Source organism: Aythya marila (assembly GCF_965140915.1).
Source record: "Aythya marila genome assembly, chromosome: 2".
Classification (NCBI taxonomy): Eukaryota; Metazoa; Chordata; class Aves; order Anseriformes; family Anatidae; genus Aythya; species Aythya marila.
Genome location: NC_139043.1, coordinates 108,571,436 through 108,643,524, shown reverse-complemented (window position 1 = coordinate 108,643,524; position 72,089 = coordinate 108,571,436). Strand labels below are relative to the sequence as shown.

At 46.8% G+C, this 72,089-nt stretch overlaps 1 protein-coding gene across 2 annotated transcripts; it reads right to left on the bottom strand.

Annotated features, from left to right (window-relative positions):
• Positions 1-37,810: 37,810 nt before the first annotated feature.
• TTC39C (tetratricopeptide repeat domain 39C) lies at positions 37,811-70,238 on the bottom strand. Of its 2 annotated transcripts, none has more exons than XM_082754662.1 (14): positions 70,022-70,238; positions 59,579-59,627; positions 57,916-58,044; positions 57,584-57,698; positions 54,038-54,392; positions 52,548-52,716; positions 47,158-47,251; positions 46,163-46,270; positions 45,568-45,677; positions 44,718-44,841; positions 42,150-42,247; positions 41,142-41,246; positions 38,594-38,632; positions 37,811-37,963 (listed from the first exon to the last, which is right to left on the bottom strand). In XM_082754662.1, exons 1-14 carry the CDS (start codon positions 70,168-70,170, stop codon positions 37,874-37,876), a joined length of 1,734 nt encoding a protein of 577 aa, XP_082610788.1. In that variant the 5' UTR covers positions 70,171-70,238; the 3' UTR covers positions 37,811-37,873. The 2 variants fall into 2 exon arrangements, with proteins under 2 accessions (XP_082610788.1, XP_082610789.1); XM_082754663.1 differs by lacking the exon at positions 70,022-70,238 and adding an exon at positions 69,531-70,001.
• Between the last annotated feature and the right edge of the window lie 1,851 nt (positions 70,239-72,089).

The window sequence follows — 72,089 nt, the reverse complement described above, 5'->3', positions numbered from 1 at the left end:
TCACTAATGTTCTGTGAGGCAGCCGGTGCTAATTTCAACACCCATCCCAGCTGCAGTGGAAATGGAAGTACTACTTTGCGGGACAGTGATGTCCAATTCTGCTTCACCAAAGTCAGTAGGTAGCATGTGACTGACTTCCATCAGTCACAGAAGCTGTCCTTTGTAAGAGCAAGTCCAAAAAGCATTGAGGACTCATTTCTACACACATACAAAAGCATGCTGCAGGAACTCATGTCCTTCACTTCGTCTTGCTTCCTGAAAGAAAAATTAATTAGCTTTTCCCACCAGCTGCCTGTTGTTGCAGCTAGGCTTTTATGTTGTACTGATGTTTCTCTTTGGTCAGTCACTTGCTGTGCAGAAAGGTTTCACATTCCTGTCTGATGTGCTTTCTGGCATTTTACTCTGCACAGGCCAAGTAGTAAGATAGGTCCTCATTTAGGCTACTAGTCCATACACACATCACCTCTCCTATATCTTTAAGTCATCATATGTGCAACATTACTTCTATAAACTCTGCATACAGTTCTGAAACTAAACAGCATTAAAGGACAAGAGATTTTTCAAGTTTACTGTGTTTTCATTGGTGGCTGATCCTTCCCTGGATATCAAGAATGAAAGTAAAACACTTTTCTTTAAAAAAAAAAAAAAAAAACAAAACAAAAAAACAACCAAACAAACAAAAAAACAAAACAAACAAAAAAAAAAAAACCACAAAAACAACAACAAAAAACCAATCACCTAGAATAGTAGCACAGATTTGAGCATTGCTCCTGATATCAGTCACATGAAAATTTCTCTCATGCTGCTACACAGGTAGATTTGTCTTATCACCTACCAGGTCTTGTCTTTATCTTAGAAATATTACTGACATTTAAGTAGTTCTTTAGAGTACTTCTGCAGAACCTGATCTCTAGGTATATACCAAAAGTATCTCTGAGATGCTCAATTGATGATAACCATAGGTTAAAAGGGCAATCTGATTTGTATTTCATTTTTATCTAGTTTTGAATCTCAAAACATTAACTGTTCCTGAACAATACAATCTATTTCAAGATTTAAAAACAAAATAAAACAAACTTTTACACTATACCAATGTTTCTTTAAAGAAATATAAATGTTGTTGTTGTTGTTTGTTTTTTTTTTTTTAAACAGCATGCCTTTCCTCATACTTAGTATATTATCTCTTTGTCTTCAATTCCTGTTGCCCCTGGGGGAAATATGGCAAGTGCCATATATTAACAAATTTATTTCACATTGTCTTGTACTACTTGTCTTTTTGCATCTGAAACACAAAAATGCAAACAACACCTATGTTAAACACAATCCTTCCATATCTTCCTTCTCATTCTGAAGTCCCACCTTACCTGTTCTTCATAGCAGGATGACTATATGAAGAAGACTTCAGTGTTTGCTCAAATGCCCAGAGTTTTCCCACAACATCTAATTGCAGAGATGGCTGAGACTCAACAACAGCTCAGCTGTGATGAGGGTGCTCAGCTCAAGTTCCTGTGGGGCAGGACCTCCCCACACTTGGCTGGGCTGTCTTCAGTGTACATGACATGTTCACAAGGTGGGACTGGACCCTGTCCTTATCCTGCTTCAGGTACTGCACTTTGACAGCTACTAATAAGAAAAAGGTGAGACTGAACAGCCTGGAAAATGCTGAAAGGTAAGTAAGGCCTCCTCTGATTGGGGAAACTTCAGCATTAAAACAAACAATACATATTTTTCTTCTCATTCCATCTTTTAGTATAGGAAACAGAACATTCTTGGTCCAAACATGACCAAATCTAGCAAGAGAGGGAGAGGTTAGATCTTCAGCTTTACTGGTCAGCAAGGGCAACTTGGTGCTCTTTAAAAGCTAAACTTTGACTCCCTCAGCAGCAGTAGAGTATAATATCTCAGCAACACTTGCACCCCCATAAACGTCTATACTTCTTTTCCAGAGGAGGGATTTATCCTCCTGTTCAGCCTATGTTTAACAAGCTCTAAGGACATTCAGTGGTGTCACATCTTGACACACTGTAGTTGCTGTAAATACCTATTGATGAAAATGAGTAAGCTAAAAAATAAATCAATTTATCACAATCACAGCACAAGTTTCCTATGTGACCTGCAGTGGATACTGCAGGTAATAGATACAGACTTTCAGGAAAAAAAGAAAAGAAAGAGTACAGCCAATATAAAATAATAAAATACAATTAAGAATTTTAAAAAGGCAGACTTCTTTCACTGAAGGGGGAATGAGAGAATTTGCAGCCAGGTCATCACTATCCTGTCTATCATCACGATATCCTGATATAAAATGCTTTGGATTAGCAAACGCAAGATACCTAATCCTACTTGGTTAGTGGCTTTCTCTCAAGTGGACCTGCATTTTCAGATGGAAATGAATCCAGGATGAACTGCAGATCCAGATGGCTAGTAGCACCCTCAACGTAGGCATGAGCTTCTCAAAAAGAAAATACAGATTTTACTTCTGCAGAGGAACGCTGTGAGACAGGTACCAAGGCAGACAACAGATGACATGTTACATCCTACATTTACCTAACAAGCAACTACTTGTAGACCAGACAGGCCAGCAAAAAAAGACTGAACCCTCTGTGAATTGTGTCCTGACCACAGGTAACTTACCACAAATGGCAGGTAACCATACATACATAGAGCTGATCCCACAAAGGCATTCTTCAGCTAGTTGTGTTTCACCCTCTGTTTTTAATCACCCTTGACTGGGTTGGTGTTAAACCCAGCATTTTGAATTATTGGCCCCTACCTACAAGTAGGTAGCAATTTATTTGTATGCATGTGTGTGTGATTTTTTTTTTTCTCCAGGAAAACAAGATGGAGAAAGGAGATGGTGCTCTAGTTTCAAAACTGTGATTAGAGTACCAGGAAGATACACCTGTATAATGCAAGGTGGCTTTGCTCTGCTTGGATCAGGGACCCAGAAGGGGCTGAACCTCTAATGCAGCAGAAGCACAAAGGATGGCAAGCCTGCAATACTGGGTCTGGCACAGAGGGCTCTGCCAACAGCCCCGTCACCAAGCCCACATGCACCATTCATGGGTAGGGACCTGATTTGCAGACTCAGCCAGCTCCTTCTGACTGTACGTGTCTTGTAAGCACCTTTTGTTTAATGATTAAACCAATAGTATTTTTGAGGTACTGACTGTTGTCCACAAGTAATCACAAAGGTGCAAAAAGGCTTTAACAAATTTCTGAGCTGACTACCCCAAACATGTAGCAGTTGGTGGTAGCCAGCATTTCCTGTGCTCTTTTGGGCTCCCCCAGCACACCGCCCTGACACCAGAGGATTTTGGCAAGTTTCTCACTCAGGTCAGGCAAGTTTGTTTTTTTTCTCCCTGTGGACATTTGCAGCATCTTTTCCCCTGAAAGCTGGCATAAGGGAAGGGATACACCACACCATGCTATTTTTCGTGTTACAGGTGCACTGCATCACTGGATGGCCAAAACAGCTCTCAAAACACACACCTGTTCTGCCATCTCTACATTTCCCATCCAATAAATTCTGTGCCTATGTATCATTTGCATTTTAGTGACTGATTCTCTCTAATTATTTGTCCCAGAGCATAAAGCTGCCCTGAAGCCAGGAGAAGCATTAGCACTCGGTAGAAAAAGGGAGCATACAGCATCAAAGGAGAATCACATGATGTCAAACTACAATACTCTTGTGTTTGGATCCAGGGAAGGAAGACCCTGGACTCTGTCTCTATTACCAGGAAGCGCAGAAAGAACAGCTCATGGCAGACCAGCCCATTCCAGTCAGAACAGTCCTCATCCTCTCAACTTTTCTGCTCTCTTTCAAATAGTTTTATAGTACTTAATAGAGAAAACTGTACAGATTTGCTATTTCTAATCATAAAGCATGATTAGAACTAAAGAAAATTTGGCATTAGTCTCTTGAGTGACAGAAAATCTATTTTCTCTTTCGATATGTAATGAAAAAAGAAAAAAAAAAACACGAAAAAAGAAAAAAAGACCCTGTGCAAGTGTTATGGATTTGCCTTTTTTCCTATCTCCCTCTATATCCATTACGTTACGAATATGTTAAATCTGAGGCTCCACTACTTACAGAACCTGCGTACAAAACCCTACACCACCAGAGGGGGCTCAAAGACAAGTTATTCAGAAACCCGCTGCTTGGGAACTCGAGTTTCTGTCGCTCCTGACACAGATCAAGCACTTTCTATGGAAGCTCTTTTCCTTACATTTTACTCGCATGCATAGTAGAAGCAGGATATTAGAACGGCTTTAAGAAGAGGCTTAAAAATATAGGTAAAGAACATAGTTTTTAGGTCATAATTTTCTAAAGGTGAGAGCCCAAAACTGCTCAGTGGTTTTGCGTTTCTTTATAAGCATGCTCATTAAATGTATAGCACTTTTAAATGCCAAGAGGCGTGTTTGTACGTCGCTGAGGGGCCATTTCCTCCTGTACATTCCCACTTCCAATAAATCTGCCCCGCGGGTAGACTGTTTTTCAGGAGTCTGGCTTACACAAAGCTGATTTCACAAAACAAAGGCAGTGTTGGCTGACAGAGGCCACCTTTCCTCCCTCTCACTACTCAAACCAGGGCCTGAGCTTGTATCTGGGCAAGGATTTGTTTATCACCATGCTGTGCTTCCCACTATTTTCATCTGCTAGATTTTCCCGTTATTTCCATTTTTCCTGTCCCTGTTTCCTACCATCTATCCCCAGGCTGTTTAGTGGTTTTTGCACTGATTCTCCTTCCAGCTCTCAGCCTCTAGATGGCACTGATTCTTCACTGAGAAGACATTGCTATTTTTCTAAACCAGATTTAAAAGCAAAAATGTCTCCAAGACCTATGGGATATGCCCACACTAATACAAATTAGCCAGTCTTCAGGGAAACAGCAAAATCCTGGGATTTATATTTTTATTTTTTATAAATTATATATAAGGCAACATGAATACACAGCAGGCTGAAGGAGAACAGCATTACTCCCTTCATCAGTACATGTACTTCAGATTCAGCTTGCTGTATTCGGGGAATTGCCTGGGCTGTTCTACACGGCTGCAGGAGAGTGATCAAACTTCCAATAAGCCTGGGGTTATTTTAAACAATATGGACAGATCTGGCTGGTAAATGCAGTTTTACCCTTGAACACATCTTAGTTCAGACAAATCAGGGAATAAGTGCTGTAAAAGCTGCTTATTGAACCAGGGTGGACCATCTGCAAAGAAGATCTTACTACACTCAAATACAATGTTGTGATGTGATGTCCCCATCCACATGATGGATATCCAAACACATTTGAAAAATTCTGGATGTTAGTACTTTACAATAGCGAGTGTTTGAATGGCTAAACAAAGTCTGCTGAAATAGAATTAGTTAAGGTTAAAGCTAGATTATAACTCCTTACTGCTTCCAAATTCAATTTCTCAATGCAGACTCCTGGCAGATCAGTAAGGTAACAGCATTTCAAACAGAACTCACAAATTCTTAAAGAAAAAAAAATAAAGGTGATTTTCTTTAAAGAAAACATGCCTCAATTTTTTTTTTTTTTTTTTTTTTTTTTTTTTAAAAATGTGCATATTGAGGAAAAAAATATTTTCTGTTAAGGAGCAAAGAATGTTTACCTAGCACCTAGCAAAATTTTGGAGAGCTGTAAGTAACACAATGGATGCAGTTTTTATACTTTTAATACATGAATAACCATCAAGGCAATCTGTTTTTCCTAACTTATTGCTGCCTAAGATTTTCCTACAGTTCTCAAAGATAATGTAATGAATATCGAGGGTTCTGCTTCCCTCAAAGAAGTATGCCTTTTCCAAAGTCTATATTTCACTTCTGCATTCAATTCACCTTTAAACTGAATCTGAAAAATTACATGTGGGCTTTTATGCCCCAGTCCACCAAGTCTTTGTTGTAAAAGGGATCTTCAACTAAAGAAATGATAAGACTAATTTCTCGTTGGCATAGTGACACAGCAGCAATAGGCTATATAAAACTTTCAAATGGTTTATATTAGGTGCCTATAGAAGATATTGTCTTCATATTTGATGAACCCTAGTTTGGCATTTGTTCTGCGATGAGATACAGCTACCCAGGTACTATTAAGAGCTAAAGCAATAGATCATTGTTTCATTTCTGGTGATGCAACGTGCTGTGGGAACTCTGGACAAATGAAGCTGAAAGTCTCATATAAAATGAGAAGGCACCTAGCTGTCATCTTTAGGGAATACCTTGATCAGTTTGAGAAAAACAGAATATAAAACCTATCCTCTAAGGGTTATTGCAGGATTAAAAACAAAACATTCAGAAGAGTAAAATAATCTTTCTTCTAAGGGTTCCATACTTATCTACCTGCTCATTCAAACATACCTTGAAAGTTGTGGTTTAATCCAGCTGGCAAATAAGCACCACACAGCTGTTCGCTCACCCTTCCCCCTCCCTCTCTTTTCAGTTTCACTGAAAACAGACAAGGTGAAGGAAATACTCCATCTCCTCAACATTAAACAACTATAGAACCCAGCAACACTTACCTGCCAGCTTCTGAACTTGAGTAACTTCCAAATTACTTCCCAGTGAAGTCGGACCACCAGGGTTATCCTGTACTGAGAAGGCACCTTCAGCACTGCTAGCTCATAGAGTCTCTAAACCTATTTCACAGAGATGGTAGAAAACATGAAGAAAAAGCAGCCTGCTAGGGAATATTAAGTCCTTGAGTCCATTTCACCAGGACAGCAGAAAAGCACCCTAGGTAACCTAAACTTCAAACTCCCCTAGGGAGGCAATTCTTCCCATAAGTCCTCATGCTTCCTATATAGCAAAGGTCAGATGATCCCCACCTGGCAGATTTCACCTAACAAGGGTGGAGCCAAAAGACCTTGTGGAATAGGCTCGTCTACCTGGATTCAATGTTTTAAGGTCAATTGCTCCTTATTGCTAATAGAAATAACCTGACAAGGGGCTTAGTGCTTAGAGGTGACCTAAGGAATTAACTACAAAAGGTGCACAAGGGTCATATTTCTGCTAGTCATTCTGTGAGGAAAATTAGTACAGAGCCTGTTAAAATAAGATCAATAAACATAAATAAAAGAAATACATTAAAAAAAAAAAAAAAAAGACCTAGAAGACAAAATTGCCATCATAGATTTTCATCTGTCTAGTCACGACAGATAAAGAACATAGCAGTCAGGAAGACTTTTCTTGACATTAATGGTGTTTAAATTTGCTTTTCTGAGATCTCTTCTTTATGCGGGACTTTTAAAAATCTAGCACCATGACCTCTGACTGCAGTATTTACTTGGGCTGCATATTAACTATCATGTAGAAGTGCCAGGATCCAGATCCTCACTCCCTGTTCAGGTCAAGGACCGGGATGAAAGTTTTGGCTTTAATTTGGTTACATGACTACATTACTGTTGTTGTGGTTTCCCCCGACCAGCAGCAGCAGCCGTTCGCTCACCCTCCCCCCTCCCTCTCTGGGATGGGGGAGAGAAATAGGAAAATGAAGCCTGTGGGTCGAGACAGAGACAGTTTATTAAGACAGGAAGAAAAAAAATAATAATAACAATGAGAATAGTACTGCTACTACTAATGTGTACAGAATAAGTGATGCACAATGCAATTGCTCACCACCCGCTGACCGATGCCCAGCCTATCCCCGAGCAGATGGCCCCCCATCCTTGCTAGGCTCCCCTAGCATTACGTCGGAGGGTATGGAATACCCCTTTGGCCAGTTTGGGTCAGCTATCCTGGGTCTGTCCCCTCACAGCTCCTGCTGCACCCCCATCCTGCCTGTTGGCAGGACAGAGCGAGAAGCTGAAACATCCTTGGCTTAGTATAAGCACTGCTCTGCAACAATTAAAACATCAGCGTGGTATCAACACTCTTTTCATCCTAATCCATGACATAGCATCCTATCAGCTCCTAGGAGGAAAATTAACTCTACCCTAGCTGAAACATGGACAGCTGCTTTCTGGCAGGTCGTGGGGAGAAGAGTGGCTGGCTTGGGGGAGCTTCTGTACACACAGTTTTTAGGCTGCAGCCAAAGTGTTTCTCTAGATCTGGTAGTCTGAAGATGTTTGAGTGGTTAGAAAGCTGCCTGGCAGAGAAGGACATGGGAGTATTGGTTGATAGCCAGCTGAATATGAGCCAGCAGTGTGCTCAGGTGGCCAAGAAGGCCAACAGCATCCTGGCTTGCATAAGAAACAGTGTGGCCAGCAGGGATAGGGAAGTGATTGTCCCCCTGTACTCGGCTCTGGTGAGGCCGCACCTCGAGTACTGTGTTCAGTTTTGGGCCCCTCGCTACAAGAAGGACATCGAGGTGCTCGATTGACTCCAGAGAAGGGCAATGAAGCTGGTGAGGGATCTGGAGAACAAGTCCTACGAGGAGCGGCTGCGGGAGCTGGGCTTGTTCAGCCTGGAGAAAAGGAGGCTCAGGGGCGACCTTATTGTTCTCTATAGGTACATTAAAGGAGGCTGTAGCGAGGTGGGGGTTGGTCTGTTCTCCTACGTGCCTGGTGACAGGACAAGGGGGAATGAGCTTAAGCTGCACCAGGGGAGGTTTAGGTTGGACATTAGGAAGAACTTCTTTCCTGAAAGGGTTGTGAAGCATTGGAATGGGCTGCCCAGGGAAGTGGTGGAGTCACCATCCCTGGAGGTCTTTAAAAGACGTTTAGATGTAGAGCTTAGGGATATGGTTTAGTGGAGGACTTGTTAGTGTTAGGTCAGAGGTTGGACTCAGTGATCTTGGAGGTCTCTTCCAACCAGGATGATTCTGTGATTCTGTTGCAGTCTCCAAGCTCAGAACCAACCACCTATTAGTCTGGCGCAAATTAGTTTGTGTACCTTGCATTACCTGTTCCTTCACCTCCTCTTCAGATACAAGGTGTGGTGGTTTTACTCAGGTAGGCAGCCAAGCTCCACCACAACTGCTCTCTCACTCCCCCTCTCCTCAAAGAGGAAGGGGGAGAAAATACAACACAGAGAACTCGAGGTTTGAGATGAGGAAGGTTTAATTAAAGGGAAAGGGAATGGGGAGGAAAAACAGAAACAAAAGAAACAATCAGTCCGCGGGGAAGCACAGAGAGAGAGAAAAAAAATTATTCTCTACTTCCCATCAACGAGTGGTGTTTGGCCATGTCCTAGGAAGCAGGGCCTCAAACGCGTAGTGGTTGTTGAGAAGGAACAGCCCCCTCCGCCACGAGAGCCCACGCTTCTATTGCTGAGTGTGACATCAGGTGTCATGGAATATCCCATTGTTTGGTTTAGGTCAGCTGCCCCGGCAATGTCCCCTCCCCATCACTTGCCCACCCCCAGCCTGCTGGCTCTTGGGGGCATGGACTGCGCGACTCTGCGCCCCAGCGACTCTGCGCCCCAGCGACTCTGCGCCCCAGCGACTCTGCGCCCCAGCGACTCTGCGCCCCAGCGACTCTGCGCCCCAGCGACTCTGCGCCCCAGCGACTCTGCGCCCCAGCGACTCTGCGCCCCAGCGACTCTGCGCCCCAGCGACTCTGCGCCCCAGCGACTCTGCGCCCCAGCGACTCTGCGCCCCAGCGACTCTGCGCCCCAGCGACTCTGCGCCCCAGCGACTCTGCGCCCCAGCGACTCTGCGCCCCAGCGACTCTGCGCCCCAGCGACTCTGCGCCCCAGCGACTCTGCGCCCCAGCGACTCTGCGCCCCAGCGACTCTGCGCCCCAGCGACTCTGCGCCCCAGCGACTCTGCGCCCCAGCGACTCTGCGCCCCAGCGACTCTGCGCCCCAGCGACTCTGCGCCCCAGCGACTCTGCGCCCCAGCGACTCTGCGCCCCAGCGACTCTGCGCCCCAGCGACTCTGCGCCCCAGCGACTCTGCGCCCCAGCGACTCTGCGCCCCAGCGACTCTGCGCCCCAGCGACTCTGCGCCCCAGCGACTCTGCGCCCCAGCGACTCTGCGCCCCAGCGACTCTGCGCCCCAGCGACTCTGCGCCCCAGCGACTCTGCGCCCCAGCGACTCTGCGCCCCAGCGACTCTGCGCCCCAGCGACTCTGCGCCCCAGCGACTCTGCGCCCCAGCGACTCTGCGCCCCAGCGACTCTGCGCCCCAGCGACTCTGCGCCCCAGCGACTCTGCGCCCCAGCGACTCTGCGCCCCAGCGACTCTGCGCCCCAGCGACTCTGCGCCCCAGCGACTCTGCGCCCCAGCGACTCTGCGCCCCAGCGACTCTGCGCCCCAGCGACTCTGCGCCCCAGCGACTCTGCGCCCCAGCGACTCTGCGCCCCAGCGACTCTGCGCCCCAGCGACTCTGCGCCCCAGCGACTCTGCGCCCCAGCGACTCTGCGCCCCAGCGACTCTGCGCCCCAGCGACTCTGCGCCCCAGCGACTCTGCGCCCCAGCGACTCTGCGCCCCAGCGACTCTGCGCCCCAGCGACTCTGCGCCCCAGCGACTCTGCGCCCCAGCGACTCTGCGCCCCAGCGACTCTGCGCCCCAGCGACTCTGCGCCCCAGCGACTCTGCGCCCCAGCGACTCTGCGCCCCAGCGACTCTGCGCCCCAGCGACTCTGCGCCCCAGCGACTCTGCGCCCCAGCGACTCTGCGCCCCAGCGACTCTGCGCCCCAGCGACTCTGCGCCCCAGCGACTCTGCGCCCCAGCGACTCTGCGCCCCAGCGACTCTGCGCCCCAGCGACTCTGCGCCCCAGCGACTCTGCGCCCCAGCGACTCTGCGCCCCAGCGACTCTGCGCCCCAGCGACTCTGCGCCCCAGCGACTCTGCGCCCCAGCGACTCTGCGCCCCAGCGACTCTGCGCCCCAGCGACTCTGCGCCCCAGCGACTCTGCGCCCCAGCGACTCTGCGCCCCAGCGACTCTGCGCCCCAGCGACTCTGCGCCCCAGCGACTCTGCGCCCCAGCGACTCTGCGCCCCAGCGACTCTGCGCCCCAGCGACTCTGCGCCCCAGCGACTCTGCGCCCCAGCGACTCTGCGCCCCAGCGACTCTGCGCCCCAGCGACTCTGCGCCCCAGCGACTCTGCGCCCCAGCGACTCTGCGCCCCAGCGACTCTGCGCCCCAGCGACTCTGCGCCCCAGCGACTCTGCGCCCCAGCGACTCTGCGCCCCAGCGACTCTGCGCCCCAGCGACTCTGCGCCCCAGCGACTCTGCGCCCCAGCGACTCTGCGCCCCAGCGACTCTGCGCCCCAGCGACTCTGCGCCCCAGCGACTCTGCGCCCCAGCGACTCTGCGCCCCAGCGACTCTGCGCCCCAGCGACTCTGCGCCCCAGCGACTCTGCGCCCCAGCGACTCTGCGCCCCAGCGACTCTGCGCCCCAGCGACTCTGCGCCCCAGCGACTCTGCGCCCCAGCGACTCTGCGCCCCAGCGACTCTGCGCCCCAGCGACTCTGCGCCCCAGCGACTCTGCGCCCCAGCGACTCTGCGCCCCAGCGACTCTGCGCCCCAGCGACTCTGCGCCCCAGCGACTCTGCGCCCCAGCGACTCTGCGCCCCAGCGACTCTGCGCCCCAGCGACTCTGCGCCCCAGCGACTCTGCGCCCCAGCGACTCTGCGCCCCAGCGACTCTGCGCCCCAGCGACTCTGCGCCCCAGCGACTCTGCGCCCCAGCGACTCTGCGCCCCAGCGACTCTGCGCCCCAGCGACTCTGCGCCCCAGCGACTCTGCGCCCCAGCGACTCTGCGCCCCAGCGACTCTGCGCCCCAGCGACTCTGCGCCCCAGCGACTCTGCGCCCCAGCGACTCTGCGCCCCAGCGACTCTGCGCCCCAGCGACTCTGCGCCCCAGCGACTCTGCGCCCCAGCGACTCTGCGCCCCAGCGACTCTGCGCCCCAGCGACTCTGCGCCCCAGCGACTCTGCGCCCCAGCGACTCTGCGCCCCAGCGACTCTGCGCCCCAGCGACTCTGCGCCCCAGCGACTCTGCGCCCCAGCGACTCTGCGCCCCAGCGACTCTGCGCCCCAGCGACTCTGCGCCCCAGCGACTCTGCGCCCCAGCGACTCTGCGCCCCAGCGACTCTGCGCCCCAGCGACTCTGCGCCCCAGCGACTCTGCGCCCCAGCGACTCTGCGCCCCAGCGACTCTGCGCCCCAGCGACTCTGCGCCCCAGCGACTCTGCGCCCCAGCGACTCTGCGCCCCAGCGACTCTGCGCCCCAGCGACTCTGCGCCCCAGCGACTCTGCGCCCCAGCGACTCTGCGCCCCAGCGACTCTGCGCCCCAGCGACTCTGCGCCCCAGCGACTCTGCGCCCCAGCGACTCTGCGCCCCAGCGACTCTGCGCCCCAGCGACTCTGCGCCCCAGCGACTCTGCGCCCCAGCGACTCTGCGCCCCAGCGACTCTGCGCCCCAGCGACTCTGCGCCCCAGCGACTCTGCGCCCCAGCGACTCTGCGCCCCAGCGACTCTGCGCCCCAGCGACTCTGCGCCCCAGCGACTCTGCGCCCCAGCGACTCTGCGCCCCAGCGACTCTGCGCCCCAGCGACTCTGCGCCCCAGCGACTCTGCGCCCCAGCGACTCTGCGCCCCAGCGACTCTGCGCCCCAGCGACTCTGCGCCCCAGCGACTCTGCGCCCCAGCGACTCTGCGCCCCAGCGACTCTGCGCCCCAGCGACTCTGCGCCCCAGCGACTCTGCGCCCCAGCGACTCTGCGCCCCAGCGACTCTGCGCCCCAGCGACTCTGCGCCCCAGCGACTCTGCGCCCCAGCGACTCTGCGCCCCAGCGACTCTGCGCCCCAGCGACTCTGCGCCCCAGCGACTCTGCGCCCCAGCGACTCTGCGCCCCAGCGACTCTGCGCCCCAGCGACTCTGCGCCCCAGCGACTCTGCGCCCCAGCGACTCTGCGCCCCAGCGACTCTGCGCCCCAGCGACTCTGCGCCCCAGCGACTCTGCGCCCCAGCGACTCTGCGCCCCAGCGACTCTGCGCCCCAGCGACTCTGCGCCCCAGCGACTCTGCGCCCCAGCGACTCTGCGCCCCAGCGACTCTGCGCCCCAGCGACTCTGCGCCCCAGCGACTCTGCGCCCCAGCGACTCTGCGCCCCAGCGACTCTGCGCCCCAGCGACTCTGCGCCCCAGCGACTCTGCGCCCCAGCGACTCTGCGCCCCAGCGACTCTGCGCCCCAGCGACTCTGCGCCCCAGCGACTCTGCGCCCCAGCGACTCTGCGCCCCAGCGACTCTGCGCCCCAGCGACTCTGCGCCCCAGCGACTCTGCGCCCCAGCGACTCTGCGCCCCAGCGACTCTGCGCCCCAGCGACTCTGCGCCCCAGCGACTCTGCGCCCCAGCGACTCTGCGCCCCAGCGACTCTGCGCCCCAGCGACTCTGCGCCCCAGCGACTCTGCGCCCCAGCGACTCTGCGCCCCAGCGACTCTGCGCCCCAGCGACTCTGCGCCCCAGCGACTCTGCGCCCCAGCGACTCTGCGCCCCAGCGACTCTGCGCCCCAGCGACTCTGCGCCCCAGCGACTCTGCGCCCCAGCGACTCTGCGCCCCAGCGACTCTGCGCCCCAGCGACTCTGCGCCCCAGCGACTCTGCGCCCCAGCGACTCTGCGCCCCAGCGACTCTGCGCCCCAGCGACTCTGCGCCCCAGCGACTCTGCGCCCCAGCGACTCTGCGCCCCAGCGACTCTGCGCCCCAGCGACTCTGCGCCCCAGCGACTCTGCGCCCCAGCGACTCTGCGCCCCAGCGACTCTGCGCCCCAGCGACTCTGCGCCCCAGCGACTCTGCGCCCCAGCGACTCTGCGCCCCAGCGACTCTGCGCCCCAGCGACTCTGCGCCCCAGCGACTCTGCGCCCCAGCGACTCTGCGCCCCAGCGACTCTGCGCCCCAGCGACTCTGCGCCCCAGCGACTCTGCGCCCCAGCGACTCTGCGCCCCAGCGACTCTGCGCCCCAGCGACTCTGCGCCCCAGCGACTCTGCGCCCCAGCGACTCTGCGCCCCAGCGACTCTGCGCCCCAGCGACTCTGCGCCCCAGCGACTCTGCGCCCCAGCGACTCTGCGCCCCAGCGACTCTGCGCCCCAGCGACTCTGCGCCCCAGCGACTCTGCGCCCCAGCGACTCTGCGCCCCAGCGACTCTGCGCCCCAGCGACTCTGCGCCCCAGCGACTCTGCGCCCCAGCGACTCTGCGCCCCAGCGACTCTGCGCCCCAGCGACTCTGCGCCCCAGCGACTCTGCGCCCCAGCGACTCTGCGCCCCAGCGACTCTGCGCCCCAGCGACTCTGCGCCCCAGCGACTCTGCGCCCCAGCGACTCTGCGCCCCAGCGACTCTGCGCCCCAGCGACTCTGCGCCCCAGCGACTCTGCGCCCCAGCGACTCTGCGCCCCAGCGACTCTGCGCCCCAGCGACTCTGCGCCCCAGCGACTCTGCGCCCCAGCGACTCTGCGCCCCAGCGACTCTGCGCCCCAGCGACTCTGCGCCCCAGCGACTCTGCGCCCCAGCGACTCTGCGCCCCAGCGACTCTGCGCCCCAGCGACTCTGCGCCCCAGCGACTCTGCGCCCCAGCGACTCTGCGCCCCAGCGACTCTGCGCCCCAGCGACTCTGCGCCCCAGCGACTCTGCGCCCCAGCGACTCTGCGCCCCAGCGACTCTGCGCCCCAGCGACTCTGCGCCCCAGCGACTCTGCGCCCCAGCGACTCTGCGCCCCAGCGACTCTGCGCCCCAGCGACTCTGCGCCCCAGCGACTCTGCGCCCCAGCGACTCTGCGCCCCAGCGACTCTGCGCCCCAGCGACTCTGCGCCCCAGCGACTCTGCGCCCCAGCGACTCTGCGCCCCAGCGACTCTGCGCCCCAGCGACTCTGCGCCCCAGCGACTCTGCGCCCCAGCGACTCTGCGCCCCAGCGACTCTGCGCCCCAGCGACTCTGCGCCCCAGCGACTCTGCGCCCCAGCGACTCTGCGCCCCAGCGACTCTGCGCCCCAGCGACTCTGCGCCCCAGCGACTCTGCGCCCCAGCGACTCTGCGCCCCAGCGACTCTGCGCCCCAGCGACTCTGCGCCCCAGCGACTCTGCGCCCCAGCGACTCTGCGCCCCAGCGACTCTGCGCCCCAGCGACTCTGCGCCCCAGCGACTCTGCGCCCCAGCGACTCTGCGCCCCAGCGACTCTGCGCCCCAGCGACTCTGCGCCCCAGCGACTCTGCGCCCCAGCGACTCTGCGCCCCAGCGACTCTGCGCCCCAGCGACTCTGCGCCCCAGCGACTCTGCGCCCCAGCGACTCTGCGCCCCAGCGACTCTGCGCCCCAGCGACTCTGCGCCCCAGCGACTCTGCGCCCCAGCGACTCTGCGCCCCAGCGACTCTGCGCCCCAGCGACTCTGCGCCCCAGCGACTCTGCGCCCCAGCGACTCTGCGCCCCAGCGACTCTGCGCCCCAGCGACTCTGCGCCCCCAGCGACTCTGCGCCCCAGCGACTCTGCGCCCCAGCGACTCTGCGCCCCAGCGACTCTGCGCCCCAGCGACTCTGCGCCCCAGCGACTCTGCGCCCCAGCGACTCTGCGCCCCAGCGACTCTGCGCCCCAGCGACTCTGCGCCCCAGCGACTCTGCGCCCCAGCGACTCTGCGCCCCAGCGACTCTGCGCCCCAGCGACTCTGCGCCCCAGCGACTCTGCGCCCCAGCGACTCTGCGCCCCAGCGACTCTGCGCCCCAGCGACTCTGCGCCCCAGCGACTCTGCGCCCCAGCGACTCTGCGCCCCAGCGACTCTGCGCCCCAGCGACTCTGCGCCCCAGCGACTCTGCGCCCCAGCGACTCTGCGCCCCAGCGACTCTGCGCCCCAGCGACTCTGCGCCCCAGCGACTCTGCGCCCCAGCGACTCTGCGCCCCAGCGACTCTGCGCCCCAGCGACTCTGCGCCCCAGCGACTCTGCGCCCCAGCGACTCTGCGCCCCAGCGACTCTGCGCCCCAGCGACTCTGCGCCCCAGCGACTCTGCGCCCCAGCGACTCTGCGCCCCAGCGACTCTGCGCCCCAGCGACTCTGCCGCCCCAGCGACTCTGCGCCCCAGCGACTCTGCGCCCCAGCGACTCTGCGCCCCAGCGACTCTGCGCCCCAGCGACTCTGCGCCCCAGCGACTCTGCGCCCCAGCGACTCTGCGCCCCAGCGACTCTGCGCCCCAGCGACTCTGCGCCCCAGCGACTCTGCGCCCCAGCGACTCTGCGCCCCAGCGACTCTGCGCCCCAGCGACTCTGCGCCCCAGCGACTCTGCGCCCCAGCGACTCTGCGCCCCAGCGACTCTGCGCCCCAGCGACTCTGCGCCCCAGCGACTCTGCGCCCCAGCGACTCTGCGCCCCAGCGACTCTGCGCCCCAGCGACTCTGCGCCCCAGCGACTCTGCGCCCCAGCGACTCTGCGCCCCAGCGACTCTGCGCCCCAGCGACTCTGCGCCCCAGCGACTCTGCGCCCCAGCGACTCTGCGCCCCAGCGACTCTGCGCCCCAGCGACTCTGCGCCCCAGCGACTCTGCGCCCCAGCGACTCTGCGCCCCAGCGACTCTGCGCCCCAGCGACTCTGCGCCCCAGCGACTCTGCGCCCCAGCGACTCTGCGCCCCAGCGACTCTGCGCCCCAGCGACTCTGCGCCCCAGCGACTCTGCGCCCCAGCGACTCTGCGCCCCAGCGACTCTGCGCCCCAGCGACTCTGCGCCCCAGCGACTCTGCGCCCCAGCGACTCTGCGCCCCAGCGACTCTGCGCCCCAGCGACTCTGCGCCCCAGCGACTCTGCGCCCCAGCGACTCTGCGCCCCAGCGACTCTGCGCCCCAGCGACTCTGCGCCCCAGCGACTCTGCGCCCCAGCGACTCTGCGCCCCAGCGACTCTGCGCCCCAGCGACTCTGCGCCCCAGCGACTCTGCGCCCCAGCGACTCTGCGCCCCAGCGACTCTGCGCCCCAGCGACTCTGCGCCCCAGCGACTCTGCGCCCCAGCGACTCTGCGCCCCAGCGACTCTGCGCCCCAGCGACTCTGCGCCCCAGCGACTCTGCGCCCCAGCGACTCTGCGCCCCAGCGACTCTGCGCCCCAGCGACTCTGCGCCCCAGCGACTCTGCGCCCCAGCGACTCTGCGCCCCAGCGACTCTGCGCCCCAGCGACTCTGCGCCCCAGCGACTCTGCGCCCCAGCGACTCTGCGCCCCAGCGACTCTGCGCCCCAGCGACTCTGCGCCCCAGCGACTCTGCGCCCCAGCGACTCTGCGCCCCAGCGACTCTGCGCCCCAGCGACTCTGCGCCCCAGCGACTCTGCGCCCCAGCGACTCTGCGCCCCAGCGACTCTGCGCCCCAGCGACTCTGCGCCCCAGCGACTCTGCGCCCCAGCGACTCTGCGCCCCAGCGACTCTGCGCCCCAGCGACTCTGCGCCCCAGCGACTCTGCGCCCCAGCGACTCTGCGCCCCAGCGACTCTGCGCCCCAGCGACTCTGCGCCCCAGCGACTCTGCGCCCCAGCGACTCTGCGCCCCAGCGACTCTGCGCCCCAGCGACTCTGCGCCCCAGCGACTCTGCGCCCCAGCGACTCTGCGCCCCAGCGACTCTGCGCCCCAGCGACTCTGCGCCCCAGCGACTCTGCGCCCCAGCGACTCTGCGCCCCAGCGACTCTGCGCCCCAGCGACTCTGCGCCCCAGCGACTCTGCGCCCCAGCGACTCTGCGCCCCAGCGACTCTGCGCCCCAGCGACTCTGCGCCCCAGCGACTCTGCGCCCCAGCGACTCTGCGCCCCAGCGACTCTGCGCCCCAGCGACTCTGCGCCCCAGCGACTCTGCGCCCCAGCGACTCTGCGCCCCAGCGACTCTGCGCCCCAGCGACTCTGCGCCCCAGCGACTCTGCGCCCCAGCGACTCTGCGCCCCAGCGACTCTGCGCCCCAGCGACTCTGCGCCCCAGCGACTCTGCGCCCCAGCGACTCTGCGCCCCAGCGACTCTGCGCCCCAGCGACTCTGCGCCCTCAGGCGCCCCAGCGACTCTGCGCCCCAGCGACTCTGCGCCCCAGCGACTCTGCGCCCCAGCGACTCTGCGCCCCAGCCCCAGCGACTCTGCGCCCCAGCGACTCTGCGCCCCAGCGACTCTGCGCCCCAGCGACTCTGCGCCCCAGCGACTCTGCGCCCCAGCGACTCTGCGCCCCAGCGACTCTGCGCCCCAGCGACTCTGCGCCCCAGCGACTCTGCGCCCCAGCGACTCTGCGCCCCAGCGACTCTGCGCCCCAGCGACTCTGCGCCCCAGCGACTCTGCGCCCCAGCGACTCTGCGCCCCAGCGACTCTGCGCCCCAGCGACTCTGCGCCCCAGCGACTCTGCGCCCCAGCGACTCTGCGCCCCAGCGACTCTGCGCCCCAGCGACTCTGCGCCCCAGCGACTCTGCGCCCCAGCGACTCTGCGCCCCAGCGACTCTGCGCCCCAGCGACTCTGCGCCCCAGCGACTCTGCGCCCCAGCGACTCTGCGCCCCAGCGACTCTGCGCCCCAGCGACTCTGCGCCCCAGCGACTCTGCGCCCCAGCGACTCTGCGCCCCAGCGACTCTGCGCCCCAGCGACTCTGCGCCCCAGCGACTCTGCGCCCCAGCGACTCTGCGCCCCAGCGACTCTGCGCCCCAGCGACTCTGCGCCCCAGCGACTCTGCGCCCCAGCGACTCTGCGCCCCAGCGACTCTGCGCCCCAGCGACTCTGCGCCCCAGCGACTCTGCGCCCCAGCGACTCTGCGCCCCAGCGACTCTGCGCCCCAGCGACTCTGCGCCCCAGCGACTCTGCGCCCCAGCGACTCTGCGCCCCAGCGACTCTGCGCCCCAGCGACTCTGCGCCCCAGCGACTCTGCGCCCCAGCGACTCTGCGCCCCAGCGACTCTGCGCCCCAGCGACTCTGCGCCCCAGCGACTCTGCGCCCCAGCGACTCTGCGCCCCAGCGACTCTGCGCCCCAGCGACTCTGCGCCCCAGCGACTCTGCGCCCCAGCGACTCTGCGCCCCAGCGACTCTGCGCCCCAGCGACTCTGCGCCCCAGCGACTCTGCGCCCCAGCGACTCTGCGCCCCAGCGACTCTGCGCCCCAGCGACTCTGCGCCCCAGCGACTCTGCGCCCCAGCGACTCTGCGCCCCAGCGACTCTGCGCCCCAGCGACTCTGCGCCCCAGCGACTCTGCGCCCCAGCGACTCTGCGCCCCAGCGACTCTGCGCCCCAGCGACTCTGCGCCCCAGCGACTCTGCGCCCCAGCGACTCTGCGCCCCAGCGACTCTGCGCCCCAGCGACTCTGCGCCCCAGCGACTCTGCGCCCCAGCGACTCTGCGCCCCAGCGACTCTGCGCCCCAGCGACTCTGCGCCCCAGCGACTCTGCGCCCCAGCGACTCTGCGCCCCAGCGACTCTGCGCCCCAGCGACTCTGCGCCCCAGCGACTCTGCGCCCCAGCGACTCTGCGCCCCAGCGACTCTGCGCCCCAGCGACTCTGCGCCCCAGCGACTCTGCGCCCCAGCGACTCTGCGCCCCAGCGACTCTGCGCCCCAGCGACTCTGCGCCCCAGCGACTCTGCGCCCCAGCGACTCTGCGCCCCAGCGACTCTGCGCCCCAGCGACTCTGCGCCCCAGCGACTCTGCGCCCCAGCGACTCTGCGCCCCAGCGACTCTGCGCCCCAGCGACTCTGCGCCCCAGCGACTCTGCGCCCCAGCGACTCTGCGCCCCAGCGACTCTGCGCCCCAGCGACTCTGCGCCCCAGCGACTCTGCGCCCCAGCGACTCTGCGCCCCAGCGACTCTGCGCCCCAGCGACTCTGCGCCCCAGCGACTCTGCGCCCCAGCGACTCTGCGCCCCAGCGACTCTGCGCCCCAGCGACTCTGCGCCCCAGCGACTCTGCGCCCCAGCGACTCTGCGCCCCAGCGACTCTGCGCCCCAGCGACTCTGCGCCCCAGCGACTCTGCGCCCCAGCGACTCTGCGCCCCAGCGACTCTGCGCCCCAGCGACTCTGCGCCCCAGCGACTCTGCGCCCCAGCGACTCTGCGCCCCAGCGACTCTGCGCCCCAGCGACTCTGCGCCCCAGCGACTCTGCGCCCCAGCGACTCTGCGCCCCAGCGACTCTGCGCCCCAGCGACTCTGCGCCCCAGCGACTCTGCGCCCCAGCGACTCTGCGCCCCAGCGACTCTGCGCCCCAGCGACTCTGCGCCCCAGCGACTCTGCGCCCCAGCGACTCTGCGCCCCAGCGACTCTGCGCCCCAGCGACTCTGCGCCCCAGCGACTCTGCGCCCCAGCGACTCTGCGCCCCAGCGACTCTGCGCCCCAGCGACTCTGCGCCCCAGCGACTCTGCGCCCCAGCGACTCTGCGCCCCAGCGACTCTGCGCCCCAGCGACTCTGCGCCCCAGCGACTCTGCGCCCCAGCGACTCTGCGCCCCAGCGACTCTGCGCCCCAGCGACTCTGCGCCCCAGCGACTCTGCGCCCCAGCGACTCTGCGCCCCAGCGACTCTGCGCCCCAGCGACTCTGCGCCCCAGCGACTCTGCGCCCCAGCGACTCTGCGCCCCAGCGACTCTGCGCCCCAGCGACTCTGCGCCCCAGCGACTCTGCGCCCCAGCGACTCTGCGCCCCAGCGACTCTGCGCCCCAGCGACTCTGCGCCCCAGCGACTCTGCGCCCCAGCGACTCTGCGCCCCAGCGACTCTGCGCCCCAGCGACTCTGCGCCCCAGCGACTCTGCGCCCCAGCGACTCTGCGCCCCAGCGACTCTGCGCCCCAGCGACTCTGCGCCCCAGCGACTCTGCGCCCCAGCGACTCTGCGCCCCAGCGACTCTGCGCCCCAGCGACTCTGCGCCCCAGCGACTCTGCGCCCCAGCGACTCTGCGCCCCAGCGACTCTGCGCCCCAGCGACTCTGCGCCCCAGCGACTCTGCGCCCCAGCGACTCTGCGCCCCAGCGACTCTGCGCCCCAGCGACTCTGCGCCCCAGCGACTCTGCGCCCCAGCGACTCTGCGCCCCAGCGACTCTGCGCCCCAGCGACTCTGCGCCCCAGCGACTCTGCGCCCCAGCGACTCTGCGCCCCAGCGACTCTGCGCCCCAGCGACTCTGCGCCCCAGCGACTCTGCGCCCCAGCGACTCTGCGCCCCAGCGACTCTGCGCCCCAGCGACTCTGCGCCCCAGCGACTCTGCGCCCCAGCGACTCTGCGCCCCAGCGACTCTGCGCCCCAGCGACTCTGCGCCCCAGCGACTCTGCGCCCCAGCGACTCTGCGCCCCAGCGACTCTGCGCCCCAGCGACTCTGCGCCCCAGCGACTCTGCGCCCCAGCGACTCTGCGCCCCAGCGACTCTGCGCCCCAGCGACTCTGCGCCCCAGCGACTCTGCGCCCCAGCGACTCTGCGCCCCAGCGACTCTGCGCCCCAGCGACTCTGCGCCCCAGCGACTCTGCGCCCCAGCGACTCTGCGCCCCAGCGACTCTGCGCCCCAGCGACTCTGCGCCCCAGCGACTCTGCGCCCCAGCGACTCTGCGCCCCAGCGACTCTGCGCCCCAGCGACTCTGCGCCCCAGCGACTCTGCGCCCCAGCGACTCTGCGCCCCAGCGACTCTGCGCCCCAGCGACTCTGCGCCCCAGCGACTCTGCGCCCCAGCGACTCTGCGCCCCAGCGACTCTGCGCCCCAGCGACTCTGCGCCCCAGCGACTCTGCGCCCCAGCGACTCTGCGCCCCAGCGACTCTGCGCCCCAGCGACTCTGCGCCCCAGCGACTCTGCGCCCCAGCGACTCTGCGCCCCAGCGACTCTGCGCCCCAGCGACTCTGCGCCCCAGCGACTCTGCGCCCCAGCGACTCTGCGCCCCAGCGACTCTGCGCCCCAGCGACTCTGCGCCCCAGCGACTCGTTTTCACACAGCCCGTTTTTCAATCTTCCAAATACTTAAGAACCTTCTTCAACATCAGTCTGACCTGTTTGCACTTGGGCTTCTGAGGCCTTTTTTTTTTCCTCAAGTGCTTGGAAGGGAGCTTTGAATCCACCTTAATATTTTCACTGGAAACAAACAAGGTGAAGGAAGTACTCAAACTCCTCAACAGTTACAACCACAGAATCCAGGAACACTTACCTGCTGTCTTCTGAACTTGAGTCACTTCCAAAGTCCTGCGCACTGAAATAGAGCCTCCAGGATTTTTCTGAAGAAGGCACCACCAATGTAACTAGCTCATAGAGTCTCCAAAACTATTTCACAGAGAGGGCAGAAAACATGAAGGAAAAGCAGTCTAGTAGGGAACACTGAGCTTGATTCCCCACGAGAGAAAAACACCCTAGGCTACCCAAGTCTCAGTCTCTCCTCGGGAGGCAATTCCACCCCCCCCCCCTCAGGCTTCCTATATAACAAAGGTCAAATGACCCACACCTGGCAGGTTTCACTTAACAAGGGTGGAGCCAAGAGACCTTGTGGAATAAGCTCGTCTACCTGGCTTCAAAGTTTTAAGGGCTATTGCTCCTTATCATTTGTAGAAATAACCTGACAAGGGGCTTAGTGGTTACAGTTGACCTAATGAATTAACTAAAAAAGGTGCACAAGGGTCATATTTCTGTTAGTCATTCTGTGAGCAAAATTAGTACAGAGCCTGTTAAAAAAATAAATACAAATAAATAAAAGAAATGAATAAAAAAGAAAATGACCTTAAAGGCAAACTTGCCATCATAGATTTTCATCTGTCTAGTCATGACAGATAAAGAATTTAGCAATCAGAATTCCTTTTCTTGATATTAATGTTATTTACATTTTCTTCTCTGAGATCCCTTCTTTATGCAGGACTTTTCTAAATCTAGCCCCATGACCTCTGACTACACTATTTGTACAATCATAGAATATCCTGAGCTGGAAGGGACCCACAAGGATCATCAAGTCCAACTCCTGGCACCGCACAGGTCTACCCAAAAGCTTAGACCACGTGACTAAGTGCACAGTCCAATCGCTTCTTAAATTCAGACAGGCTTGGGGCAGTGACTAGTTCTCTGGGGAGCCTGTTCCAGTGTGCGACCACCCTCCTCTTGGTGAAGAACCTCTTTCTGACGTCCAGTCTAAACCTTCCCTGCCTCAGCTTAACACCGTTCCCGTGGGTCCTATCACTGGTGATTACAGAGAATAGGTCAGCACCTGCCTCTGCACTCCCCCACGCGAGGAAGTTGTACGCTGCAATGAGGTCCCCCCTCAGCCTCCCCTTCCCCAGGCTGAAGAGGCCCAGTGACCTCAGCCGCTCCTCATACGTCTTCCCCTCTAGGCCCCTCACCATCTTCGTCACCCTCCTCTGGACACTCTCCAGCAGTTTAATGTCCTTCTTGTACTGTGGTGCCCAGAACTGCACACAGTACTCGAAGTGAGGCCGCACCAGCGCAGAGTAGAGCGGGACAATCACTTCCCTCGATTGACCAGCAATGCCGTGCTTGATGCACCCCAGGATATGGTTGGCCCTCCTGGCTGCCAGGGCACACTGCTGGCTCATATTCAACTTGCTGTCAACCACCGCCCCCGGATCCCTCTCTGCGGGGCTGCTCTCCAGCATCTCGTCACCCAGTCTGTACGTGCAGCCAGGGTTGCCCCGTCCCAGGTGCAGGACTCGGCACTTGCTCTTGTTAATCTTCCTGCGGTTGGTGATCACCCAGCTCTCCAATCTGCCCAGATCTCTCTGCAAGGCCTTTCCACCCTCATCTGAGTCTACAACTCCTCCAAGTTTGGTGTCATCAGCAAATTTGCTCACAACACCTTCTAGTCCTACCTCTAAATCGTTTATAAAAACATTGAAGAGGAACGGCCCTAAAATGGAGCCTTGAGGGACCCCACTAGTGACCATGCGCCAGCCTGATGTGGCCCCATTTACCACAAGCCCTTGAGCCCTGCCTGTCAGCCAATTGCTCACCCACCGTATGATGTGTTTGTTAAGTTGTATGCTGGACATTTTGTCCAGTAGGATCCCACAGGAAACCGTGTCAAAAGCTTTGCTCAAGTCCAAAAAGATCGCGTCAGCTGGTTTCCCTTGATCAACTAGATGGGTGATCTTATCATAAAAGGAATTCAGATTTGTTAGGCAGGACCTACCCCTCATGAACCCATGTTGGCTGGGACCAATGACTGCATTGTCCCCCAGGTGCGCTTCAATACCTTCAAGGATCATCTTCTCCAGACTTTTACCAGGCGCTGATGTGAGACTGACAGGCCTGTAGTTGCCACGGTCTATTTTCTGGCCCTTCTTGAAAATTGGTACGACATTTGCCAGCTTACAGTCCACTGGGACCTCTCCAGATTCACAAGATCATTGAAAAATAATTGAGAGAGGTCCCGCGATGGCATCAGCCAGCTCCTTAAGCACCCTGGGATGAATCCCACCCCGTCCCATGGACATGTATAGATCCAGGTGGAGCAGCAAATCCCACACATGTTCAGGGTCAGTTGGGAGTTGATCATTCCCACCATCGTGGTCCTCCAGCTCAGGGCACCCGGGGTGTATTTACTTCAGCTGCGTAGAAGCTATCACGCATAAATGCCAGGCTCCGGATCCTCACTCACTATTCAGGTCAAGGACTGGGCTGCAAGTTTCGGCTTTAATTTGGTTACGTGCCTACATTGCTGTTTCCTGGCAGGTCATGGGAAGAAGGTTGGCTGGCTTGCGGCAGCTTACGTGCACGTGGCTTTTAGGCTGCAGCCAAAGCATTCCTCTAGATCTGGAAGTTTGAAGATGGTTGGAAAAGCCATCTGAGTGGTTAGAAAGCTGCCTGGCAGAGAAGGACCTGGGAGTACTGGTGGCTAGTCGACTGAATATGAGCCAGCAGCGTGCTCAGGTGGCCAAGAAGGCCAACAGCATCCTGGCTCATACAAGAAACAGCGTGGCCAGCAGGACTAAGGAAGCCGTTGTGCCCCTGTACTTGGCTCTGGTGAGGCCGCACCCCAAGTACTATGTTCAGTTCTGGGCCCCTCGCTACAGGAAGGATATTGAGGGGCTCCAGTGAGTCCAGGGAAGGGCGACAAAGCTGGTGAGGGATCTGGAGAACACGTCTTATGAGGAGTGGCTGAGGGAGCTGGGATTGTGTGGTCTGGAGAAGAGGAGGCTGAGGGGCAACCTTATCACACTCTACAGATACCTCAAAGGAGGCTGTAGCGAGGTGGGGGTTGGTCTGTTCTCACATGTGCCTGGTGATAGGACGAGGGGGAATGGGCTAAAGTTGCACGAGGGGAGGTGTAGGCTGGATGTTAGGAAGAACTTCTTCACCAAAAGGGTTGTTAGGCATTGGAACAGGCTGCCCAGGGGAGTGGTCGAGTCACCATCCCTGGAGGTCTTTAAAAGATGTTTAGGTGTGGAGCTTAGGGATTCGTCTTAGTGGAGGACTTGTTAGTGTTACATCAGAGGTTGGACTACGTGATCTTGGAGGTCTCTTCCAACCTAGGTGGTTCTGTGTTGCGGTCTCCAAGCTGGGATACAACCACCTGTTAGCTCGGCAGAACTGAATTTTGTGTTCCTTGCACTAGCTGTTCCTTCACCTCCTCTTCAGAGACAAGGACATGCATCTCTTCCACGCTCCTTCATTAGTAAACAAACCAGGATAGATTAAAGCCCCTTTCTTCACGTCAGTAAGACACTTGCCTTTGGTTTCAGTGAAAATTCAGGCCCTAGCACCTGAAGTTTCTTCTGGATGGTGTTTCTTCTGTTTAGGGTAATTTCATTTCCCTGTTGAAGACTTACAAGGACGTAGTAACAAAAGCAAAGGCATAAAACAGTCCAGGAGGCATAGGCTGCTTTTGAGCCTGCAGCAGACTATAGGTATGATATTATCATTTCAGACAAATACAGTGTATGTAACGTGAACAGTTTCAGCACGCTTGCACTCTGCCAAAAGCCAGAAAATGAGACCTTCATTTTATGACCAGATGGAAAAGAAAAACAACGACAAAAATTAAGAGAAGGAACTTTTCCTTCACCTAAATTTTATTATTTTGCAACTCCTTCAGGTGTCCACAAGGAATTATCAACACCCTCCTCTCCCCTCCCCAACCCCCCCCCACACACACAAAAAAAAAAATAAAAAAAAATTAGAGGGACATTGTGGCATAGAGGTATAATTTCAGTTCACACCAGAAGACATTCTTCTCACTGAAGTACAGCTAAGCCCCACAAAGCATCAAAACAAAACAAAACAAAAAGCCAAAAAGAGATGTATTTACGAGTTAGTTTTACGTGCCGGCATTATTTCCTTGTCTGGTCTCGCATTCAGGGCAAGATCTATCTGGGGGGGAACGTGTAATGCCGTGCAAGGTTGTTTGGTGGTATGAGCGACAACATGACTTTAAAATTTTGAGCTGTTTGTATAGAAGCAAAGTACAAAAGAGTACACTATCCCCGAGGGCAACGTAGAAACTACCTGTTGCTTCTCAGGTTTAAAAGTTAAAAGGTGTAAGCAGCTGTTTGAGTACCATACTGACGTATACATGAACATTTTCCTCTCCAATGTCCAAGTTGGAGTGCAACATTTTTCATCATGCTCTCAGATCAGGATTCTGATTCTAACAATGGTTCCTAGTGCAATTTCCAGAGAAGGGGGAAGCAAACCAGTCCTGACTGCTTTGAATGAGATGGAGAGAGCAAACAAACGTAGACAAAGAAGATAAACCTGTAGGAATGTTTTCAGATAATTGCCACTGTCCAAAAGCTTTAGAGTGGTTGAATCCTTCAAAGTTCATTACTGAAAACTCCGGCAGCATCACTGAATTTGAAGGAGTAAGATAGACTTGCACCATCGCAGAGCCTCAGCCACAGTTTAAATGGGCACTGCCTCTAACTTCACAAGAATGAAAGAGAAGAGGTCATCTTTCTACCTTGTCAGCTACTGGCAGACCTAGAGAAAGAAAAAACAAGAGTTGTTAACATTAGGATGTAATGCTTTTTTTAGGACATCTCACCAAATGTGTAATATTGAGTAGTAACCGGACAACAAATGAAAGGGAAGAAGAAGGAGTAGAAGGTACTTGCATGGCCTTAATTTCCGTGGCAATTGACAACAACCACAATCCGCAATGATTTCTAAGTGCCTTACACAATTGACCCTTGAGGCACAAAAACAGGATTCCCACATTAGATAAGGGGAGTACAGTAAGTGACGCGCTGGGTGGATGAGGGAAAGGCTGTGGATGTGGTCTACCTTGACTTCAGCAAGGCTTTTGACACCGTCTCCCACAGCATTCTCCTCAAGAAACTGGCTGCTCTTGACTTGGACTGGCGCACACTTTGTTGGGTTAGAAACCGGCTGGATAGTCGGGCCCAAAGAGTCGTGGTAAATGGAGTCAGGTCCCGTTGGAGGCCAGTCGCTAGTGGCGTTCCCCAGGGCTCGGTGCTGGGGCCGGTCCTCTTTAATATCTTCATCGATGATCTGGACGAGGGCATCGAGTGCACCCTCAGTAAGTTCGCAGATGACACCAAGTTAGGTGCGTGTGTTGATCTGCTTGAGGGTAGGAAAGCTCTGCAGGAGGATCTGGATAGGCTGCACCGATGGGCTGAGGTCAACTGCATGAAGTTCAACAAGGCCAAGTGCCGGGTCCTGCACCTGGGGCGCAATAACCCCAAGCAGAGCTACAGGCTGGGAGATGAGTGGTTGGAAAGCTGCCAGGTGGAGAAGGACCTGGGAGTGATGGTTGACAGTCGGCTGAATATGAGCCAGCAGTGTGCTCAGGTGGCCAAGAAGGCCAACGGCATCCTGGCTTGTATCAGGAACGGTGTGACCAGCAGGGCTAGGGAGGTGATCGTCCCCCTGTACTCGGCTCTGGTGAGGCCGCACCTCGAGTACTGTGTTCAGTTTTGGGCCCCTCGCTACAAGAAGGACATCGAGGTGCTTGAGCGGGTGCAGAGAAGGGCGACGAAGCTGGTGAGGGGCCTGGAGAACAAGTCCTACGAGGAGCGGCTGAGGGAGCTGGGCTTGTTCAGCCTGGAGAAGAGGAGGCTCAGGGGCGACCTTATTGCTCTTTACAGATACCTTAAAGGAGGCTGTAGCAATGTGGGGGTTGGTCTGTTCTCCCAAGTGCCTGGTGACAGGACAAGGGGGAATGGGCTAAAGTTGCGCCAGGGGAGGTTTAGGTTGGATGTTAGGAAGAAATTCTTTACCAAAAGCGTTGTTAGACATTGGAACGGGCTGCCCAGGGAAGTGGTGGAGTCACCATCCCTGGAAGTCTTCAAAAGACGTTTAGATGTAGAGCTTAGGGATATGGTTTAGTGGAGACTGTTAGTGTTAGGTCAGAGGTTGGACTCGATGATCTTGAGGTCTCTTCCAACCTAGAAATTCTGTGATTCTGTGATTCATTTAATGCCTTCTTTGTCTCCGTCTTCAATGCTGATGATGGGCTTTGGGACCCAGGGTGCCCTGAGCCGGAGGACCAAGACGGTGGGAATAACAAACTCCCAACTGACCCTGAACATGTGCGGGATTTGCTGCTCCACCTGGATCCATACAAGTCCACAGGTCCGGATGGGATTCATCCCAGGGTGCTTAAAGAAGTGGCTGACGCCATCGCGGGACCTCTCTCAATTATTTTTCAATAGTCTTGTGAATCTGGAGAGGTCCCTGTAGACTGGAAGCTGGCAAATGCTGTACCAATGCTCAAGAAGAGCCAGAAAGAAGGCCCTGGCATTTACACGTCTGTCAATCTCACATCAGTGCCTGGTAAAATTATGGAGAAGATAATCCTTGAAGGTATTGAAGTGCACCTGGGGAACAATGAAGTCATTGGTCCCAGGCAATGTGGCTTCATGAGGGATAGGTCCTGCTGAACATATTTGACTTCCTTTTATGATAAGATCACCCATCTAGTCGATCAAGGGAAACCAGCTGATGTGATCTTGGATCTCAGTAAAGCTTTTGACAAACTTTCCCATAGGATCCTATGGGACAAAATGTCCAGCTTAGAGCTAAACAAAATCATCATACGATGGGTGAGCAACTGGCTGACGGGCAGGGCTCAAAGGCTTGTGGTAAACAGGGCCACATCAGGCTGGTGAATGGTCAGCAGGGGGGAACCCCAAGGCTCCATTTTAGGGCCAGTCCTCCTCAATTTGTTTATAAATGGTTTGGATGTAGGACTAGAAGGTATTTTGAGCACATTTGCCGACGACACTAAACTTGGAGGAGTTGTGGACTCTGTTGAGGGTGGAAAGGCCTTGCAGAGAGATCTGGACAGACTGGAGAGCTGGGCGATCACCAACCGCATGAAGATTAACAAGAGCAAGTGCTGGGTTCTGCACCTGGGATGGGGCAACCCTGGCTTTATGTACAGACTGGGCAACGAGATGTCGTAGAGCAGCCCCACAGAGAGGGATCTGGGGGTTGTGGTTGACAGCAAGTTGAATATGAGCCAGCAGTGGAGGCAGCCAGGAGGGCCGACTGTACCCTGGGGTGCACCAAGCACGGCATCGCTAGTAGGTCAAGGGAGGTGATTGTCCCGCTCTACTCTGTGCTGGAGCAGCCTCACCTCAAGTACTGTGTGCAGTTCTGGGCACCACAGTACAAAAAGGACATGAAACTGTTGGAGAGCGTCCAGAAGAGGGCGACAAAGATGGTGAAGAGCCTAGACGGGAAGCCGTATGAGGAGCGGCTGAGGGCACTGGGCCTGTTCAGCCTCAAAAAGAGGAGGCTGAGGGGAGACTACAGCTTCTACAGGTCTAAGTTTCTTCTGGATGGTGTTTCTTCTGAATAGGATAATTTCATTTCCCTTTGGAAGACTTACAAGGATGTAGTAACAAAAGCAAAGGCATGAAACAGTACCTGAGGCATAGGCTACTGGTGAGCCTGCAGCAGACTATAGGTACAGTATTATCTTTTCAGACAAATACGATCTATGCAATGTGAAGTGTTCCAGCATGCTTACAAACTGCCAAAGGCCAGAAAACATGACCTTTGTTTTAAGACTGTGCAGAAAAGAAAACAAAACAACAACAACATTTAAGAGAAGGAACTTTTCCTTCACCTAAATTTTATTATTTTGCAACTCCTTCAGGTGTCCACAAGGAATTATGTCATCCGTGTTGTGTGTCCCGTCCCCCCCCCCAAAAAAAAAAAAAAAAAAGACATTGTGGCATAGAGGTATAATTTCAGTTCACACCAGAAGACGTTCTTCTCACTGGAGTACAGTTAAGCCCCACAAAGGGCCAAAAACAAACAAAAAAAAAAAAAAGCCAAAAAGTTTGGCAAATAACTTTGGCAAGTTATTTACAAGTTAGTTTTACATGTTGGCATTATTTACTTGTCTGCTCTTGCATTCAGGGCCAGGGCTTGGTCTATCTCAGGGGGAGGAGGAGGACAGGGAACACGTAATGCCATGCAAGGTTGCTTGGTTGTATGACTGGCAACGTAACTTTACATTTTTGAACTGTTTGTATGGAAGCAAAATACAGAAGCGTATGCTATCCCCAAGGGAAACGCAGAAACTGCCTGTTGCCTCTCAGGTTTAAAGTTTTCCCTTAAAAGGCGTAAGCATCTGTTAAGGTGTAAGACAAGGTGTCATCAGCTGTTTGAGTACAATTCTTACATATACGTGAACATTTTCCTCTCCAGTTTCCAACTTGGAGGGCAACATTTTTCATCATACGCTCAGACTAGGATTACTGATTCTAACACCGGTTCCTAGTGCAAATTTCCAGAGAAGAGAGAAGCAAAACAGTCCCGACTGCTTTGAATGAGATGAAGACAGCAAACAAATGTAAGTGAAGAAAATAAACCTGTAGGAGTGTTTTCAGGTAATTGTCATTGTCCAAAAGCTTTAAATTGGTTGAATCCTTGAAAGTTAATTAATGGAAACTCCGGGTGCATCACTGAATGTGAAGTAGTAAGATAAACTTGCACCATTGCAGAGCCTCAGTCATAGTTTAAATCGGCCCTGCCTCTAACTTCACAAGAATGAAGGAGAAAGGCACGTCTTTCTACCTTGTTTCTGGCTTAGGTCAATGAACGTCACAGAAAGGAACTTTTCCTTTCGGCTGTTACTCCTGGATGGCACAATGGCAGCACAACACAAAAGCCTTGGAAATAGTTGTGTGTGCCTTTGTGGGCTTGGGTGAGTTATGTTAACACAACTTTTATGCAGGGCAGCTGTAGGTAGATGTTTCCCTGCTGTGTGCATAGCGGGAATCAGAAGAGAGCTTCTGTGAAAATTAAATTTATTTTAGGAGGTTCCGCAAAATTAATTTTCCCTTTTTTTCTTTCAAATAATCCAATCTTTCTTGGCTGCAAGACATTCACAGATACACAGAAGAAACATCCACCTCGAATCCAGCCAGTTACAGATCAGTTCTATCCATCTCTAAAAGTTTTCAGAAAACTTGACAGGCGTAGGAATAAAAGGGATTTTGTACTAATGAGAACATTACCTGTAGCTTTACTTGGTTATTTTTTGTTGCTTGTTGAAAGCAGTAATATCTTTTTTTAAAAAAGACTAGTTTCAATAGCACCTTCTGCATACGCTTCTATCTGGTTCTTCCTGCACCAAAATACGGGGTTGTTAGTACGCGCTAGTCCATACACCTATCTTGTTCTTTAAGAATATCTGTATCCCTGGTCATTTTTCCTTCTGTCTAGGCATGCAAAAGTTCCCTTGCCACTAACAAAAAGAGCCCCGAAGTCACAGAGCAGCAAAGCCATAGCTTTCACTCCTCCTGTAAATTCCCACTTCAGCTCCTCTTCTTCCTTGCCTGTTTTCTTCTTCATCAGTGAAGAATGTGCTCCCTAAAGATGAAATTGGCCTAGATGATCTGAAGCTGATGTGACAAAACTGTATAGAAAAAGGGCAAAGCCTGTCACCATCTTCAAGCTCAAGCTCTGGAAGTTCACCTTGAATTGGAGATCTGGGACAGATCTGGGACTGTCCGAGACTCCTGGTTTGTATTTTATTACCGCTCTGGTCACACCCTCGAGTAAGGTGTGGAGACTGCCTGGAACAGATAGCTTGGTCTTCTCGGGAAGGTTCATCTTCATCTGCCGGAAGGTGCCTTACAGGTTCTCATCTGCAACAAGGAGATGGGTAAGTTGAGCATCTTCTACCCCATCCCATTGTGAGCTGTCCAACGTGATTGCAGCGCCTCATCTCGTGCCACAGCACCAACAGCCCCTCTCCAACGCTTGCCAAACGCTCCTTACACGTAACGGGGGCAGTTACCATTTGCAGCGTCCAAAGCGTTCAACCTCCCACTGCGTGGCATTTTAGGCAGCAGGGTCTGATCCCAGAGTAAGGAAACCATCGCGGTCATTTAGAACTGTGCCACGCACATCCCCTTCGGGCAGAGCAAACCCAAACACCCCCGTGACGAGACACAGGAGCCATCTATGTCCCAGCCTGGGACATTTCACAGGACGTGCCCCCCTCCCTGCGCCCCCAGCCCCAGTACTTGCTTGTTCGAGGGCCCCCTCCTGCCGCAGCCTCCTTGCCGAGGCCAGGGCTCCCTGGGCAGAGCCTCCCCGGGGCCGTGACACCACAGCTCTCCTGCATCACCGGCAGATCCACTGGATCCCCACACCGGTCAGTTCTGACCCTTTTCCATCAATGACGACGAATCATCGCCCACCTACCTGCTGCCGGGCATCTGCGGCTCTGCAACAACCTGCGGGGGCTTCCAGGGGCACAGGCGAACTAAGGTTCGAGCGTCCTTGCTGCTGAAGTGTGTAGGTGATCTACAATGGCTTCCTTTAGCAGTAAGTAACATTGTATTTGTAAGAGTTTACTAAAAATTAACAGAACATGGTACCACTTTCGAGTTCTTTCACTGGAAGCTATGTTAATGGTAAGCACCACAAAATGCTTCTTCCATCAAGGAATCCTTAGGTAACAGTTTCTCACTAAGGAAAATCCCACATGCAATACCCCATCATTTCTGGAGAGTGACAATACAGGCCATGATGTTAAAAAAAAATGAAAAAAATTCAAAACTCTAGGCCTGTGAAACTGCACAGCAAAAGCTTTGAAGATGTTTAGATACAGATGTCATAAAACAGCAAATAATTAGAGGTCACTGTACAGAAGCATCAGTATCCTTAAATATTTCGAAAGCTTCAGCCACTAACAAAGCCTGTCTGAAACTTAAGAAGAGCACAACACAGGAGCTTATAGGTGTAAATAAACAAATCTCTGGGAACTAATTCACTGCACCAGAACTTGAATGCCAGTTTTGGAAGCCACCTAGACTAAACCCATGATGAGAACCGTACCAGCTGCTCTACTGAAGCACATCGCCCTTTGGCCCAAAACTGAAGAGCCTGCCAGCCTAAGAGCAGTCTGCTTACCTGAAGGTAACGACCTTGTCCTACCATCTTCTGCCCCATCTGCAGAAGTAATACCTTCCAGACAGGGATAAAACCTTACGTGAGACAGAGACCAGTTACCAGACAGAAGTTCAGTGAATCAAGGTCCCAGATAAACCTTACGTTTTGGTGCAAAAAACAACACAAAAAACAGTTCGATCATTATCTCTTCATCAAAGATAGTTTACAAAAGATAAATGTATCACAGTGGTTAGGGTTTTTTTGTTTGTTGTTTTTTTTTGTTTGTTTTGTTGTTGTTGTTGTTGTTGTTTTTTGTTTGTTTTAAACTTGGACTCTTTCAGCCAAAGAGGTAGAACAGGACTTGCATTTTTCACACACACCACCTTTGTATTTCTACTCCCCAGAAACCTTAGTAGAATTCTATGTGAGGTTTACATTCATATATGAAAATCCCCAAGAGAACTTTCTAGCTTTACCTACCAAAGCTACAAAACACTGGTTTTATTTAAGGTACGCACGTCTCTGACTCCATCTTCCCCTTGCTGAGGACCTTTGCTGTAAGCAAAACTTGTGGGGATAGGTGTAGGTCCCAGCAGTAAAATTACCTTTTCTAAATACATTAGACAAACTGCTGTGAATGAAACATGGGTAGGTGTCTATTACAGAAACGTCTTTTTTGTTCAACCAAGTCTAACAGTCTCTCTTCCCCTCTGCAGGTCTGGAATATTCAACTCAGACGAGCTTTTCTAATCTGAACTTGTTTGTCTCTGGGCACCTCTCTGGGCACCCCCTATACATAAGCACAGCCTGAAAAAAAAAAAAAAAAAAAAAAAGAAAGAAAAAAAAACACACTGGAAAATTGTACACTGGAAAATTGTCTTAGAAGAAGTTACATCAATAGATAAACAGCATTCTGGAGAAAGTAGCAATGAAAAAAATTATAGGTAAAACAACTGAACATGAACTCCCTGTGGTTAAAACACAGGGACTATGAAAATCTTGGGCAATTTAGCAAAGAGATCCAAAGGGGTCCAAACTTGTTAAAAATAAAGATAGTGAAATTGAAAAAGTTCAGTATATAACTCCAGAAAGAGTGAACTGGAACTCACCTGCTTGCAGAGTATTTCCATTTTATCCAGAAAGACTCACAGAAAAGGAGTTTTTGAAGCATTTTCTACTCACCTCAAAACATCAGAACGAAAGTCAATGTTGCATAAGCATCTACTCAAATTGTAACTAGCAGAGAAGCAATCCCCCTCCCCCCAAACTTTAAATTTATATAGATCATTTTCTTGTACAGCTCAGGATGAAGAACTAGAGGCAGCATATCTGTATTACTGACTCCTAAAGTTCAGTGGAGTCTACCGTTTATGCTGTAGAGCAGCTCAAGAGCCTCTGCTGATCCAATGACAGATGTTTTGGTCGAATGCCACTGGCTGCCCAGTTGCATTACAAACCAGCTAGTAGTGTACATTTACTTCTAAATATTACCTTTAATAATACAGTTCAGTGATCAAATGATTTCATCACGACTTCATGCAAATTATTGCTATCACTGTTAGTAAGAGAATTTAGCAATGACTGGAAAGAGAATTCACATCTTATATATGACACCCTGCTTTCGCCCCACTGCCAAGGCTCTGGCAACACCTTTGTAAAACCATGTGTAGCTCTACACCAGTATAATGCTAGTTCCCATTCAACTTCCAAACAGCTACAGAGCAGTTTTTAAACAACAGCAGGATCAGTCATTAGGAAGATGATCAGATTGTTGTAAATTGATAAGCGGTTCAAGGTAACGTTTGGGGAATTTTATTTCAGAATAAAGCAGAACAAGAATATGAAACAAGCATTAAAAATCAGAGAGAAATTAAATTGCTTGCTTTAGAGTAAATTAGAAACATTTTCCAAAGGTGTACGAATACAACAAATTACACTTGTGTGTTGTGTTTTTTTTTTCTTTTTTGAATGAAGAACGAGTAAATTTGATTTCTTAAAAACGCATGTTAAACCTTGTTCGTTCTATGGTTGATCTCAACATGACACATGTAACTCACTTTCCAAAACAGGAGACTATAATTATACTGGAAGAACAATAGCTGAGGTAATTGCTGACTAGAAAACTTTGTTACAGAGTCACTGGACATCCCAGAAGTTTCTCCAATACTTGATATCATCTTGTTCAGGAGGCCACCAATTTAAAAGACAAATTTGAGGAGGAGCAAAGGAACAAAACTCATGTCCACATTTCTTTTAATTTTACTCAGAAATATAAAAGTGCAAGTTCTGTAAATTAACAACATTTACAGTACATCACAATAAATATGCCACTTAGTGACATCTATAAATTCTAGTTATTTGAAATGAGTCATATTGAGATAAAAACTGCATCAACATCAACAAAAATACCTGACCCAGTAAAGATAGTCTTAACATATGAACTAGCAAGATGCATATTCCATTATTGCTATTAGACCATGCCTCCGAGTTCCGAAGTATAAAAACGTATCAGTTTACACAAAATACAGTTGAAATGTTTTCTCATCACAGGCACAATCTAACATAAAAATAATTTTGACATTTACAAGGTAGGAGATTCTCCTGTGAGGGGAGAAAGAAATTACAGAAACAGATAGTACCATTTCAGTGATGAGTTGCTAAATCCACAGAAAAGCTGTAACTTGCACAGAGCTAAACTGTTACATTAATATATAGTGTCTTTCCATACCCTCTCCCAGCCTGGTGAGAAGAACAAGCCTTTTAATAAGTTTACTACAGTTTGCTAGCTACCTCCAAGTATGTAGACCCCTAGACATCCCAACACAAATCGCATGCAGGTGCTTTGTGTCCCAAACAGCCTCGTCTCACGTTATATGTAAGCAGTGCATTTGAAAGGAATTTTGTCATTAAATGTCCCGTCTCTAGCTATTCGCCCAGCTCGGACTGTGTCTCTGACTACAAATGTTAAAAGTCAGGTAAGACAAAATAAGATTTCAAGTACATCGAAGACTTTTTCTTTTTAATAATCATTCAAATTCTAAGCAGTCACTATATATATATACACACACAATGTATTGTTTTCTATTCAATACTTGTTTGGATTGACCAATTCAAATAAGGTTGAACACTCCTGTGTGACTCAATATTACTGATTAAATTGAATAAAAAACCCAACAGTGTGCTATCTGTAACATACCTAGGTTATAGAAAAATAAAGTCTTTCCTCTCCCTCGGGAACTGCAACAGAAGTGTTTAACTGCTCTAGGAATGCCTTTCATAGCAGGAACCGTGTATTTCTAGAGAGAAATAAAAGTGTCTCAACCATTTCATTTGGCCTACCAAATATGATATTACTACTTCTCCTCCATATCAGTCTTGCTTTAGATGCAACCTCAAAAGCAAATCAATGAAGGTTAGGTGTGGGCAAGGTCTAAAACCTTGGCAACATATTCTGCAAAAAGGTAAGAAAAGAAAAATGTTTAAGCTAAGGAACTGTTTAAGGCAACCTGACCAAAGTAAAGATAAGGCTTTTAGATAACTATTTCCAAAGATATCCAGTTTTCTTAGCTCTAGAAAGTAACATAACTGAACTAACTTCCTGGTCAGATTTCCATTTATAAGCTTCTTTAAAAAAATATTGACCATCCTAGAACATGATACGAATTGAATATACAACACAAGGAGATATTACATATTATAGACAAAAGTTTAAAAAAAAAAAAAAGCTACACATGAGTACACAGACGGCCAAGTATTAAAAATTATATGGTCACGAAAAAAGTATCAAGCTCTCAGAGGTATTTTGGTATCCTGGTATCTTAACACCACAGGTTTGGAATACCATACAGAGACTTAAGATAGTGTAGTATTGGTAAAGCTACCAAAATAAGGTTGGAGGTGGGGAGCAGGTATGTTTGTTTAATACCTTTAAAGTTCACTGCCATAACGGTTCAGCAGCTTGAATGGAAAATACGTAAAATTACTCTACCTGGCCTACTTATTTTATTGTACTATTCAGAACATTAAGAGCAGAAATAAAAACTGCTCTCGCTGTAATTACATGTAAAACACAGTACATGGCTGGAATGTACCAGAAGCACAGATCCTAAACATTGACATAATTTATATCACAACTATGAGCTGGGTTGGGAGGGGAAGGAATTAAGAATGGAAAGGGAATGGGAAGTTTAAAATCCACACATTACTCATGAGGTCACTGAAATAAATAACTCCAAGTTAGTAGGATCTGCTTTTTGTGGCCGAATTGCTTTCTTTCTCTTGCTTATTGGCTAATATCTGAAAAAAAAAAAAAAAAAAAAAGTGTTCTTCCCACTCCCATCTTCAACACTTACACCACTTTTACCATGTTCTAATCAAAACAAAAATGCTCCCCTTAGCATATTTTAGATCTAGATCTACTTTAAAAAGTAAAAATCACATCTGCCAATATTGGTGAAGTAACTTGTGTGCTTATTTAGGCTCACTTGCAGAGTTACAAGTAATTGTGTTCAGCCTGGTTTAAACAAAATAAAAACTAGAGTTAAAATATACAAGGTCACTTAACCTTCTTCCTGGTTGATTTACTTCCAATAAAAATTGTAGTATTTTACTAAGCCATACCAACTCTGACCATACTATGAAAGTGTCTCTGGCACAAGTGGTTTTCAGAAGAAAAGCTGGTCTTCCCAACAGCGTTTTCTTCTGCTTCATCTTAAAGTGCAGAAACTGTGGGAAAGGAGAACACAACTTGCTGTCCATCACTGTGGAACCACTTCCCTTAGAGAGGCTAATGCTGCATGTATGCGGACGTGCAATCTGTTCTCAAAGTCATAGCCCGTAAATTCCTCCTGAAATACAAAAAAGCATACAACTATTAGCCTCCTTCACTTTAGCATATGAAGATCATTTTAATAGTAACGCCTAAGGGGTCACACTGCAAAACAGACTAAAGAGGTGGAGATTCTTTATTGCTCTTTATATCCCTGTGTTACCCAAAGCAACTGAATCATCACAGAAATTGGTGAAGAGAGCAGAAAGCTTCCCATTTCCAACGTGCTGCTTGGAACCTATTTAGATGAACAGTACCTGGGAAGTTACACAAGTCCTACAGCTCTAGGAAAATCCCAACGCTCACACCCAAGACAGGGACCAGACAGGACATACATGAAGTTGGAAGCTGTAGTTTTCACCATTTCTGTATCCCAGTCTTAGCTGAAAAACCCGGCAAAGTCCTAACACTTCAGCAGAGGTCACTAACGCAGGCTTTGTACCACGACTGACCTATCAATACATACCTACATAACATAAACGTGCATCTTATATATATATATAAAATATGTGTGTGTACCTACATGTTAGTGCTGTAGATTACAGGTAAGGGACACTGACACACCCACAAAACAAACAAAAAACCACAATACAACCTCTCAAATACCCTTCTCTCTGAAAGATAAGTTTGAAAGCGTCTTAGTTTTTACCTTGGCTTGGAGAAGTAAGGTTTTGCCTCTTGGCACAGTCTACAAAAAGACAGATACTGCGTTAGAAATACATCGAAAATGTCACAGAAAGTATATCAAGTATACAGCCTGGTCAGTCCAGAATAGCATCTCTACCTTGAAAACAAGGTATCAAGCAGAAGAAAACCTGGCAAGTTAGGAAGGAAACCAGAAATACTAACGAGGCAGCCAAGTCAAGTACTACATATTTCAAGTCTTTAACAAAGGAAGGAGCAATTGCAGCTTCACACGGACGTTGCTGCTGACGTTGGTGAGCTACGTCAGTGTACAGGGAGACCAGTGACTCATGACTAATTGAACTATAGAGTAATTTCTTATTCTTAATTGAAGTTTAAGCCATTTATTTACAAAATTATTTTTTTTTTTTTAAAGAACTAAAAGTTTTCAGAAATCTCATTTTCAAACTCCGAAGAAAAGATGGATGTATTTGCAGATTAATATTTGTATAAAAGTTCACATTTTATTTCTAAAAAGGTACTGTATAGTAGAAGTACTACAAATAAATAACAAATTGCTTGATAAGAGACCAAAAAGATACATTTTCTTACTCAATTATACCCAAATATGGTCTTATGTATTTATATTGGTTACATTTCACGCATGGCATATGAAACATATACAAAAAAAAAATCTTACTTTTGATGTAACCATACTAAAATCTCAAAGAATTTGATTCTAACCAAGTTAAAAATTAACCAAGATGATTCAGATTGCATGACGGGTCAAGCATGTAATTACGAGTCACTTTAAACAAATGTATATTTAACAAAAGCATGCTTTTTATACTAACATGCATATTCTTCAATATGCTTAGCCTCTCTGGTAAAGGTGAGTAATAAAATCCTACTCCCTTCTCTTTCTTAAACATTACAGAGCTTTCAAATATGACTTGCATCTCAAGCTAGTAAATGCAGTCTTCTAAAAATAGCATCCACTCACCTCTAATTCCAGCTTTTTCTTTTTCCTACCCCATGCCACTTTGTTCAAGTCAAGCAACATTTGCCTCCTTATTATCCAAGTGCCAAGAGTTTCCTTCAGATGCCAAGTGCTACCAGAGCTTTTCAGTAGCAGCTATAAGCCAGGGCTTGTTCAGCCCCCAAACACACAAAATGAAGTATGTTTGGTTTCTGTGTGCATGTTTCACGTAAGGCAAGGACAGAAAGAGTGCCCCTAAGCTCTCAGGGCTTTGAGATAACCTCACTACCCACCACACTTCTACCTAGCAGCAATTGCAACATTATTTTTTTTTTGAGACATTTGACATAATCTAATTTAAACATGAATATAAATAAAATAAAGTAATAAAGCAGCAGGAACATCACTAAACTCAGACCTCCCTACCAGGCTTCAAAGACCAGTTCTATGTCATACAGCATCACAGTTTTCGAAGAGTATTATTTCTATTATTTTTTAAAGCATTTTCTCTAGTTTTGTCCTTTATTGTGATAGTCATTCTTTATTGAAAGACTTTCTTTTCCTTTCCTCATCAAGGGAAAGGTTCAGCTCAGATAATTAAATAAGGTAAGACTAAAAACAACCTAAACCAGAATCTTAAAAACATGAGACACTATCAACCCCGTTACTTTATAGAAACTACATACAACGAGGTGGGGGTTAAAGCTATTGTCCTGTAACCACTTCCCCTAGCTTGCAATCTGATTCAGGAGGTACTACATAAAACAGCATAAACTGCAAGTAGTAAGGATACGTTTGAGGAAGGAAATGGTACAAGGAGTGGTGAAGTTGCACGACTTTAGGAAACTCAGAGCTCTCCGGGAGGCAGAATATGTACAAAGACCTGAGCAATCAAATGTATTCATCAACCACGTCTGAAAATCAGGTGATTGTTTTCACTAAATATCACTTGTAAACACATCCCTACCTATCCAATACATTCTTACCAGGCCTCTGCTGTCACCAACAGCAGGAACAGAGGGCAAGTGCAGGGAGAGAGGGCTCTCTGCATCCTCAGGGGCAATGCAAGTATTTCTATACCCCAGTACTTACACATGCTGTTGCTCTAAGTGACGTGTGGAAAAAAAAAAAAAAGAAAAAAAAAAGGGCATCATGGCATGATCAGAGGGGTGGAAAGAAAATAAAAGTGTCCTTTCCAAGTCTTCGTAGTGCTCTTCAGTGAAAAGTACTAAATAACAAAGTATAGTGCTTTGTTCATCAAAATTCTTGCTTCAGTGCTTGCTGTCCATAAACATCTCTGCTACAGAAATACAGATGGTTTGCAAACATACATTTTAATCCTCAAGTAAGACATCACTTAAGGTCCCCTGAACAATGCCAGTCTCAGACTCTGTTATGTAAGAATAAAACCCAGTAACAAAATATGTCATTGCAGTGTTACCAACCAGCATTAAGCTCCTCAGAACATCCTTATAGACGCTCTTAACACTGAAATTAAAAAGCTCTTACCTAAAACATGCTACATTTCTTAGTAAAATAAGTAAATCTCTACAGTAGATATTTAAGAGTTTAAAAAAATAGATTATACTATTACCTCTGGATTGTCTAATAGAAGACAGCCAAGTTCATAGCAAGCATATGGCTGGATGTATAAGTTGTTCTGACGGCACAGCTCATCTTTAGCAGCTCGCTGAAAAAACTATACAAAGAAAAAAAAAAAAGACTGTAATAACATTAAAATAGACTGTTTGATCAGTTAAAAATCCAGAAGTATCTGCCAACTTTAAGTACTAGAAATTAGCCCAGAGCCGAAGTAAGTTAATATTTCCAACAGCAGAGATCCTTTAAGCACGAGGTTTTCCCTAACACCATTACATCAAGGTAAAAATCACTTGTTTGTATTTTTACCAAACAATATATTAACTGAGCCATGATTTTTCCAACTTTATATTGAAAACTATTAGGCCTAACACGGAAATTTAATTTTGAAGATTAAGTACACTGATTATTTAAGCTATACTTGAGAAAAACAGAAAAAATACATTTAAAACCAGCATCAGCTCCCAGGTTCCTTATGTGAATTGTATTCCCTTTTGGGGAGTGAAAAAAAAAAAAGTTGTGCCTACAGAGCAGTGGAGTGTGCCTACAGTCTGAAGCAGTGGCAAAATATTTTTTTTTTTGGAACATGCCAATAATTAGAGCTCTCAGTGTCTAATAGCTCTAGAGCAGTATTATCTATGCCTTCAAAAGGTCAGCCTTCATTTTTTTTTTTTAAGTTGAATTTTCTTTGTCAGACAGAGTAAACCCAGAAGCAGAAGAACTTTTCCATTCTTCTACCCAGCTTCCTCTTATCTCTTGCTCTACAAGCCACGTTAGCTTCCATGTTTGCTCAACATTAGCCAATTATTTTTACAACAGATACTATAATGAAGCCACACTAAGTTACAAGATTTGAAAAGAACCAGACCTATTCTCTTGGAATTCATAGACAGATTGATAGCACTGAAAATTATTGGCTTAACACTCTCTCAACAATATTTACTGTTTAAGATAATAGTTCATAAAACAGGATTAATGGTATAATTAGCATTTAACTGCCTACCTGAACAGCATCTTCAGAATTTCCCAAGCATTTGTGTATGGCACCAAGAAGCAAATTCCTCAAACCAACAGCTGATGAATCATCAACATCCTGACAAGCTTAAAGACAAGATTTCAATAAACAAGTAAGATGGATTGAAATCCTTCCTTAGACACGAACTGCGATCTACGGTGACTTTTAGTCTAACGATTAAATTTAACTAGAAAAAGGAGATGTTAGTAACAATCTACATCACAGTAATTTGGTTTCTTTAAAATACAACCCATTTTGTGTCAGTCTCTTCAAGCAATCTGTCAGTAATGGTAATAATTCCTAACAGGAACAAATTGGCCCTCTGCAGTAGTGGGTGTGCTCTTCTCAATGGAAGACAGTACCTTTCTCTACTTGTCCTTGAAGTATTCACTAGAAAGTTAAAGTTCATGAACAATCAACTCCTCCTGGTGTTATAGGTAACTGGGTTGTTCCAGATATTAAAAAAAAAAAAATATATATATATATAGTCCAAGTTACAAGGATAATAGCAAAAAACCTCAACCAAGCAGTCCAGACAAAGCTGAGTTGTTCTTAACTGAAGCCAAGTGACGGACACAGAAATCTGTATTGGACTTAAAATCCCAGACCAGGGTACTTTGGCACCACACTTCCCAGCGCTGATGAGCAGATAAGGTTAATCTGCCAGACCCTGGATGGTTTACAGTCTAAGGACAGACTGTGCCTTCAGCTGCATAGTGCTGTTTTCAGTGAATCATGATGCACGTAACCCTCTCTAGATGAGTCAGGCTCCATTTTGATCAAGCCTATTAGTAACAGCTCCAAACAACTCTGTTAAGCCAAGACTAGCTCCATGAGGAACCATTTGCTACACTGTGGCTTCCAGAGGCTACAGTAACAGGGGTGTCTGGAGCATTTTTCAACCCTTCCGAAGGAGCTAGGGTCTGGGAGCAGTTGGGCCCCTTTAACTTCACATTAATCTGCCTCATCTAACAAATTCTGATGGCTTTAAACCAGGCCTGCAGTCACAAAATGGTTTATCCACATCACAAATAAACCACCTATGAATAACGAAGGATTGGCTGCATAAAGTATCTGGACACTACACAACACATAATTCTGCCAGCTCTCATTTTTATTAAGAGTCTAAAGTTCCTTGGCATTTTACTTAGGAAGATACACATGGGTTCAACTTAATTGCTACAAACCAGAGCTTTATTATGTCAAATTCCAGCCCCAAGGAAAGCCTGGAAACTCCCTCCAGCACAGTAAACCCCCCTTTGTCCATGAGAAGAAGCAGCAAACAAATAAATAAAAAAAATCCTTTATCAGCTCAGCATTTTTGAGATACCCTTAAGGCATGGCAACATTTTCACTGTGTAGAAAATCTTGAACCAAGGATCACTGATGCAGACACATCTGTCAGTGTCAAGCCTTACAAGAAGTTCATCACAGAATTTTAATCCATACTGCTATTTCACATTAAAATCTGCACCACCAGCTGGAAGCTTACAGGAAAAAAATCTATGCTGCTTTTGAATATGCAGGACAGGAGTAAATACCATTTCCATTCTGTAAGGTTGATTGTTTTACAGGCAAATTACAGAAAAAAAATACTTGAATATATTTTTATAGAAGTAAATCTCATTTTAAAGCCTTCCCCATTGCCTTTGGGGACTACAAAACGAAGGATCTGAATGCAATCCACTGCCACCATACAATTGAAATGGACAAATTACCTTAAATCAAAAAAAAAAAAAAAAAAAAAAAAAAAAAAAAAAAAAAAACTAGCCCTGGAAAAAAAGACTAGTCCCAAACCTAGTTTTCTAGCTTTATGTAAAAATCATGTACAACCCCCAAAATTTTACAATTACAGAATCAAATCTGAGTGGCAGACTTTATTTTTAGTTTTCTGAAGGAGTAGAGAGTAACTAGAAATGGCAGGATGCAAAGACGACTGGCGTGTGTATGGAGGGTAGGGTAGTAAATAGTTTATGGTAAACACTGCTACCATAATTTTTTTTTTAGACAGATCTCATCCAAAGACACCTGGAGACTGAGAAAGAGGCAAGAGCAGAACACCTTTCGCCTCTAAGATGCTGCTGCTGCCAGCAGCCAACATAAAAGGAAACCTCACTACAACATGGATAGCCTCACAAGCTACATATTCCCTCTTAGAAGAAAATTAACATGCATAAATAAAGCAATGGTTTGATTTTTTATTTTTATAGTTAGATTTAAATGAGTTCAATTTTGTCTGCTGACTTTGACCAGTAACTACCACACTACTGTTTCATTTTGAGCAATGATTTGAAACCCAGTGATTAGAAACCCAACTATATGCAACAGTTTAAAAAAAAAAAAAAAAAATCTCCAAAAGAAACTATACAAATGGCAAAAATGAAGCATTAAGCTGAATTGTTTGATGGGTCCTTATTCCATTGCTACTCAAACTGTTTTGCTATCCCATATGCATGCTGGTTTAAATTTTCATGCTACAACAGTCAGCCAGTCTGCACAAAAGAAGAAAATTGCATACCTCATTTAAAACAAATATATCAAGGACACATATTATACCTTGGCTCATGTGCTGTAAGTTGGAGAGGGAACAGTTTGGAAGTGCTTTCCATAAGTACAATACTTCAATGGATGCCAGGACACAGAGCTCTTTGGTTGGCATTTGTTTTCTAAATCTTTCTGCCTGCAAATTGGGAAGAAAGAAAAAGGAGGGAAGAAAGAAAAAGGAGGGAAGATCTGTCATCTGTACTTTTACAGCAAACAATATTCACAAACAATATATCGCAAACACTAATTGTTTCGTGAAACACCCAACAATTTTAATAAAACCCCATTGTAGCTAAAAGACTAAGAATGAAACTCAAAATCTTTCAATTAAAGGGCTTACATATTGACCAAAATTAAATTCCTTACCCTAGATGTGTGTTTTTTTTTTTCTATTTCACAATCTCAAGAACATACTGACCAGATGTTGACCCAGCAACATCTGCAAATCATAAGTTGGGTGATACTTCTTAGACAAGTGTGGGCTAGGCTAGACTTGTCTACTTCCAAGACTTCCCTGCTTTCAAAAAGAACTAAGGCTTTGACAAACAAGACAAGATTAAAAAAAGGAGAAAGAAAAGCAAAGCCAGAGAGAAAAATCACCAAAACAACTATGGTATTGTGTATTTGTCTCTTTAATAATTACTTCAGTTGAAAAGTGAATAGCTAATTAACATCTCCTTTGCTGAGTCCTTAAAATATGTGACACTATTGTTTTTCCACCTGAATCCTTCCCAGTAAGTTGACAAAAGCAACACAGGAGAAAGCAGATATTCATTCAATAATAAATACTGGTAAACAATGCAACACAATTATCAGGTGTAACTACTGTACTGCAACAAGTTAGCCTTTGCTAAACACAAACCTTTTTCACTGAAAATTGCTCAATCTGATTGTTTTTTCTTTTGAAAAGCTTCTGAACTTCTTTGAAGACATTCTGAGCACCATTGACATCGCCAGTGGCTCCTTGACACACTATAACAACACAGAAACAAAAATGTGTTAACACTGCTGTGACATGAAACAGAAAGGAGGATCAAATATCATTAAGTTATAGGGTGAGGAAAAAAACACTGCAAAGGACCTAGAGTGGGACTTGACAAACACAACCCCAGCTCTCCCAGGTATCCTTCTGTGATCATTAACAAGTCCGCATTTCTTTTTTTTTCATATCCATTAGAGGACTAATACCACCCAAACTAACGATTTATTTCCTAAATCTCTGCAATACATTTTCATTGTGGTGATAGGTCATATCATAATTATAGCTGGAGGACAAGGGCATATGCACGTGCATTAATAAATGGCATAAACAGAATTACGTAAGTGAGGTCTGACAGCTGCACAAACAGCTGGCAGTGTGGAACACACAATGTGCACTCGTCAACTCTCCCGAAACAAAACAGTGCCATATCACATCGCTGATTTAATCACTTACCCGCATCACTGGAAATACTCACCTGCTGTTAAATAAGCATAATAGCACTGCGACCACCTGGATTCATTTTTAAGCCTTTCAAAGGACTCAAATGCATCTTTGAAATTCATCTCTATCATGCTGCACCAACCTAAAAATGAGACCAATTTAGCGTGAGAGCACAGTAATTCAAACATGATATAAACAAAAATTACTGAAACAAAATCTGCTTATGAGAGCTGGAGCTAGCTTAACAATTGTACCAATAACTGGAAAAGTTAAAAGCAGAACTAATCAATCATTTAAAAATCTGGTTCACGTTAACTGGAAAATATTGAATTATAGGTGTGATACAAGACAATGAATCCGTTTCATATCAATAGCAAATCTATACAGACACCAAAAGCTTTTTTTTTTTTTTTAATAAAAAGGCTGTGTTTTGTAGAATGCTAATGCTTACAGTTACCACCTGCTCCCCTTATTCCTCCTGACTATGACAAGACATTTAAAGCTTGACTCAACATATTTTCTCTACTCTAAAGACTTCTATGCAAACAAAAAACATACAATGAAACTTTTGTTGTTGTTGTTGTTGTTCATTTTCTTACATCAGTAGCATGAAGTGAAACATGAAATATAGGTCTTGCAATCTATGAAGTTCCATTAGACCTATTAGTTTTTGGCATGGAAACAGTGCTTCCACTGACAAAGTAGATGAATTCATTGCTTATTTTAATGAATCTTCTGTAGGTGAACAGTTTGCCTCTGGTTCTATACTCTATTTTTGCCTCTGATTCTATACTCTATGATTTATGCATCACTTATAATTTTAAAGTTTTCTGCAAATATAAACTGATTGTTGAATGCTACTCCCCTACACAAGACATCAAGATTATCATCAACATAATCCAACCAAGACTAAGGCCAGCATTCTAAAACCTTTTAGTAATCCTAATAAAAATAATCCAGTTTCTTCACAGAAGTTACTAATCAAAACTTGAAAGTGATACATTTATAGCATAAAAATATCCAATTTACCTATTTCATATAAGCACACATGTTGAATCTCCCTTTGGTCTGTTGCAAGTTCCAAAGCAGTATGAAACGAAGTCAAGGCACTATTGATTTGACACTAACAAAGACAAAAGAAAATAAAGTCAGATGTCTACAGTAATAAAAATCAAATTATCTAACAGATTTTAAAACAACATGTTTGATTTTCTACATAAACACACATTGGGAAAAAAAAAAAAAAAAGGTTGTCACGTTGATTGCAGGTTTGATTTAATGAGAGGCAAAACATCTTAGTGAGAGGAAAAACTCAAAACTGATTTGATTCTAGATTTTAAAAGAATTTAACGTCACCACAGAGCTACCAGTTTGAAGAAGAAGGGATCATACTCATTCATATACCAGATCCACATTGCAAGTCCTTTGACAAGCTTCCCTCCTCTCTTTAGATCTGATCACTTTTGAATGTGAGTATGGGTAAATTATGGCAAAGCCTTTATTTACAATGGTAAGCACACATCTGGAAAAGGATCAGTAGTTAATAGATTTTTTCCAACTTATTTCAAACTAACAACATGAAATATAATACAACAGGCAAACTGAAAGACAAAAAGGAAGTATCACTAATATAAAGCAACTTGGATTTATATTTAAATGAAACCTTAGACAAGAAAACAAAGCATTTACTCGGAAGGTAATAATCATCAATTAGAAATTGTAGAAAAAAAATAATAAAACATACAGTAAGGAACCTGCCTTCAAAAAGTCAAATATGTAGAGGAAAAAAATGGGGCAGGGCCAGGATATTGGAGGAGTTTAATAATGATCAGCAACAGGTTACATTCCTCAGCCTTCCAGATCAGCCACTGCATTCCTATCTGCAACTGAATCCAAAAAGGTGCTGATAGTTTTGTAACAACTAGAATGATAGCTCTTTTGACTGCATTTATCTCTAGTTTTCCCAGAGACTTCTCCATACCAATCATCATAATGGCTTGAGGCCTTTAGGAAGATGCAAATTAACATTTAGCTCATTTTATACTCATTTACTCTACACACATGTATATATACGCTGTGTATCTCTCCCAACATGGCCTACAGTTGCTTTAGGGGGTTCCTATATTCATTCTTACATACAGCTATAGCAATTCTGTGTTCCTTAGACCACTCACTGCTGCCTGCAAATATCTACAAAACTGAACAAATAAATGTCTACAAAAGATATTTGCCCCTGAACAAGATAATGTCTACAACACTGTAAATGAAATCTAAAACTCCTGCAAAAGTTTGTAGTGTCGTGCCTTAAGACGTGCCACTGCTCCCTGCCCCGCCCCCTGCTCCCCATCCCAACCCTAGATCTAGATTGATTTTATCAGATTTCTTTCTTTGTCTGATCAGGGAAAGCTATTTTAGTTGCTAAGGAACGACAGCTTCACCACAGAATACATACACTGCACCAAGACAGCACAAAGCAAAGGCAGCCATAGCTGTAACAACATAAACACTGCATCCTTCGAAAACAAAGCAATGATGAAACAAAGATGCTTGTTGGCATGAAAGAAGAATGCAACCCACCTGTCTTTTTGTTTTCTACTATAATTGCCCTTAAAATTTCCAGGGAGCCTGAGCAATATACAGCTTGTTCAGTTTTGTAGAAGCACAGTCTCCTCGTTATACATTAATAAAAAATACCAGTGTTGCATCAGGCCAACATGCCTGGCTGGAAAGTATTATCAGCTCAGTCTTACAGGAGGGGGAGGGGGAAAAAATAGATAAATAAGAAAGGGGACTTAAAACTTGATCTCTGGCACTAAGATGTTTCAAAATTTAGTAAAATTTCATTTTGAAAACTTCTGAGAAAAAATGAAAAAGTCTATGTATTTAGTTATCCGGGAAGATATTTCACCTTCTAAAAACTTAAAAAACTCACTAAAAGTATTTAAAATATAAATAATTTATTTGCAGGGCTTGTTATGCCACACAATAACTAAGGATAATTACATCACTTTCTGCAATTTGACACACCAACACAGGGCAACACGTGAAACACTGAACAACTAACAACATGAGCATTCAACTAAGTGGATTTGCAACCTCCTACAATCCATTTCTCTGTCCAGATCTCAAAGTGTTTTCTACGCAAGTTTTCCATAAGCGTTGAGCTCAGTAAATATGCTCCTGAGACACTCCTCTATAAAGTTTCAATTGTCTCCAGGGATTGTGACAACATGCTAGAATATGAATTTCTACTTTCTACTGACAGTATTCTTTCTAGTAAAAGAATACTACTACTCTTAGTATTCTTACAATAAATTCATTACCATCTACTTACTGTTTCAGAGAGTAAACAGTAAGAATTACACAGGCAGAAGAGTCAGCAAGTAGAACATCAAGGCTGACTGGCTTTGTTTGGTTTGGTTTTTAAGCTCTCATTATCATACACGCTTGTAATTCCTTAAAGGGTCATCACTCACGCTTCTCTTGGACAAAGACAAAAGAAAAGATTAATCCATAAAACCTGTAATATATAGAACTACATAACCACGAAGAGGATTATTAAAGCTCACGTGAGTACAATAATCTTTCATTTCTTGACTTCAAATTACAGAGAACAACCATCTACAGAGCTTGAAGAGCCAAGAAAGCTTCCTGAACCAACAGAGGTTTATATATTTTATAGCCTTGAGCAAGTAATGGCAGAGGCTAGCACAATTTCTGAAAATAAACCTTGATAATACATAAGCTCCTGCAGATTAAACACACCTTGAGTGTTTTTGGCAAAACTGGTGTTTTGCCAGTCAGCTGGAGTACTTGGCACTTTTCCTCCAGCCTCATAACATGCTCCTACACCAACTGAACTCTACAGATCAAGCCTCGGAACATGATTTTTTTTTTGGCCCAGCCCCAAAGACTAGGTGATTACGTACACAGCCCCAGAGCGTGCTGCCAGACAGAGGAGTCATCTTGCCCCTCTCCACGTGTAGCTACTGTTTTTGGTGGTGGTGGTTCTTAAAAGCTACTTCAGACAGGGGTTGTTTGTCCCCCATTTAGAAAAGCAGATTGAGATTTTTAGAACTTGTTGGTGATTAGGTAAAAGAGAAAGCAAGCAAGCTAAAAGGCAGAAATATGCACGATCCACAACACCACCTGTTACTTTGCCCTTTTGCATGCTAAGCCTCCACACATCCCTACTAACTTTCTGGTGCACTTTCATTGCAGCTTTCCCAAACCACCCTCCTCCCTTCCCTCTACTCATACATTTCAGAGTCTCCAAATGTCTTCTGACTTCAATTCTCAAAAATATGAGTCTACATTTTAAAAAAACAAACTCCGTTAAACATTTACTAATATTTATATGTGCTCCTTGGAGCACAAACCATTACAGACTCACATGCTATAGAATACAGAATCACCTCCCTCGATCTGCTGGCCTGCCAGCCACATTTCTTTCGATTGCAGCCTAGGATACAGTCGGCTTTCTGGGCTGCAAGCACCCACTGACAGCTCATCAGAGAGCGAGTTTTACATCCACCAACACCCCAAAGCCCTTCTCTTTGAGTTGACTTACTAATGGAAGTCAAATTTACCATCATCTGAAAGTTACAAAAAGTGCACATCTTTTTAAGATCAAAGGCTATCTAGAAAGAAATTACCCGATGGCCTGAGTGCTAGTAGGGCCTAATCCAAACCCTACAGTGACCGTTCCCAATTCTTATTTTCAGAACATACAACTTCCTCTGTGTACGATCATATCAGCCTTTCATCTGTGTACACTTAAATTTTAACACAGAACTGTTAAAAACAACCAGATGTTTACTGTTGCAAAATATTCCTTGAACTGAAGCTGGTATAATTCACATGTTAAACAGGATAAAGCAGAGACTTCCAAATTACAGTAAACCATTTCAAAATAGTACTCCTATGTGAGATGGAAAGAATTTAAACCTACCTGCTTATCAATACATTCAAGGACAGCTATGTAAGTACCTCCCAGACTTTGCAGGAGCATCCAGTAACATACCTGCCTTCACTATTATGGCAACAGTATTAGAGCAAATAAAACTTGCACCTTCTTAACAGAGCCTCCAGAAGAGCTTGGGGTATTTACGTGAAGCATTTATACAGAGCAAAGTCTCAGCAGGGAAAAAGAAAACTTGTTGAATGGAAATCTTTCATGCAAACAAAAAAGGGCCATTTTATTTCCTGATAGCAACCAGTAAGCTTTCTGCTGACTATGGTACAGCTACAGAGCCTAGAGCATTTCATTCTGCCTGCCTAAGCTAACTAACTTTGTTAACGCTGGCACGTGGCCTCCAGCACAAACTATTTCACTTGGAACTGAACGTTGCTGTCTATTAACAGCACCATTTTAAACACAAATACTCTAAAATAGCAGGTAAAGAATTCTGCTCTGAAGCAAAATTGACACTCATCCAGAATCTATCAATTCCCCAAAGGCACCGTTGCTTCCAGAAAGACAAAGCAATCAAACCACACCGCACAATTAAACCACGTGCAAGAACATGCCTACAAAAACTGCCCCTCTGTTCTGTTACTGCCGCTACCCCCTTCAAAATACCAAGCTGCATTTCTGAGAATTAACTGCAAACCCCAGCAAAAAAGGGACCACCAACATCAAGATCTGGATTAGCTCTTAACTATGGTATTGAAACAAATATTCTGGTTTTATACTTTTTTGCTGGGTTTTCTTGATGATATAAATGCCTTAGAAATATCCTGGTCAGATAAATGCAGAAGCTGCGTTGTTCAAAGTACTCATCACCATCTTGGATGATCAGAGATCCTTGAAGGATAATTCAGCTAAAAACCACAGGGCTGCTGCAGCGTTTCAAGAATATCACTCTCTAACAGCATTCAGAAACACATTTCCAAGGAATACATTCTGCTTGGGTCACAGCTCACCATAGCAACACAAAACATCCTGTTTTGTCCTCTTAAAAGCAACAGCAATTATTCAAGGGAAATTATTGAGGATGATTAGCTATATGTGAACAATGTATAAAACGAAAAGCGGAAGATAAATGCCGTGTGCTCAGCAGATAATACTCAGATTTCAGCTTGACAAGCAAAACTGAAACAGCTATTTATACCGCAAGAAGCTCATGAGTGACCAGAAGCAGTTTCTTGTAGCATGGAGTTATAAATGCATCAAGCAGAAACAAAATACATTTTGAAGTGCTATTAATTCAGCTAGAAGTAGTGGAAGAGCTGATTTGGTATGTGAACTTGCAGCTAGGAAGAAGCTGATCCTTTCTTCTTTCTCATCTTTCAATACGTCTACGTCTTTAGTCAAGATTTATTGATGCTTGCACAATTCATTCACAACAGAAAAGAATCGGATACCATGGGGAGATGGGTGGGGAAAAATCAGTGAGAAGAACAGAAACATGCAGTACCTCTAATCGCTGTATCCTTCCCTTGAAGAACATGAACAGAGAAGAATTTGGATAAGCGGATTCTTTTTTTGCCAGAATCTCCTTGGCCTCTTTCAATCCTGCCTTGTTATCGCTGCCATCAAGAGCAAAAAAGGGACGAACAACTGTGTGGTACCACAACAAAGCTAATCTAAAAGAAACAAGAGGAAAAATGATTACAGCGCAAACAGACACGTCAGTGCAATGTTCTACGTAGGCAAATTTTTAAATGATCCTGGAAGACAAAGGATTTGAATCTTTTCTTATATAACCTGACATTCGAACAAACGTACTATTACCATACACCACTGTGTTCCTAAACTGCAGCTGAACATACGATACCCAAATATCATCCAAAGGCAGAGTAACCATCAAGGTCTTGGTATCAAAGCACCATACCAACTGAGTCTTTACAGATTTTAAAACAGAACCCCTCCCAGGAAAACATTATGAATTAATTGCTCATGAGGAAAAGAAACAAAACAAAACAAAAAAAAAAAGAAAAAGAACACCACGCACCCCCACATACAGAAATCAATGCAAACAGAAACTTGTCTGGTGTTGGGAAGCACAGATTCCTGCATGACCTACCTCATGCCTGGAAGCAAGGGCAGAGCACAAAGCTCTGCAAGATCATAGCACCCACCCCACCTCTACTGTCATTCTGGGGAAGGGAATGCCAGTCTCTTTCCCAGGTAAGCAACAAAAGAAATCAACAGGAACATTTAATCTTAAGGTTTCTTAAACATCCAGAAATACAACTGTTCTCCTCCAGCACAAAAGACTAACTCTGCTGTCAATGCTTCAGAAGTGACATTTGACAGTACTTAAAATAGGTTCAGCAATACAAGTATTAATTTGGAGAGAATGTCATAACAAACTACCCTCATAAATGGCCTTGTAAAATCTGGCTAACCTTTCACCCAATAAAAAGACCTGAATAGAGTATGAAGGCTTGGGAAAAAAATAAAAAAAAAATACACACAAACATTCCTCCAAGCAGATCAGAAAGACAGTAAGGGAACACCTCCCAATTTACTAAAAATAAAAAACTTAACAGAAGAGATCGTTGGCTGATAACAACCATAAATAACTGAAATCAATAAGGATGAGTAACTGACATTAATCACTCTCATATAAAACAGCACACTCTCCATCGAAGAGAGCATAGCTCACAGGTAAAATCTACCGAGCCTTACTGGCATATAGTTTACTAGGCATTAGAATAGCAGGTACTGAAGAATACAATCCTGACAAACCCCAAACACACGTAGACAACTAGTGGCAGACAGACCACTAGCAAGTGACGGATTTACTAAACCATGACATGTTAAACAATAAACTACGAGTTTATTTTACCTGCTGTTGGTTTCTTTAAAGCAACATGACGGTTTTGGTTTTGATTCTTTTCCCCCATTTACTTACTTTCAGTACTAAGTTATCTACCAAAGCATTTCAATATAGCTACTCACGTAGCTAAAGGGGCCTTCATGTCCTTACTTTCACTTGCATACATCAGTGAAGAAAGCCCCTGTAGGCGGTCTCCAGGAAAACCCAGCAGGTTGATGATTTTGAGCAGGTTTGGGGGCACCATGGATATGCAAAGATGAAAAAGTCCATATCCAAAGCTAACAGCACCTTTCAGTCTGTTTAGCGAATCCTCCGTTACACCTTCTGCAGCAATATGATTATCATTTGCAGCATCAGAAGTCAAGGATTCCTGAGTTGTTTTCTTCTGATATATTTCCTGAAGTGTATTAATGTCCGTATAGCACTTATTGTAAATTTTCCAGGCTTTTCGGAGGATCCACCCACCTTTTATGTATGCTAAAGAGCAACGGAAAAATATTTCAAGAAACATATTTCAGAATTGGAACACAGCAAGTAGTAAATACTGTTTCACATATCCTAGTATGCTTTCTCTATTTGCATTAAATTAGTTTATTGCATAGAAATAATTTTGCAAAAAGAGCTACCTCTGTTATACAGATGAGATCTTTCATATTGAGTACTACAAACTTAAGTGCTTTTCCAACAGAGGCTTTAAAACAGCATGCAACACAAAGGTACTTTCCTGTAGCCATCTATCAACACAATTGCCAAGAAATACAGAAAACGAAACAACTTAATGCTGAATTCTGCCCCGCTATAGAACAGAGATGAAACCACTGCCTGGCAAAAAAAGAAAAGCTTGAAAGAGATTTTGCCTCTTAAGCCCAAATCATACTAAAATAAAATTGATGGAGAAATAGTTTAAAACAAAATTAAATTAAAAAGTAAAATAAAAACACATGCCATCTTCCTTTGAGTCAGACAATGAGATTTTCAAAATAATCATTCCCTCCGCCCTGCCCTAAACTGGGAAATATAGCATCTTATAATTTAAAGAATCATAGAAAAAAATTAAAAAATGCTTAAATTTTGCTTTAATTTTTTTCCGGTTGCCCAACTTCTTCAACTATTCTTAGTTTAGAATATGACAAGTCTCAGTCTCATTACGCTCTTTACAGGAGGGCATGACTCCAGAATATAACCATGTCTGACATGCCTACTGGCACAGCACCCGTCTTGGTTACAGCACATCCCTGGGCATTGACAAAAGTGGTAAAAAGCAAATAAACACAAAGTATACGTGCACACATGAACTGCACAAGTAGACAACAGCATTTTGTCCGTCCTAAAGCCCTGAGAGTTAGGAACTGAACTGATAAAGGATTTTGAGGACTGAAAGTGGGAGAAATTGAAAGCATGGATATAGCAGCAGCGTTGTAAACAGATATCATCAAATTTGCAGAGATCAGCGTTACAACCAATGCCAGAATTGGATCATAAATGGAATACGTCAAATAACAGGAAAGTGCTGTCAATAGTAGACCAACGATCCCAAAGCTTATAGACACTCCTTCCAATTACAGCAAAAATAATCCAGAGAAAGCATGGTCATTGCCTACATTACTGCCTCTTGGATTATTGTTACACAAAGAAGGGATGAAGTTAGTTTAATAGTCTTAAGAATCACAGCGAGGAAGATTGCAAAATTTATTATCTCAGTTGTAACAGAAGGGTTCTATCAATATGAACAGAAAGTATTAAAAAATTAATCCTGTAACGTGAGTTCCATATTAAAAGCGCTATACGAAAAAATGCAACCCCCTGCCATGATTCAGCTGCATCGTGAGGCTAACGTTACTCCAACTTTCAGCAATTAGGTCATCTTTTAAGATGTTTTGTGCAGCCAAAAAGTATGTGCTTCACAACAAGATGAATACTCCTACAACTCCACCTAGCAATGTAGCAGACAAATAATAAGGGCAAAAAAAACATTTTACTTATCCTATGGATCACGTTTCTGCTAATAGCTTTGAAAAACTACCGCATTCTGGCCCATGAGTCAAGTAAAAGTGACTTGATGTGGAGAAAGGTATAGTTTGAGGCTTTTATTTTCACCAGTGTGCTGCCGTTAAGAGTTCACTAGGACCACAACCTTAACAGATTTGCTATGCTACGATAAAATATTCTAACGTTGAAATAATGTAATTATGATTTTTGAACATAAACAAACGAAGCCCAGTCACTGAACTGAGATTCAGCAGCAAGAACTTCTGAAAGTAGTTGTCAGGTCGATGATGACCTGACAAATCAAAGATAAAGGTAAATATCAAGAAAAGGTAGCTCAATATTGCTACTGGAAGCTCATTTAAGTTGCTGTATTACTAACTTTTTGTTGAACTATTTCTGTTACATCCATGAGGGTGGAGGGGAAAATCTAAAATGTGTTAGGCATATGAGAAAGCAGCTTGCATGTCATCATATGCTTCCTGTCAAACCATTCCACGATGAAAAACACAAGAAATTTTTCACTCAACCGCTGATCTGCCTCTCCGGTTGAAACGAGACTAGTTTCAATACTGTGGCTGCTATTTCTGCACAGAAACATCATCGTCATAAAAAAAGATGTTTATGCATAATCAGAAAGATAATACACCCAGAATCCTAAAATAACAGAACAGTTTAGCTAAACGGTGTCACAATGGCAGTAACTAACAGTCACTGAGATGGCGTTTAGCCACTTGGATTTTAACCACAGATTTCAGGTTTATTTTTTACTCAGTAGAATAACCCAAATATATTGCATGGTCTGCAGTACTCTGCTACCCACTTCAGTTCTCTGAGCAGCAGCAAAGAAAGGGAACAGACACCACTCCGTTATAGTACCCAACCCAGTTACAAAGCTGCAGAATACATAATGAATAACTGTGAGGAGGAGGAGGGGGACAAGAAAAAAAGAAAAAAAGCAAGAACCCAGAACAGCATCAAAACTAGTACGAAAATCTTTCTGCAGCACTATACATTGATACAACAGTCAAAAAATATGCCCTGAACTACTTCTAGCTAGCACCAAACACATTCCTGATGCCCTGGCTTGGAAGAAACCAAATCTGCACATCACAGAAAGCACTGTGTCCTTGACTGAAGATCTTAGTGGTATTTTAAATAATTATATTAAATAATGTTATTTCCCTGATTTGTTTCAGCCGGTCAGCAGGGTTTTCACTGATAGTTGTGGCTGCCACCTCTTCCAAGGTCCAAAAATGTAAGAGAACCTTAGAAATAGCTTTGCAGATGAGGCAAGGAAGTTTTTAATCAACAAGAAAGAAACCGAGCTCTTTGGCACACAAGGACACACTTCAGTGGCCAGAGAATAAGAGCTGATTCAGCAGTTCAACACACTTCATTTAAAATTACTTTCGCTGCCATTTTGTCATCGAAGTTGTCACAAATGTAATGCATACGGGACACCCAGATTTTCCCAGGTGGCCTGGGCCTCAGGTCTTTATAGCCTCTTTTATCTTGCAGGCCAAGGGAAGCACTCAGATGCTAAGCATCTTTGCACCAACTCTTCTTATGCTTCTACAGGAACATACACCATCCAACCACTTGCCACTTCAAGATCAACCTTTACTTCAAAGATATCATGCAAAAAAACCACATCTAAACACATCGAAGCCACAGCACACCTGATAATTCTTGTTTTACAAATGAGAGCACAGCCAGGTAGACTTGACAGTCTGCTACAATTATTTGTCTTTGCAGTCGATCTATCATGGAGAGAGTAGATTTTCGTCCATCAACCTGTTTGGAATACACAAACACAGAGCACAGAATTTTTAACAAAGGTTTTTAAGATGATAAAAAACAGCAGTCTCAAAGTGACAAATTTAATTGTTTAAACTCTACTGTCCTTCGCATATCAAAAACCACCTAACCAAAATAGAAGTAGCACAGAAAGGAAGCTTCCAGAAATACTTATCCAATACATGATTCCATGTTTTACAAATAATGTTCTTACATTCTTTTTAATTTTATTCTTGATTGTTTCAATGACTCCAGCTTCTTCACTCTCACAAAGTTTTTCTGTAGCCTTTAAGTCATCACACGCCAGCTGCATTTTCTCTTCTTCAAATGTCATCATGGCATTCTTCCAAAAAGAGAACACAGATTTGAGTAATAAAAATCAAGTATTTTTATTTCTACACAAGCAACGGGATGAAAAGTTTTCATGAAAACCTTGACAATGAAATTTTCTTTCTTTAAAATGTATTAATGTACACACATATATCAATATATATACTTCTACACAGAAACAAACTATAGATTTGAGCATGCTTTCCTGAAATTTCGTGGCTCAGAACATAGTAACTAAGTCCCTTTCCCTTGTCTTAATAAAACTTCATATGCTGTCAAACTGAATATGCTATCACACTACGTTATATGGAAGAAGAATTTATAAAAAGCTTTCAATTATTGTATGGCATGATTTACATCTGTGCAGATACTGCTTTTATAAAGCTCATCCACATAAACAATAGACCTTCAAAGTCAGTAATAAATTACAGTTATTGCATTGTAAGAAATATCTACAATTCCTACACAAGGTTGCTGTTTTTTTTTTTTCCTTCCTACGAAAGAAAACGTGCACCAGACCAACTATCACTGAACCAATCTAGAAAGAATTTTAAGGACAAGTACCTTCTTTTCTTAACGCTTTATTAAACAAAAGCTCTGAATGACATAGACCCAGAGTGCTGCAGCTATGTTTAGAACAGTAGCTAAGCAAGATATTGTCAAGATCCACAAACGCTGCACTGCGATGTTACCCTGGTTCAATGCATCAGTTCAGATAACTGAGCCGGAGACGTTCTCCCTCTTCCCTTCCTCCTCTCCCCTCCTTTCCATCCACTCAAAACCAAATCCTATGGCACAATGTATTTTATTCCGTACTGCAAAGTCTACAGACACTACAGAGAATTCAGATTAGTTCCGTTTACAACATATGTATTTCTGGAATACTATAATGAATTCTGTCTTTAAAACAAGTGCTGCCGTAGACAATTTCTGGTCCAACCAAACGTTAAGCAGTAATGTCAGAATAAGGACAGCCTATAACCAAAATCCAAATGTTTTCTAATGTACCTGCTCAGTTTTTAAAAGATATTCTCATTTTAATACAATTAAAAAAAAAAAGAAAAGCTTTCAACAGATTTTAATTTTATGACTCTTATTCTATGAGTCTATGACTCTTTAGCCAATATTCTCAGTTCTCATAAAGGAAGCTACACGACTGGATTGAGTCAACTTTCACCCTGCAATATGGATGAAGAAATTTTCAGTAGCAAAAGCTATCAGGGAAATGGTACTTGTGATTGTTATTTTAATACTACCTCTACTGCTCATTAAGGAGAGGGTTTTATTATGGTTCTTTTAATGGAGCACATAAATATTTCATGTTTGAGAAGCTGCATCACGGAACCTTTTGTTTCTATTTAAACCACATGAGTAAACAAGTTTTATATAACATAATGACTTGCTTTCTACCTACACTTAAGCTGTAACTTGGAAAAAAATTAAGTCTCATAAAAAGAAATGGATTAGAGCATCCACCATTATGAACTCACGCATTCACATACAAACATGAACCGCAAGAGATGTCTGCTCTGTTCCCATCTACTCACCAAGAAACTGACAAAACTGGCTCCAAAACTCATTAACGGGCTATGGTTTCTGTAAAGAAAGCAAAGCATCGTTAACTACATTTGCATCTTTCCTATAGTAAAGATCAATATTGCACTTCCTAATTTTAAATTATACTTCTATAAATAAATTTGGGGGCCAGAGGGAGGTTTGTATCAAGTTACAAATAACAACCGTGTTATTCTGCAAAATATAATGGAAATGTAAAGGCAAACTACATTTATACATGGGCAGATGTATTCATTATTGTTACCAGGATTTGAATATATCCTTAAAAATAACTTCTTCAAGCATTAAGCTGTAGAATTTTTTAAAGCACCTACTGCCATCAAAATACATTCAGTGCAGGTCAAAAAAATAAAATAAAAGCTCCAGAAGTTTGCTTGGATTTGATGATTTTGAAAGTCTTTTCCAACCTAAGTGATTCTATTAATCTAAATTAAATTAAAAAAAACATTAATCTTTCTCTTCTTTATGGTCCATCACTACAATTTTGACCTAGCAGATGAACGTTAACTGATTCTATTAAGAGATTCCCACGTCTCCCCTCTTCCCATGAATTGTATCCTGATTAAAAATAATAATAATAATAATAATCACAGGCCACACAGCAAAAGGTTTTAGAAATAGGAAGTTCCTACAAGGCATATGGGTTTTGAGTTGATCTCTTTCAAGATCGTATCTTCCTATAGTATGTACAATAGTTTTAAGATGATTGACTGTTTTGGAATAACCCTCCCAACAGAAGAGGTGAAGGAACTGCTAGATCAAAACATGCAGACAGCCCCAATGTTGGAAAGTCACAGGACAGGTTTCAAGCTCCATGACTCCTGCCGTCACATAGACCACAAGGCTCTGTCAGGCAGAAGGCTCTCAAAAAAAATAAAATAATTTAATGATCTCAGCAGTACCACTGAAGCATAACGTTCAGCAGCGGACTGTCAGTTTATGTGCCCATATATCACTGCAATAGGACAGAGAACAGATAGGACAGAGACCGATAGGATAGCTAAGGATAAAATACGCACAATGCTCTAGAATAAGAGAATGTTTACAAACACCAACTTCTATTCCAGTATTTAAGGAGAGGTAAGCTTGATTCGACAGGCACGTCTGAAAATGCAGTCAAGAGCAAGAATAAAAGAGAAAAACTGAGAAGATGGGTAATGATAGATCTGAACAACCCTTTCCTTTTTATCTAACTGCTCAGCTCTGGATATGCCTATCCATTGCAGACCAGCATAACTTTCGCCACATCTTTTAATTACTTTTTCGAAAGAAAACCAGCTCAGGTGTTCTGCTCCTTGCTGCCAGGCCAACCAGAAGGGCTGCCTGCAAATGCCTCGGCTATTATTCACCCTCTGGACTGCTCTCTAGCACCAGCTGCGTCACGAAGAGCGGCAGAAATGAGCTGCACAAGCGACATTTGCTGCCTCGGGCACTCTGGGCACGAAGGCTTGCTGTGGAGGCTACGTGCCCGTCTCCTAACCCACTTTGCAGCTCACACAGACCGTGGTGCCCAGCCCCATCCCTCTGCTGCAGGGCACCGATCCTCCAGGACACGTTTCCAGGGCACGGCTCCTGCATCTTCAACACCACGCACCTGGAGCTGATGAAAGGATCGTCACGACACACGTGTATGCTTACGTCCTGATGTACAAAGCCACACTTACGTCACACGTTCAAGAAAGCTCAAAAGTAAACCAATTGTTTCATTTTCGAGCTTCCTTAGACCTGCACCTATGGAGCGAAAGCAGTTCTGGGGAGGCAAGCAGGAAGGCAAGCTTGGTTTGTGTATATATGTCTTCATATACACCCATATCCATTTTTATTATTATTATCACAATGAGACGTCAGAGTCCTTATTCAGCATCTGTAGACAATGAATATTTCATACTGAAAACCATTCAGAACAGGATTTTTCTCCAGATTGCTTATCAGCGTGAATTAAAAGCAGTCAACCACAACAGCCTTCCAAAAAGAGGGGAAAATAAAAGAAAAGCGCGTGACATAAAGAGCTAATTAGGTTTGCACTTTTCATTACAATCCCTGGAATGCACTGCTCGAATATTAAGCTCGCATCCACGCCGAAAATCTGCCTTTGCTATTAGGCACGGCTCTGGAGAGGGCATTCAAATGGAGTAATTCACATCCAAGCAGCTGAACACCTGGAGAAAAAGTACCTGTAGATTTGGTTTTACACTCTTAATAAATCTTTGTACAGCAAGACCAAGGTTTTGAGGGTTTGTTGACTTTTTTTTTTTTTTTTTTAAGCACGTAGAAGCTGATCAGATATGCTCAGCAGCACACATTTGGCTCTCAGAAGAAAGTAGCCTCCGCACATTCCTTAGGGCTTGGCAAGGAATACACAAATCCTTCCAGCAGAGCATAAATGAAAATTAAACATTGTGGAATTACAGACCAAATAGTAAAATTGTTGCCTGTGAAAATATTTTAAATTCGAGCCCGTTATTCATTTTCTATGAATATTTATAAACACAGATCCTTCTGTTGCAGAAATAGTTACTGACGCTTTAAAAGCTTGAAATAAAACAGTTTTAGAGGTAAAGTGATCCCCTATCCATGGGAGCAATAGTGTCAAACAGAGCAGTGTGGACAAGGGCCACATTTAGGGGCAAAGCCATTAAAACAGAACAAACAGTGAGATACTGGAGAATCAAACAGCGTGATCTCTTATGCAGCAGCTCAATACATACACTACTTCAGGCACGCTGATCAAACATCTTCAAAAAAAATCATTTTCCTTCAGGACTTCAGATCCTGTTCCTTTAGAGTGTATACGTATACCTGGAGGGATCAGTATTTAAATATGCATTTTGAAAGCCTTTGTAGTTTTTGTTTGGTGTATTTTAACACTACAGTGGTCCGATGGCTAGTTACAGTCGAGTCAGCTGCTTTTCCAAGATGACAAAAGATACTGATGTGTTTATAACAATTAATAAAAAAATACTTAGAATAGATAAATCTTCAAGTATAGCTGTTTAAGTAAAATTGAGAAGTTTTTCTCGCAGCTCACTTCGTGTACAATTCTTCCCCAGTGCTTCTGCCATATTCCTGCCCAGCCACTGGGCAGAAACCGTAGTCGCAGCTTCATGCAAAATCACCAGGGAATGCTAATTCAGCATCTTAAGGGCGTTTTCAACAACCCTGCTTAGTGCTCAATCTTCACAAATATTTTGTTGAAGGACAAATTCTTCACCAGCTTAGGATTATCTTCTCCTCGAGGGTTAGGAATGAGTCTGTAATGGCACCGTACAGCCGCAGCAGCCACTAACACATGACTAACGATGACAGGAAGTTTCTGAGAAACACGCTCTTCCAAGAAAATAACCCTCAGCTCCAAACCTTTATCAATGCGTGCTGCAGTGACCTTCAGCGGCAGACACGATTTTACGTCTTTCTCCCAAACCCCAAAGCTGTTAAGATTTACAAGAGGAAGCACTTGAGATAACACTGACAGCAAAACATCAGCCACGCTGACACCGACTGAGTTATACAACTGGATACAAGCAAATGCCAGGACATCATCACACTACTCGAGTTGCCTTCCCCACCGGAGGCAGCAATTACCCCCATCGAGTGAAGAGAAGTTCCTGGGCAACCAGCGGCCCTGCCTGAGCAGGAGGGTTGGACGAGACGACCTCCAGAGTTACCCTGTGATTCTCCACCTACCTCAAAGTACCTCCCGATGACCACCTCAAACTATTTCAAAGTACCTTCCATGCCATAGTGCAACTTTTGGGAGTCCCAAGTGAGGTTAACGTATTTAAATTCACCCCAATTTGGAAGAGCATTTAAGCTCAAGGCTCGTATCACCAACCTGCCAAAGCACTGCTCTCAAAAACTTCAGCATAAACACGATAAGCAGCAGTACGAGCAACTCCAAACCACTAAGACCTTAAAATATTAGATCTCCCTCTGCCACGATACTTTTATTCTTACCTGTGCCAGCATACAACTGTTTACTCAGGAGCCACCTGCGCAGGGCAAACACTTTGCTTCTGGAACCAGCTGAGCTTATATCCACCACCTGGCTCCTCGTGGGCACCTGGTTAAATACTGTGTGACCATTTATTTCAACAAGGCCTTCTGCAAAGGCAATATTGGTCTTTGTAGCTACGCACCCACTCCACTGACATTTGAGCATCATAAAATCTTAATGATGTCTGTCACTGAGCTGGACGTTATCGTTATTTTCTCTGCACATTTAAATGACATCACGTTATTTAAACATGTCATGGCCGTTCAGATGACAGAACGTGTAGCTGCCCTGTGAATGAACCAAATAAATAGCAATGAGCAAAGCTGGCTTTAACTTACTAACTACTAATTCAAGACAAATTCACTTTCATCACACTTTAGGGTTAAGAGAGATGCTACACAAAAAAAGTCCAAACCGAAATGCACGTTATTAAATGCCCTAAATATTTTACGTAATTGATTGCTTTCCTCCAGCTTCGAAAAGAGCTGAAGTACCCAAGCATTTTTAAAGGGCTGAAGCAGGCCAGATATACCCGTCTCTTTTCAAGGCGTAAGCGTCTGGAAGATCAAGTCTGTGCAATTTATGAGATGAATATAAAGCAAATAACACCAGATAAAGAGCAAACGCTACTCCAGCGCTGAGAAGATATTGTTCCCTTAAATCCCACAAGTGCATTCAGCAGTAGGGATTAAGAAGTACAGTCATAGAAAGAAATAATTGAGACAACGTACCGATGCTGGGCGTTTGGTACGTTGTGATACTTCAGCAGATGCTGATCCAATGACAGGTAGGCTCTTTCATTGCTGTTATCACCGTTTGGGTTGTAAGCATTGGCCAAATTCCCACCTTGGCTTTCTGGGAATACTAGCAACTAAAATCCTAAGCTTTTCCTTTAGCATAGAGGTACCAACATCAATACTACAACACCAAGCCTTTTTCTTTCCTCCACGTGTTACCATACTGGGAAAATTACTGAGTTTTCTACACAGCAAGGAGTGACAAGTGAGGAGTGAAGGGGCCATAGCTTGGATGTACTTTTTGAGCAGATAATTCAACAGATACTATAACTTTTTTTTACTTTTTTTTTTTTTACATTGAAATAAAAATTAGAAGCAAAATGTGACTTACTACAGAAATTCAGAAATATCTTTGAATATTGTATCACCCTTATTCTCTCCACATGCATTTTGTAAAATAATGTTTGAACTTTACCTGTCAAACTATGGCTCGGAAGATACTTTTGTAACTGAAAAGGGTGTGCTATGAACACTATTTTTACAAGATATCACAATAAAAGCTGCTAGACACAAAATCAAGTTGGTATGTACAGCAAAACTTAAGTCTGCCAAAGTAGATCTTTTTTCCAGCTATATAAAGTATTATTATACGAGGCAATGCTTCTCCCAACAAATCTCAGGTCTGTCACCTCATTCCGTGGCATATCCTTAAGATGCCAATTCCCCTTCAGAAGAAAGGTGCTCCCCATGCCCCTTTTTCACGCGTGCTGATAACGTTCAGAAGTGTTAAGCCTCTGTTTAATAAGACTGAGATAAATGATAAAAGAGGGCTGTGCTAAAAATAATCAGAATTGAAGCACATCAAAAGAAAAATCAATTAGTTCCCAGTATTTCCTTTTTTGTCAACATCTATTTCCATGATCGTATTTCACTTCAGAATATATCAGCTTCCAAAGCTACTCTAGTCTAGCTCAGGTTTATATTTAAGCACTACATTATAATTAACCCACCAGAATAACCCCTGGCTTTTCTAGGCACTGCTGCTTCAGCCACGACCTGTTAAGAAATCCAGCCATCACGCACATGGGGATGCTCAAGACGGAACAAAACAAATCGTTTTCCTCCAAAGTGGGAGAGCAAAGCATAATGAAAAATTAAGCATCATGCAAGTTCATAGATAAATATAGCAGCAGCTAATGAATATTTTAAAACAAGCAGCAGCACAGCATACGCAAAATGGTAAGGGATTCACTGCAAAAACATACAGATCTTCTGGTCATTATACCAAAGATTGTTTTAGAAGAGATTCCAGAAATGATGTGTGAGACTACAAAGGGTAGATCTTTATACAAGAAAACGTTGAAGCCAACACTGGTATGTGAAATAGCTAATGTAACATAAGGGGCATGAAAGAATTACAGCATTAAGATTGGTTGAGAACTGCAAACGTCAGATTTAGGTTTAGCTTGCATTTCGTAATTAGGATAACATTATTTTTTTTTCCAAATTTTAAATGACCTTAAGATGTATTTCCACTTCCAGTAGAAATATCCAACCAGAAGAGAAATTCAGGAATACAAAAAGAATGATTCTGTGGCCCTGTCCTATCCATTTTTTTTTCCACCTAATTTGTTTTGTCATTCTGTGAATTAATGGGTTGCTGTTTTGCTCTAACTCAGGCTGTTAAGCCTGGACGTACACGAACATTAAATCACTGGGAATTACGAGAAGTATTTTAAAATTCCACATTTGCTTTGAAAAGTAGTTACAGGGCTGAGAGACAAGCTGGTTTTATTAACTCACTTGTACCAACTGTCCAGCTACACGTGCTTAATCTGTAAGAACCACAGACTTCAAAATCTTTTTCCACTAGGTAGGTTCAACCAACCTGACCCGAATTCCTTTCGAGGACAAACCATAGCAGCTTAAGTGACATCAGTCACATCACTTCTTAGCGTCTCTGATCCAAGCCATCACAACAGCCTGAAATAATTCATCAGGACAGCAGACCAAAGAGTGGTTATACTAGCAAGAGCGCAGATTCCTTGTGCTACCCATCTTTTGCAAAGTTAGCGTCTTGGGTTTTAAAATAAGATCCACCTACTACACCTCTTCTGCAGTCTCCACCAGCTCTGCCTTCTAACGCCTGAGCTATGCACTCGGGTTTTCATGTAGCTTTCTGTCATCTTCCCATGAACTTCCAGCCACTGTTTTTTTCTCTGTAAGGCACACGGGTCTGTTTCCCTCCCTCCACCCTTTTCACCACTTGTTTTGGCAACACCACCCGTTGCCACTCTGAAGGCCACAGAGCTGTCACCTTCAGCGTGGTCATCTCCACGCCTCCGGGTTTAAAATGCACAACACGAAGGTTTTTGTAACCCAACCACAATGTGAGAAAACCAATCCTAGTTTTATGCCCCTTGTTTACTGCAATGCACTCTGGCTGACCTCAAGAAACGACGCGGTACCTCGTTAAGGCACACGTTTACTACACACGTATACGTTGCTGAAAATGGCTTCCCCCACACAGAGCCCTTTTTCTGTCACCCTCACGAACGATGGCTCCCAGGGTTGCTATCAGGGCACTCGTGACTGGCTTTCGTGTTGTCAGTCAAGATGCCATCATCCTTCCCCAAGCGACCGACCTCGGCGCCCGCCCTTATCTTTAGAGAAGCTGCTGAAATCTCCACAGCCTCGTTCTGCTTTTGCCCTTCAGGTTTCCTTTGTAAGACACGCTTCAACAACAGCTACCCCATATCCTACCTGCTGAGCGGAGCTGGCTTAACTGCACCCACTGTATTCCCATTATCTGTTTTCATCTCTTGTCTTTGGATCAAAACTATTTCGAGCCACGTGTTTTACCTCAGTGACGTTAGTTTCAAGCACCTCTCACAACGGAATTTCTGGTCACTGCTGGAGGTTGTGTGCCTGTCAGTAAGCCGACCACAAAACATCATTTTAAAAAATCCACCTTGTCAAAATACACGTGCTAAGTATTTCTCTCATTTTCCGCTTCATTCCTTCCATTTTTCTTCATGTTCTCCTTTACCACAACAGGTCAGAAAGTGTGTTTTCCTACCCCAGTCCCATTCTTTAAACCTGTACGCATTTCATCGCAGAATCATGTTTCCTTTCCTGTTTTTTGTCCTCATTTTCTTCTTCTGAGAAGACCTTAGCATATACTTATCCACCTCGCACCATTTCTCCTTCTGTTTACACACAGGTTGAAAGCTTTCCTAAGCCTTCTCAGAAGCAAGAGTCGCTCATGCAAGAAGACAAAAGGTTCTGCAGTCGGAGACAGAAGGCTGCTGGATTTGTAATATCGCTAATCTTATGCTTTACGCTGTGAGTCAACATCCAGCTAAAAGGCTTCTGATTATATTTGACACAATCCTCTCTCCTCTTAGCTGAGGGAAGTTTTTAAACCATTTTTGAATTGCAAATGCACCTAAAAAAGCCAAGAATCAGCAAAAATAAATGCTTTTTGACAGCTTCTTCCTTTCTGAAGCGTTGAGGAATCCACAAAGCCAGAAAGCAGAAAGAAAAACTCCCTGCCAGCTTTCCTGCCAGCGTGGCCCACCAAAACGCCATCCCACGGGCCGACGGCAGGCTCCATCCCCAGTGGCTTTGTCCTTGGCCAACCTTCACATCTCTTGCAACTTTCACAGGCTCAAGCTTAACCCGATCACGACTCGGATGCCATCGGTACTGTCCAAAATGAACAGAAATTGAACAGAAAGGTTAATACCTGGCAACTTCAGCTACCAGCTGGCACTGCGGTGACCTGGCAAAGCTGCGAGCACCGAAGGCAGTGCTGCTGTCTGTTGCGGGTTTATGAAAATATTTGTTTACTTTTGACTGATGTTCAGATGGGTCTCGCTACTAGCAGGTGGGGAATCGAGATTTCCTGAAAACAGCTCACAAAAAACCTTACGCAGATGCTTTTTCAAACCCTGTTACCTTTTCTCAAGTATAATCCAACAAAAATACAAGTCACAAGCTACTCCTGACAAAAGAGTAATGGCTTTGCAGTGGCCATCAGCGCAGCTCTAACTACATGTTGCCTCTGACACATGAGACACGTTCATCTTCTTTAGTTTCTAAATCAATACATATCAGCTGTAAACACCAAAAACCTACATATTTTCTTAACTATGCCTCTGCATGACAGGGAAGCATTGATTCTGTAAACAAACAACCCAAAGTACCACCACTCTTCAAAGGCACGACTTCACTGTTGCAGTAAAACAAAAACCAGCTGCAATTTCTACCTTTGCTGCATCAAGGCCTGCATTACGACCAGTTTTCAGCTTTGGGGTTTGGACAGCTTTCTGCAAGATCCGAAGACGTAGAGGAGCAAAGAAAACAGACTTAGCCCACTCTGGAACAACAGCTGTCCTTAGGCTCCTCAAGGTTGTCTGCCCACTGTCCCATGGCAGCATTGACTGGAATTGATTTTTCACAAGATCGTTTAGGTGGCAAGTGAAGGAGTAACGAAAGCAATAGTGAAATAAGTAATAAAAAGCAGAAGCAAAAACAGTAGTTTCTAGGGAACGATTTTAACTGTTCAAATGATGTGGCTAACGGAACTGAAGTTTTGCTGTGTAATTGAGTTTCCAAATAAATAACCTCATAGGGTCTTGAGGAGTTTCCAAAAGGCATTTTTTTTCCACCCCTCCCTTCACTTCTAAGAGTCATTTGCTAACTGTTAACCTTCTGAAACGGAGCTACACTATCTGCAAAGACAGCAGTCTCTAATAAACGCTTTCAATGACAAAGGTCACTAGAAAAACAGACAACACACACGTGGAGTTAAGCTCAAAAAGCTGCGCTTCTTCACACAGCTTTGAGCTCTAATGCTGCAAATGACAGCCATTCATACTGCACTACGGAGAGCTCCCAAAAGCTGCTCACTCAGCCTGCTAGTCCCATTTAGGATGGGTTCTACTTCGTAAGTTCGAGCACACACCAGCAAAACCATACTCACTTGGGGGCACATGCAAATAAACATATAACAGCATTACTTAAGTCCCACAAGGACTTAAAGATGCATCCAAAACCAAGTATTGGCCTGAGAGCTGTTGACAAAAGTGAACTTCCCCACGTCACCAAAATCCGAATTTACAGGACACGAAGCACATTTTGCTGCGTTTTCTTTCCTACCTGTACACGAAATTGCAGCACACACCTCACCTGCAATTTAATAAAGGCCTGCTGCTTCTCAGTAAGTGGATCCCTGCTACAAATTCCAGGATAAGGCAGGCAGGGCTAGAGATCTTCACAGTCACTTTAAAACCAAGGCAGTGATTATTAATTTATGAATCGCAAAACCACTTAACCTTACGAAGGAATTCCTATTTACTCTCTGCGGCTAGCGTTTGAAGGCCAAGATCAAATAGTATGCTCAACCTAAAGGCACCTCTGGATAAAAATCAAACACAGAGAAGTCTGGACCTGAAAAAAAAGATAAGTTTCTGCGCTTATGAGGTAAGATTTATATAGGTAAGAAAAGGAACAATTTGCAGAGCGTATTCGCTCCTCCTTTGTAGGGAGGACTAAATAGCACTCTGAAAGCAGGAACCTGAACGATTTTACTCCCTGGCACTGCTCTGCAGTGTAAAAGCACCGCATATTTAGCTAGGAAGATGGCAGCCGGCGGCAGGTGCCCGCCGCCCCTACCCTACCGGTGCTGCTTGAAGAGGCGGTCGGACTCGCGGAAGCCGTTGTTGAGCAGCAGGTTGATGCCGGCCAGCGCCAGCTCCGCGTCCTCCGCGGGCAGCGGCGAGTCCCCGTCCTCCCGCCCAGGCGGCGGGGGCTGCTCCGAGCCGGCCATGGCGATGAGGAGGAGGAGGAGGAGGAGGAGGAGGAGGAAGGAGGAAGAGGAGGAAGAGGAAGAGGAGGAGGAGGGAGCGGCTCCCCCTGCCCCTCAGGGGTACAACGGAGGCGCCGGGTGCCCGCGGCCGGGCCCCGTCCCCGTAGCCGCCCGCCCGCCCTCAGCAGCGGCGCAGGCGCTGAGGCGGCCACGCATGCGCGGGGCGGGCCGGGAGTTCGTACCTCAAGCTCTCATTGTTATTATTTTTTGTTATTATTTTATTTTTTTTTCCTTCTTTTCTCCTCAGTCTGCGTGGGGTGTTGCGTCATTTCGCATCACCGCGCCGGGGTGTGTGTGCCCGCTGCCCTCCCTCCCTCCCTCCCTCCCTCCCAGCAGCCAAGCGACTGGGGCTGTGCACAAAGCCCGCCGTTTCTTTTCTTTCTAGCAGAAAAAAAAATAAATAAATAAAAAATAAAATTATGTTTTCCATGCCGGTCTTAGCTGGTGGCAGAGCTCACTCCTGCAGAGACCGGAGCCGCTTATTTCTAGAGCAGGGACTTGGTGACTTCCACAGTGCAAGCCCAGCAGGGTCTAAAAACCCGTGTTTACGCCCTGCCCCTCAACACCCCTATTAACTATAACGTGAATTTGTCTGTGAAACAGACAGCCTTTTCCAAGCCCTGTTGGGATACAGCCCGGTCTTGCTTCTTGTTCCAAACACTGGTTGTATGAGAAAGTACACTTGCATAAATGTACCCATTCTGAGCAAACAGCCGAGTATTGCAGTCTGAAAATATACCCACAATGTTTTCACCCCCACCCCACCCAACCCCCTTTTGAAGGAAGAGGTTTTATTTGTTGTGCTTAAATTTGGGTAGAGACAGAGGCTATTACAACCTGGTCTGGTTTCCTGTCAGCTAGGGCAGTGCCACAGATGCTATTGTGAAAATTTAAGGATCACTTTTTTTTTTTTTTTTTTTTTTTTTTCCCCTCACTAATATGCAAAAGAATGGGACCACAGTCTGCTTTTAGAATCAGCCCCTCTTCCCCATCTAGAAAAAAAAAAATCCATCTTCCTGTGAATCGAGCAATATTTCGATAGTATACATCCTACAGGAATAGCTACCACCACCTAAGGAAATACTCTGTACCAAGAACATCTTGAAACAATTCTCTTTGAAAAGCAAGCATGGTCTGATGCTGGCAGCCTTCTCAAATCTGCCAGGTATGGATCAGATGCTTTTGCTGATTCCCAGTCCCTCTGTCTAACCCAGCAAAGCTTGATACTCAGGTGGATGTTTAAAGAGAATGCGCCTTCTGTTACAGTGCACATCTCCAAAACAGCGTGATCTGCAGAGTCTCTGAATCTTCAGGGACTTTTAGGAAGTCAGTGCAGACGGAACTACATGTTCTCCAACGTACTCACTGCTTTACATGTGAAATTTGGACTCCACAAATTCAAACAGCCTCGAAAAAAAGGAAGTTGCAGCTTGCAGTAGTACCGCCTTTATTCTGTTTCAGTTGTGTTCAGCACACTGCCTTCCAGATAACCTTATAGGAATAATTTTTTATTATTATTTTTTTTATCACCCATGCAGGTTTCTGTGGGCAGGAGTTCATGGTGAAGTGGTTTATATCACAATTTCTCTGAGCCATATGTAACCAATTTGATCAAGAGGCAATGAATCATGGATTCCTTGAGAACTAGGGACAGCGAAGGCTAACTCCTACCTCTGAGTACCAGCAAAGAGCCAAGTCCTTTGTGAAACACCTACTCCTTTTCCAAAGCTAGACTCTGTTTCCTAGCCCCTGTGGTTGGATAATAGTGTAGCAGGGCTGTGTGCTCTCTACAGCTTTTTGGCCCCGTAGCTAGAATTCCTTGAGGTCTTCTTTCTAGCTCCCTTTTTCTCCAGGCTCTGCTCAGGGCTGGCACTGACGAT

Excerpts from the sequence above, each read along its gene's own strand:
- TTC39C (XM_082754662.1), bottom strand. The coding sequence starts at position 70,170 with ATGGCCGGCTCGGAGCAGCCCCCGCCGCCTGGGCGGGAGGACGGGGAC. Across the intron at positions 42,248-44,717 it reads CTTACAGCACATGAGCCAAG|CTTGTCAGGATGTTGATGAT; the intron begins GTATAATATGTG and ends CTTGTCTTTAAG. Across the intron at positions 41,247-42,149 it reads ATTCTGAAGATGCTGTTCAG|TTTTTTCAGCGAGCTGCTAA; the intron begins GTAGGCAGTTAA and ends TTCTTTGTATAG.